Raw genomic sequence first — 60,875 nt, 5'->3', positions numbered from 1 at the left:
ACAGCTGTAGAACTCATTAATAATGACATCATCTGGGGGAATTGGAGTCACAATTTTTTGGTGATAGTTATGGCATTTAAAACAAAGGTGAAATACTGGACAGAGGATGTTCAAGATGGGTCTCAGTAACTCAGACATTTGTGAGAACTGTGACAGTAATCTACCTGACAGCTACATGCATGCACTGTGGTTCTGCACTCCTGTCCAGGCTCTCTGGCAGCAGGTATGTGCCGATTTATCAGTCTGGCTTAAGGTTTCAATCACGGCTTCATCGTCACTTTGTGTGCTTGGTGACATGAGTGCCATCGATATAGTAGAAGGAGGATTAGTATGTTTAATTTTCATAACTCTTTTTTATTTTACTCAACTGGAAAAACAAAATATAAATATAAGTCAACACAGAAATCTGCTGTTTGATCATATCAGCTTGAAAAAAATGTCAGCCCAAAGTTTAAATAACTTTGAAAGAATTCAGTCTCTCTGGTCTCCCATAGTTAACTTGATAATTGGGGGGGGGGGGGTGCTGCCCATCTGTGACTGGGGAAGGGATGACTCCTTCTCTGTCCCTGGAACGTGGTGGGGGAACCATCTTGTTGCCTTGGGCGACACCTGCCATGGCTGCGGGATCTGGGGGAAGTGGGTGGGTTGGCTGGATGGCCCTGTCCTGGGGGAATGTATGTAGGAGGGTGGTGTCCACTATTGGTACGGGACCTTGGAGGTTTGACTGAGGGAATCGGGGACTTGCCCCTGGGACCAGCCCTTTCTTGGCTCTTCCCTCTTTGTATGGGGTTGGGTTGGGGGGGCTGGGGGGTCAGCAGATGGAGACCATGGGCTGGGGAGACTTGGGCCCAACGTTAGGGTGGGGTGGGGGGTTGTTTCAATAATCGAGGGTCAGTCTATCAGCTGTCCCTGACCTACCCTCCTTCCTCATATGGTTGCTTATTATGGTGATGGGTCCTGTAAAGAACCTTGGGGGGGCTACTTGGCAGTGGTCCCCCTCCCATGCTTGCCACAGGGATCTGGGCCCCTCCTAGGCCTGGGCGAAAAATTGATTGAATGAATTAATTCGATTTTTTGTTCCAGCGATTTCAAAAATAACTTAATTGAGTTTTTGTGTAATGGCTCCCCAGAGCTTCCGTAGCGTTAGTTTTACACAGCGGTATGGCAAGCGACAAACAACAACATCATAGCACACACAAAACAGCAAGGGACAACATGGCTACCGGTGAGAGTGGAAAGTTTGTTCCCAAGAAAGGAATAAAATCATCTGTTGTTTGGAACTGGTCTGGGTTTACTGCCACAGATGTGGAGGAAGAGACCCCCCCCACACACACACACACACGCTGCAACATTTGACTAAAGCCCATCACAGTCAAAGGCTCTCACTCGCTCTAGCGTGGCACGCGCTCAGTCCTCTTACACACGCAGCGTCCCGACACACACACAGACATACTCAGTCTACAAAGCCTATATTGTTAGTTCATTGGTTAGATACTTAGTTGTTACTGTTATATTTTAATAAAGAATACTATGTTGTTATTATTACTTGTACCGTGTTTCATTTGCGACCCGGGCGGCGGAGGATTTTTTGTAGGGTGGCGAGGCGGTGGGGGGGTGTTGCCCGCGACTCCTGCTGCTTCATCGTCTTCTATGTGGAGAAGACGGGGTTTCTTAATTAAATTAAAACCTTAGACCCCAGATGTGAGCTGTATTGTTAATCCTTAAGAAAATGGTGCTACTCTCAAGGTGAATGTTTGTCTCCTTTTAGTCTAGACTACAAAGTGTGACTTAAAACAAAGATGGGATTTAAGTAAGTAACCTTTTTATTTTGGACAAGTGAAAACAAGTGTAAAATAACAAAATAAAACAAAAACAAGACAAAAATTAGGTAAAACAAGAAAATTATATAAAACAAAATGCTATAAACAACACAAGTCCAAAAGGGAGTGAGAAGAAGAAAAATATTAAACTTAAACTTGTTCAGTTATTCATGATCCATCCCAGAAATGGGGGTTACATTTGTCTTGTGTTTGACAAAATAAAAGCAAAATTTGCTTCAAGTTGTCTGCCGTTTGTACCTATTGCTTTCCTTAAGTAGAGGGGGGGGTTGGTCAGGGAAAAATCGGAAATCGAATGAAAAATAATAAAATCAGAGATTTTATTTGTAGGCCATATCGCCCAGCCCTAGCCCCTCCCCTCTCGGTTTTCATTGCACCTGTATAAACCCTCATGCAGATGCAACTTCAGCCATTGAATCAGGATGCTGCATTATGTTTGCTTTGCTCCATTTAAGAACAGACCCGCATGTTGAGCATATTTGAGAACAGCTTTTTGTGTTGCTCAGAAAATGTCAAAGATTTTAACAGTTTCATTTTGGGGATCACAAAGCAGAGTTAGCTATGACTGAACGTGCACTAAACAAGCCAGAGCCCGCTGGCCCTGAAACCCAGCAGTCTGCTCTGTCAGGTGATTTCAGCTTCCCATGACAGCCCTCTGTGAGAGCAGAGTTTTCCCAGCAAGTCAGTGGTCTCATCCACATTTTTTAACTGACTCTCACGCCCTCTTCCCACTTCCATCTGCTTCTGATCAACACTCAGCGCCAAGACAAAGATTCGCTTAGCCCTGCAGAGGCAGCCACTTCACAACCAAGCTGCTTTCCACAACAAGAATCCAACAGCATATTCTCATGTTTCTCAATATTCTGCTGAGTTATGGTGAATTATAGCTCTGATGCTAATGCCATTGGATTGTTTGTGGATGTAGGTCCAGACTAAAACATGCTCCATGCAAAATTTATTTCCTTTTTATGATTGTTTTTCATGAACTGTCATGTGCAAATATTCAGAGGAAATATACTTTTATTCTGAAGGAATCATTTCACTCATACCAGCAAAAAGCCTATTTTTTCTCATGACAGAGTTAAAGACGACATTTATTGTTCAGCTGTTATGGATAACAAATACAATTCAAAACCTAAAATGTCGCTGAAATTGCCTTGTGGAGGTCCTTCCTGTCTGGCAGAACAGAGGCTCCATCTTTAGCTCCGTCCATTTATTTTGACTCTTGTTGTTTTCCACTTTCTTTGTTGATTCATCTCACCTGGATCAGCTTGGGTTTTTCCCACCTCTTCTCTTCAGCATTGTCAGTGTATAAGAGTTTTCATTTCATGGTTCTGCCTGCTGTATCCAATATAAAGATGTGAACCTTTGTCTGATGCTTCTGATGTGGATTACCTTTTCTAGATTAGCCCTTTGGACTTCCTCTGAACGGTCTAACTTGTTTCTGTTGCTGGATTATACCTGATGGATTTGAGATTTAGCCAAGCCAATTACATATTTCAGGAATAAATTCATCTTCTGCGCTCCCTAAAAAGACCGCAGCACCTTTGTTCAACCATTTAGTAAATGCTTGCCCAACATTTCCTGGAGATACAGGAGGTAAGACACAACAACATTGTAGATCTGTTTTTTATTGTCTTGGTTAAATATTGTTGATTTCCTGCATTCAGTTAGTCCCTCCAATGGTTGGACCTTCAGGACCAATATTGTGAGAGGACATGAAACATGTGGATCATTCAAGTGGTCCACAATTAGTGGGTCCAGTGCAGGTAAACAGTTCTGTTGTTGAATTCAGTTTATTTCTTTTGTTAATTGGGTTCTTTTGTTTTCTGCTATTGTCATCTGGAGTCAAGTTCACCTTTTTAGGATAAATGTTGCCAATGCACTCCTGGGAAAAGTATTAGCACCTCCTATATGTGGATCATTGAGTGACTCCTTCAAGCTGAAGGTCGAAGTTTGTGTGAAATGTGTAAGGAGACACCACATGCAGAGGGCCGGGCCGTTCTCTGTGACCCCGGCACAGACTGCTGTGGACATTTTCTGCTGCTCTGAATAAAAACAAAGTCTTCTTGAACCCCTTGCTAGTGTTTTCGTGTTTGTGGTAACATTTGAAGCTACAACATTAATGCCAAATCTGCTGGAAAATTCTCACCTGAGACAGTATCATTAAATGTTGATCCAATCAAAGTTAAAAAAAAAAATGGAATCTATTTTTTGTTTCAATGTCCAAAGTTGACTGAGTTTCTGTCAGAAAAGCTTGTCATCAACAAACTATCCTTTAAGGGCAGATCTTAATAAGGGAGGTCAGTGCTGACTTCAGTTGGCACAGTGTGGCCGTGTGTCTCTTTTACCTTAGCTGCTGAAAGTTGAACTGATTTTAACTCTTGAGGTCATCAGAAGGGACCACCCACAGGCCCTCCGAGCTACTTCTCCTCAATCTGGTGTTTATTGTGTGTATGAAAATCAATTATCCAACAGTTTAAGGCAACGTTTCAGATGCATTTAGATTTTTCTGTTTTTTGCGGTGGGCTGCAGGGGGGCTAGTGACCATCAGGGAGCAGCAGTGTTGTAGACTGAATGGGGGAGTTTTGGTGGGAAGCTGCTATTGAGTTGACCACTGCAAGTGTTTGGCTCCAAATCTACAGTGGGCAGCTTCAGGAAGCCAGGGCAGAGATCAGATCAGTGCTATTACATTTATCCTTTTTTCTTGAAATGTGGCATGAAGCACCATGCCACATGTCTGTAGAAGCTTGATTCCACAGGGTAGTTAGGAGGTTTTCGCTTTATTGTGTCCTGGCCAATAGACTATTTTTGGAAAGACAGCTGGGCAGAGTCAACATAGTCATGTCATATAAGACTTCATTGTATCAGTTCACAATCCTATGGGTGATGTCAGAGATCAACAATCTGTTCAAAATAGGTCTATAGTCACTTTAGGAATGAGAATTCCTTTTTTTTTTTTTTTTTTTTTTTTTTTCTTCAACTTGTCCTGTCCAACAGCTGGGCAGACAGATGAGAGCTGAGGGCCTCTTGTGTTGGACAGATTTTACTTTAACAAGAGGGGTTATTAATCTTCAGACAAACCAAAGGTATGTCTGGATAAACCCCTTTTGTAATTGAGGCCAAACTTTATTAATTTCAATCATGTCTGAAAATCTTTGGTGTTGGACCGGACGGAAAAGGAAAGAGGGGAAGAAGAGAGAGGGACGATAGAGAGAGGGGGGGTAGGGGGTGATAATAGGAGGGGAAGGGGGATAAGACCATGAAGCAGCATAAAGCAACAAGTTTACTGGTTGTTAATCATTATGGTAACGTTCAAATGTAGTACAATAAGGGCGGAGCCTGTCCACACACACACTCAAATGTTATAAACACACCTGCTAGCTGCAAAAAATGTCCACCTGTCGACATATATACAAAACAGATAGTGTTCACACGCATACTTATGCCTTAAAACCAACTAGTGTGAAATATTTCAGTCATTCAGTCATGCAAACTGTAAGTGCAAAGGTGAGCTAACACCTGTGCTCAGGTGAGTGTTTATGTTCTTCTAAAATGGATGGTGGAACGTGGAAAGAAGGAGGGAGAGTGCCCAGCCATCCCCACCCCAAGACCCCCACCGCAGCAGCAGCGGCAGCCGGAATCCCCCCAACGCCACACGGGAACCGGCAGGGAACAACCGCCGCCCGGGCGACCAAGCCCGCCACCCAGGCCAGGGCCAGCAGGACCGCCGCAAGGCCCCCAGAGCCAGAGAGCAGGGAAGCACGGAGGGAGAGAGAGCGCCGCCCCAGCCCAACCAGGAGAGCAGCCCCCCCGCCGCGCCGGGAGAACCCAACGCAGGGCCCCACCGGAGACGGACGCCCACAGCCCCAGACGAGCACCCCACCACCACCCAGGAGTTCCGGGCATCCCCCCGCCCCAACCCCAGGTACGAGCCAGGACCCCCCAAGGGAGACCCGCTCCGCGCTCCAGGCAGCCATCCGCCCGGCCCGCGGCTGGTCCAGGGAGGAGCGGGGCAGGGGCCCGCCGCCCCCGCCCAAGAGGGGGGGAACCCCGGGGAAAAAAAGGAGGGCCCACAAGGGGTGTTGTAAATATGGCCCGACCAGGCTCGGCCACAGTTGGAAATATGGCGGGGCCCAGCGCCCAGGAGCAAGGACCAGAACCCACCCCCCAGGGACACGAACACTCCCGGCTCAGATGTAATGTGAACCCCCCCGCCGCGCGGAGAGAGCACCGCCGGGCCCAGGAAGCCGGCACCCCGGGGACACGGCCGCCGTTGCAAAGGGGCCCGTACCCCCCACCAGGGAAGAGGCAGGGGACAGATGGTCCTAGGTCCCACCTTCCTTGCAAAATGTGTGTGCGTGTATGTGTGTTTGAGAGGGTGTGTGTGTGCATGTGTGTGTGTTTATGTTGGAATGTATATATTGAGGGGGGAGGGGTGTGTGTGCTAAGGGGGGTGCAGTTAAAATTGGCGGGTAGGGCACTGAGGGGACATCTACTGATTACTCACAGTGACGTCCCCTCACCCTCCCCACCAAGGGACCCTAAATGTCTAAGGTGTGGTTAAAATTGGCGGGTAGGGTGCCAGGAGGACATCCGCTGCTTGCTGGCAGTGATGTCCAAGCACCCCCCCTACCAAGGGCCCTACATGTCTAAGGTGCAAATAAAACCGAAAGAGGGGGGGCCCACTCCATACGGCAACCATGGGAGGGGGGCCACTGCCTAGTAAACCCCCCCCCCCAAGGCTCATCGCAGGCTAAGCCCCCCACCCCCTCACCCTATTATGAGGTTATATGAGGAAGGGGGTAAGTTGGGGACAGCTGGTAGACTGTCCCCCGGTGGTCAGACAGCTGCTCCCCCCCCCCCCCCCCCCCCAGCAAGGGGGCCAGGCCCACCCAGCCCAGGGGCCCCACCCCCGGAGGCGCCGACACCCCAGGCCCAGCACCACCCCCCCCCACACAGAGAGAGAGGAGCCAGAAAGCGTCGGCCCCCCCCAGGAGCAAGCCCAGGCCCCCACCCCCAAACGCCGGCCCTGGAAGAGCTCTGGTCAGGCCTCGACGGGACCGAGGCAGCCGACCGGCCGGGGAAACCGCCGATGGCCTCAGCGGAGACCCCGACCCGTCAACCCCCCCTGCCCCGTACCAATAGAGCCCCCCCCCCTCCCCCAGAATGCCCCCCCACAAGGCAGGGCCGACAAGACCCCCCACCCCACCACCCCCCAGACCCCGCAGCCAAAGCGGATGACACCCAGAGCGACCGGGGGCCCCAAGAGGGCTGTCCCGTCCCGCCCCAGAGCCAGGGAAGGGCCGATCCCAGCCCCAGGTGTAGGTGGGAAGCCCATCCAGCGCCGCTGGGCCCCCCCCCGAGCAGCGCCCCCCGCCAACCCCCCCAGCACAGGCAAAGGGACCACCCCCCCAAGCCAAGCCAGACCACCACCCCACCCCCCCACCACGCACCCCCACACCCAAGCCCAGAGGACCACGCAGCGCCCCAGCCCGCCCAACCCAGGCGCCGGACCCGACCCCCCGACCAACGGAGCCCCCACCACCCCCCGCCAGGCACCGGAGGCCCCGACCCCCACCCCAGCCCACGGCAGAAGGGCAAGGAGCGGCGACGACCAGGCCCCCCCCACCCCCTAAGTCACGGAGTTAGCTATGGGAGACCAGAGAGACTGAGTTCTTTCAAAGTTACTTGAACCTTGGGCTGACATTTTTTCCAAGCTGATATGATCAAGCAGCAGATTTCTGTGTTGACTTATATTTATATTTTTCTTGCTTTTCCAATTTATTAAAATAGTTTTTTTAGCAATGCAAAGAGTTATGAAAATGATAGAGCCTAATCCTCCTTCTACATCGATGGCACTCATGTCACCAAGCACACAAAGTGACGGTGAAGCTGTGATTGAAACCTTAAGCCAGACTGATAGATCGGCACATACCTGCTGCCAGAGAGCCTGGACAGGCGTGCAGAACCACAGTGCATGCATGTAATTGTCGGGTAGATTACTGTCACAGTGCTGACAAATGTCTGAGTTACTGAGACCCATCTTGAACATCCTCTGTCCAGTGTAGTAAATTCTGTGAAGAGTTTTGAAATGGATTAGCTGCAGATTTGGACTTTTTGTCAGTTTAAAGGTGTTTAGACAAAGTTCTGACCAAAAGCTTTCATCTGTGCTGATGCTCAAATCCGCATCCCATTTTGTTGTCGGAAGTGAAATATTATTATCTAAATTACATAAAAGTTTGTATATTTTGGAGAGAGTTTTATTCATTGTGAAATTGATCAGAGTGGTAACTACATCTGGTAGCTTTAAATCGTTGTCTCTGTATTTAAACTTTTTAGTAATAATTGATTTAAGTTGCTGATATTCCAAGAAGTTATATATTCCATGTTTGTCTTGAAGTTCCTGGGGAGTTATGAATCTTCTATCAATGATTATGTGCTCTAGTTGTTTTATGCCCCCTGCTTGCCAAGCTGGGAAGTGGATAATCTTTTTGTTTATGAGGATGTCTGGGTTGTTCCAGATGGGTGTCATTTTGCACGGTTGAATTGATGATTTTGATATTTTGAGAAATTCCCACCAGGCTGTTAAGGTGGCATTTATATTGGTACTTTTGAAACAATCCTGTCTTTTAACTATTTGGCTGATAAATGGAAGATCTGACAGGTTGATCTTTCCACATAACGCCTGTTCCAAGTCTAACCATGAGTTGGTTTCTGGATTATTTTTTAACCATTTTAAGATATATTGTAATCTATTTGCAAGAAAGTAATTGTGGAAGTTAGGTAATTCTAATCCTCCACAGCTTTTTGCAGATTTTAAAGTTTTTAGACTAATTCTTGCAGGTTTATTGTTCCATAGAAAGCTTGATATGGATGAGTCTAATGTTTTGAACCATTTTAATGGCGGTTGTGTGGGAATCATTGAGAAGAGATAATTAACTTTGGGTAAGATTTTCATTTTTACCGTGGCTACCTAGCCCATAAGGGACAGAGGCAGGTTGGTCCAGCGTGTTAGATCGTCCTGTATGTTTTTCAGTAATGGGGTGTAGTTTAGCTGCACCAGTTCTGATATTTTGGGGGGAAAATAAATACCTAGATATTTTATATTGCCTGATTTAACTGGTATTGTGGGTCCTTGCTCCGCATTACTGTTCAGTGGTAATAAAACAGATTTATTCCAATTAATGGAATAGTCTGATATAGAAGAGAATTCATTAATGATTGTTGCCGTTTCATTTACAGAATGTATATTACTTAAAAACAGTAATATGTCATCTGCATAGAGACTAATTTTATGATGGCTGTGTTTGGTTTTAATTCCTTTGATACTCTCATTCTGTCTTATTGCTGCAGCTAGAGGCTCGATAAATATTGCAAAAAGAGAGGGGGAGAGTGGGCAACCCTGTCTAGTTCCTCTTCCAAGAAAAAACCTGTTGGAAGTCTGTTTATTAGTTCTAACTGATGCATTGGGGTTGTGATATAATATTTTGATCCAATTGATGAATGATTCTCCAAACCCAAACTTATGGAGGGCAGCAATGAGGAACTTCCAATTTACTCTATCAAAGGCTTTTTCAGCATCCAGTGATAGTATAGTCATTTCCTGGTTTTTGATGGTGGCAAAGTCTATTATGTTAACGAGTCTGCGGACATTGTCATCCGAGTGTCTGCCTTTGATGAATCCAGTTTGATCAAGGTGAATTATGTGAGGAGTGACTTTTTCTATTCTCTGTGCTAGTGCTTTGCAGATAATTTTTACATCTGCATTAATTAAAGAAATGGGGCGATAGCTTGAAGGACTCGTGGGGTCTTTGTCTGGTTTTAGAAGAAGGATAATGTTGGCAGAGTTCATGTTAGGTGGTAGAGATTGGCTTTCATTGATAAATTTTACCGTTTTATAAAACGTTGGTGCCAGTTGTTCCCAGAATTCCTTATAAAACTCTGCTGGAAAGCCGTCGGGTCCTGGTGCTTTGCTGTTAGGCATAAGTAACAGAGCTTCATGAAGCTCAGACAACGAGAGCGGAGAGTCTAAATTTGTGATTTGATCTTCGTTTAACTTGGGCAGGTTTATATTGTTAAGAAATGAGTTGATGCTTTGTTCTGATGGATTGATCTGTGGAGTGTATAAGTTTTGATAAAAGTCTTTAAACGCATTATTAATTTTTACCGGGTCATGGGTGACATTCCCTGTTTTGTCCATAATAGAAGCGATTGTTGATTTTTCTTTATTAATTTTAAGCTGATTAGCTAGAAATTTGCCAGATTTATTCGAGTTTTCATATCTTTCCAGTCGAAGCCTTTGTATCTGGAATTGTGTTTGTTTATTGATGATGTCATTAAACTGCAGCTTTAAATTTTTCAGGTCGCCCAGTATGTGTTCCTGTGCAGAAGCAGCATAAGCAGTCTCCAGGGTTTTGATTTTATTTTCTAATTCTAATAAATCTGCTTTCTCTTTGCGTTTTTTATGCATTGAATAAGAGATGATTTTCCCTCTCATGACTGCTTTTGCTGTTTCCCAAAGAATACTTGGTGATATTTCAGAAGTATTGTTGAATTCTAAGAAGGTTTCCCACTCTTTTTTAAAGAATTCAATAAATTCCTGGTCTTTTAACAGAGACGTATTAAACCTCCAGGTTGAACCTGAGGGTGTGGGTACTTCCCTTGAAATAGTAACAGAAACTGGTGCATGGTCACTGATAATAATTGGATGAATGTTGGAACTTTTAATTTCTTTCAAAAGGGAGTTACTGACTAATAAATAATCTAAACGAGAGTGTGAATGATGAACTGGAGAGAAAAAGGTGAACCCCTTAGTGTTTGGGTGACATGAGCGCCAAGCGTCGCAGAGACCCAGATCATTCATGTACTGCTTTAGAATACTTGCAGACTGCCATGTACGCTGGTTTGCTGCTGTGCTGAGTCTGTCAAGTTCAGGGTCCATAACAAGGTTGACGTCTCCTCCTATAATGATTGTGGAGTCAGAGTGAGCTGAGAGTGAGGTGAAGAATCTGTGAAAGAAGGAAGAGTCGTCAACATTCGGACCATAGATGCTGGCGATGCAAAAGTCTTTATTCTGAATGGATATATTAATGATTACAAATCTGCCTTCTGGGTCAGTTACTGTGTCCTTATGAGTAAATGTAACATTTTTCTTAATCAAAACTGCAACCCCTCTTTGTTTGGAGTTGAAACTGGCAGAATACATAACTGGATACTGGGAACAGCACAGGAGATTACCAGCTGATAAAGATAAATGGGTCTCCTGCAGCAGAGCTATATCTGCTTTAAGATCATTCAGGTGATTTAACACTTTCAATCTCTTTGGTCCAGTCCAAGTCCACGCACATTCCAGCTAACGATGTTAAGACTGTTCATAGCTGTTCTAACCGGGAGAGTGCAAGGCTAAATAGTGCGTGTGCCCGTCCGTGTGCGCGTGCCCGCTGTGCGTACCTGCTACACTGACAAGCGCTGTGCGTAGGAGGTGGACATGTCTTGGCTGTGAGCTGCATGTTGCGTGCGTCCTGTGTGAGCCTAAGTGAGGTTTTTGCAGTTTGTCAACGTGTGTGTGCTGGATCGCGTGTGCATGCTCTTATGCGCGCTAGTATGCGCGCGCGCCCGTTCCGTGCATAAATAAATACTCACCGTGGTTGCGTTGACTTTACCTGATTCACATATGAGGACATGGGAAGGGGGGGGGACAAGAGAAAAGAGAGAGGAAAAGAGAAAGAACAAAAAACAAAAACAACGAAACAACAACAGAAACATGAATGTGAGAGAAAGAAAAAACACTTTTCCTGAGAGGTGTGGATTATTGATGATCCGATTATTTCCTATTCAATTAAATAAGTTTGCGGGTTTCTTCTGGGCGGCGCAGATGTCAGTGCACCTCTGAAAGCCTTCAGCACAGCCAGGGTGTTACCTCTGGGTCCCGGAACAGCTTGCCATTCACAAAAAGTTTATCAACGGCAACCACCGCGCGTGCTCCAGCAGACAGGTGCTTCCTCCTCAGCGGGAAGAGGATTTTCCGCCGGCGGAGGATCTCGCCTGGAAACTGATCATTCACGCTGTAATGTGTGCCTTTCAGCTCGCGTCCTCTGCTTTTTACCTGCTCCTTTTGTTTATAATGTTCAAATTTAGCAACAATAGGACGGGGACGCTGATTGTCCGGCCTTTTCCCTCCGAGCCGGTGAACCCTGTGGAAGGAGATCTTCTGGACTTCCTCCTTGGGGATCTTCAGATGGTCTTCCAAAAAGGACCTCACCGTGGCCTCGGGGACTTCTCCTGCCTCCTCTGGAACCCCGGAGATTACTAGATTGTCCCTCATGCTCCTTGACTGAAGATCCAGGAGGGTTTCCTTGATTGATCGGTTCTCCTCGGAGAGACGAGCGGTGTCGCTGCTCAGAGTCTTCACGGTCTCTCTGAGGGCCTTGTTCTCCTCTGCGAGCTCCCGCACCTGCTGCTGGCTGAATTCCAGAGACTCCCGCAGACCTTGAAATTCTCTATGGAGGATCTCCAGCAAGTTGAGGCGGCAATCAAAGCTGGAGAGCTTTTTATCAATCGAGTCCAGGATATCGCTCACGCCGCTGCCTGGAGAGGACGCAGCCCCGGGAGAGTCCTCAGGCCGTCCACGCTTGGAGGAGGGGGTGGTGGTGGCGGTTTTGGGTTTCACCATGACGCAGGTATTGTAGCACTCGTCGATGTATTTCTCCAGGTCCTCCAGGCTGACAGAAGCTTAATACTCTTAACAGGTTATGTTAATTTGCCGGAAATATTTTAATATGGCGGAAAAAATGAAAACAAGATCGAAAATGTTTGTTCAAATGCTTACGCGCCGCCGAGTCGACTCACCACACTCGTCTCGCTGGGTCTCGCGATACTACAGCATCACGTCTCTACAGCATCACGTCTCAATTTATCACAGGAATGAGAATTCCTGTGATAAATGGTTAAATTGCTAAACCTGAGGATGTCATAGGATGGATGTGTTTTGTGTAACCATGGGGACACAGGGGATTTTAAAACACTAATGTATTGAAAGAACCAGCAAAACCGCTAAGGTAACATCCAAGAAAGTCTTATTTGGATACGATTTTTGGTTCCTGTCTTGTCCAACTCCAGGCTGTCAGTTTGGTTCTTGCCTCTGCACTAAAATCCTTCTCCATGGACTTCACCTGTGTCACTTAGTTGATAATCATTTGGTCACAGGTAGTTGCCAGATAGTTGTATGTTTAGCCTTCATAGCCAGAGTTCTCAGGGTAATGTCTGCATGATCTTTTTTGTTGTTTCTTTTTATGGTTCCTTCCTGAATTTATCTAATCATTGATTGCTTATAAGATAAAAAGCCACAGACGGATCAATGAGATCAATAATGTGTTGAGCATGATGCTTTGTGGGACCTAACTCCAAACTGAACAAAAGGATTGTTGATGATCTCAGCTCAAAAGAACCAGCAGTACCACGCCACCAGGAGGAGCCGTTATCCCTTGCTTTGCACACTCACCTGAAGCAACAGATGACAGATCCCATCTGAAGAGACAGACACTGGGAAGGGCTTAAGAATTTGCCGTCAGTTTTTGGCTGATCTTGTTTTATTTAGCGAGTTAAAACAGAGTCAAGGATGGATCACAAAGTTCGGAGTTTTATTGGAGTTTTTTCCCCATTTTCTTTTTTTTTTTAGTGAAAGTGAGAGTTGGAAAAGTGATGTCAGTGGTTTGATAACAAAAGTCACAACTCACAACTGTTTTACAACTCCCAGATGACTCCCAGAGGCAGAGCTTCAACCACTCAATGGCCACATTGGGAAATGATTGAGAAAAATCATGTATGACCATTCAACGAGACTAAGTTGAACTAATTATGTGATCCAAGTTCCATTTCATAACCTCTCAAAAGCACAAGTTTAACCCTTGTGCTATCTTAGATGACCCCCCCCTCACATTGACGTGTTCTTCCTACCATGACAAAGGTGGATAAAGGTGGAAAGATTTCATGTAATCCATGGACACCAGTGAAGATCACAAATCATTGAAGAAAAAAGGTTCAGAGCACTGTCTAGTGGGTCTAGATGACCCAACTCCCAACGTTAAAGTGCCTAGGATAGCACAAGGGTTCAAGCTCTAATGGGAAACGAGAAAACCCAAATCCACAAGGAGAACATGTCCAGTAAACTCCACCCAGAAAGGTCACAGATTAGAACCAGGGCCTTCTCACTGTAAGGCCAGAGCGCCAACCACCGTGTAGCTCCATTCATAGAACCACAGTCCTAAATTTTGTTTAATTTTATCCTGTTTTATCCTGCACCACATGCATCAAGCACTGGATGACAGGATAAATATTGCTGCAGACACAATGACGTGGCAGATCACTGGAAAGATAGTCTACATTTTAGAATGTTGCATCCCATGTCCAGAGGCCCTCTTATGCATCCCAGCCAAGGAGGTTGTCAAATCCATAGTGGACTGACACCAGACTATCAGGCAGTGGTCAGTCCTACAATGAATAAGCCTTATCTGTGATGTCTGCCACAGACTGTGCAAGGCACTGTTTTGAAATGGGCTGACTATTGCGTGAACCAGCAGATCACACAAACACGCCATCAGGATTTCACATTGCTTTAGGTCTGATGATGGTGTGCCAGCGAGTGGATGGTTCAAAGTAATTTAGCCAAGACTACTGCAGGGAATTTTATTGACCTTGCTTTTGCTCACTCTCATGATGTGCCTCTGCTTACCTGTGACGCCCGAGTGGCAGTCACCGCCCTTGACGGAAGGCCCCTGGGGTCAGGCATGATCCGGTTCCTGACTCAGCAGTTATCTCAGCAGATTACCATCGCGAGTTCCTCCGCCTCTTCGCCATCGAGTTCTCTCTTTTTCCTGTCATCCTCGGTCTGCATTGGCTGGGGAGGCACCATCCCCCTATAAATTGGTCAGAGCACAGACTCAAGTTCACCTCCGCTAATTGCTGACAACACTACCTTAAGACCACAGGAAGGTCTGAGAACTGTGCTCCATTGAGGCCTTTTGCAGCCACCACCCTCTAAGAAATCAGCACGGCAGGAGAGGTGGAGGGGTTGCCGGTTCAATACGAGGATCTGTAGGAGGCCTTCAACAAGTAGCGTGCTTCACAGCTCCCTCCAGACTGGTCCTACGAGCATTACATTGGGACCTAATCTTCGGATTTCCTGACCCTGTTTTGTGTCTGACTCCGTTTGCCTGTTCCCTGCACCATATCTCAATTGTTTCTCTGATGCTTCCATGCCACCACGCTGCCTGCATGACCCTGATTTAGTTTTGTGGACTTTAGCTAGCTAAGCTAGTAAACCTGCTTTATTTGGATCTAGCCGTTTGCCTGTTTTGTGACAATGTTAATACTGCTGACAGTACAATCATTTACTCCTGAATGCCAATATTATTGTGATCATGTACACTTTTAAGGGAGACAGAGACCGGCCCTGATCCAGCAGCTCCTACAGAAATGTCCAAACGGATTAGACCTGGTAATATACAAGTGTTTGTTACTGGCCACAGCACAGTTAAAGGTATACAAAATCTAGTAGTGAAATACTTACATAATTTAAAAGCAAATTATTACATGAAAATTTTAACTGAAATTAAAGGAAAGTTAAAGGCCATGTGAATAGTCTAATCAAGCCACATTCCAATCCAAGTAATTCACATGAGCTAAATCTTGATGAAAAAGAACAAAACAAACCCTGTCCAAGTTGCTAATGCTTTTAACAAATTTTTCATTGCGGACAGGACTACAATAACATCTTAGCAACAACATTGGCATCAAATGACAATTCCTTCTGTGTCAGAGAAGTAGATCAACTAGGGGTGTTGAAAGCCATAGAAGAACTTAATACTACTTTATCTAAGGATATACAGTACAGACCAAGTGTTTGGACACACCTTCTCATTCAACTAAATGAGAAGGTGCGTCCAAACTTTTGGTCTGTTCTGTATGTAACATAGACAAGACTTTGCTTAAGAAATATGCTCATGACTTCATTGAGCAATTGACTCAAATTATAAATACTTCTATCAAAACTGGAACATTTTCAGATTCTTGGAAAAAAAAACAATTAATCAAACCTATTTGATACCACAGATGTAAGTAAATATTGACCAATTGTTCTAGTTAGAAAAAAATAGTCTCAGAACAGTTAACCAAATATTAAGAAAAACTCATCACTTCCTTTCTGCATCCACAACAGTATAGCTTTAGACAGAACCATTCAACTGAGTCTGCTACCTGTACATTGTTGCAAATGTTGTCGCTTGACAAAAAACATCGTTGGTGCTCTATTCATGGACTTAAAGACACCATAAACCACAACCCTTCTAGTTTGTAAGCTGTCAACTTTTAACATGTCGCAACGGCAATTTCATTGCTTGCATCTCATCTGCAAGGTCAAGAACAGCATGTAATTATAAATAATGTAAGACCTGCCACTGGTAAAACAAAATGACTGGAATCCCCCAGGTAAACCATAATAGGGCCAATTCTCTTCTGCATGTTCTTAAATGAACTGCCAGAGGTGTGTGCTGACGTTGGCCTTTAGATGTATGCTGATGACACTGTCGTTCATGTGTCAGGTAAAAATCTCAATGCTTTTAGCAACAAACTGACAAAAAGTTCCTGTTTAACTCTTTAATTTGAAGAAAATCTATACATTTTTCGCTTTAAAGAGGTAAAACACCAAATAACCTAAACATTAAAATTAATGGAGAACTCATTGAACAACTATAACAAGAAAAATACTTAGGAGTGATATCAGACTCCGTTACATTTTAAGTCACATCAAACATATCTCGAGAAAAATGAAAGTCAGCATGAGTTGTTTCAAGACAATCAAGAGCTGTTTAACATTTGAACATTTGAACATGCTCATTTTTTGTTGAATATGAGGATTTTATCTCACTTTTCTCTCTGCACTACTGTTTAGTGTCCGACCAGTCAAACTACCTTAAAGCCCATTAAGAGGCTGTGTAATCAGGCCTTAAAAATTTTGGATAAAAACCTACTTCGTTTCATCTCTGTCGTATTTCAAGTAAACATAAGATTTTAGATGTTATAAATTTTCTCTATTTCAGCCAATTAAAGCAGTTTTTTTTAAAATGTTTTTACTGGACTTGCACCTCAGCAGTTCCTTTAAATTTGTTACTAGACAACAAGCTTCCAGATCAAGAACAGCTACAACAAGTGGAGACTGCAAAGCCTAGTTTCATAAAAAACACTTTTTCAGTGAAAGGGGCCAATCTGTGGAACAGTCTTCCTATCAACATACAATCTTTAATAAAACTGTCCACATTAAAAAAAAAACAATGATGTCTTGGTTTATGGAGCATCAGCAGTGCACCCACAGTGCATAAAATATTCTATGTGTTCATGTGAAACATGTAAATGAATACAGTTGAGTGGATTGTAAACTCGTTTTTTATTTATTTATTTTTTGCTGATATTCTCTTTTTACTGTTCAGTTACAATTTCTGAAAAAACTCCTTTTGAGACAGGTGTTCCGAGTTTGCCACGGCTATAAACACTGTGATACAGACAGAAGATGGTCTTGATGTAATGACCTATGTTTTTTGTACTTGTATCTATTGGATACAAATAAAAAAATGTCCATTTGCCGGCATACAAAATGCTGTTTAAATGCATTTTTTAATTTGTGCCCAACTGTCTGAATAGGATGCCAGGTCTGCAGCAGCCAAACCCAGAGCTGGAGACAACTGAAGTTTGGATGAAATATCTGGCCACCCATCTGTGACATGTATTTCTACCTGCAAAGAAGACGCCTCAGCGAGGTGAGTTTGTTTGGATTGACACTGAAGCCCAGGCAAACAGTGTGACAGAACATGGTCCATGTCCACTAACGAACTGCTGATAGGTCGGAGCAAACCTCGAAACGTGCAAGGAAGATAAGGCCACTGCAGCTGTTGGGGACAGAAAAAAACGGATTTTTTCCGTCCAAAACAGAGGCAAAACAGGTCTCCAGAACTGTAAAGGGTTAGATTTAAAAAAGGGTCTTACATCCTTAGACATCCAAAACACCAGCAGATGCTGCAGCCACAGCAAGTGAAGGGGAAAATGTGTCCAATTCCACAAAAATAACTTTAAAAAGATGTAAATGTTGGTGAAATAAAGGGTTTACACCTTTTTTTGTTTGTGATAGTTTTGTTGAATTTCACTCTTTATCACTAGAAAAACAAAAACGAAAGCACAGTAAACTTTTTTTTCTGCAAACAGCAAATCCTAAATAATCCAACAATTAATATTGCATCTCAAATTCTTCTCATATCTTTTATGTGTGGTGATCAGGAGTCCACACTCTTTTGAGCCCAGATTAAAAGCAAACTTTTCACCAAGAATTCATGTGCCTGAGACTTCCCTCTCATTGTGTTTATGGTGTTTTTATCATGCAGAGCTGGAATGTGACTTCCTGTTTATTGGTTGGCTGAGACACAGGATCTCTGTGGGACTCCATTGCATGACCTGGACCTATTTTGAATCACGACTTCCTGCCCCTGAACCCAGAGCAGTGGTGTGGGCCTGACAGTAGCCCTGTTCTTACACAGAGAATGTGCTGGAAGTGTCTAACGGGAGCTCGTCCTGTAAACTGCCTCATTTGGTTGCTGTGAATTCAACAGCTCTTGATGGTCTGACCTGGGTAAACAAACACAGAGCTCATGTCTGGATGTGCAAGGAGGAGCTGAGTCGCGATACCGGAGCAGCTGTTTCTTTTCCGCCTGCTGGGTGCAGACTGAGTGTTAGTGCTTTAGCCCACCCTGGCCCAAAAGAGGGGGAGGGGTAGAGGTGAAAATGGAGACGAGCAGCCAGTGCTTGGATTGAATCTGGATGGGTGTAACGCCTGTTCCCTAAGAGACACGAAACCCGCTGCTGCTCTTTCTCCTCTGAGCGATTTTCTCTGGGTTTGCAGCCATCTGTATGTGATTTGGGCCCCAGCTAAGGGAGAGGCAGGCCAACTGGGGAAGAGGAGTCAGGGCGAAGGAGGAGAGAGAAAGGGAGGAAGTTCACACAAGTTAGTTTCATGGGGCTTTGCTGAGAAGAGAGGCAGAGCTGCATCTGAAACGCTGGAGTAGAGGAGCTAAAAGATACAGCAGAGCGAAGATCTGCCCTCAAGACACTGAGAGCAGCGGAAGAGGGCTGATCAGTAAACACTTTGATGGCTTCTAAATGTTTGTCTGGCTGCTGCCTGCTGGGCATCCTCTTTGGGATTGTGTGTCCAACTTCTGCCGTCAGGCTGGGGGAACAGCAGCAGACTTTGCTCAGGGTAAGAGCCCATTACGTTTTTGCTTCTGTGTTTTCTCCACTAACTGAGGTTCATGTCCACAAGCAATCTGTGTGTTCTAAAAGGTTTTCAGTCTGCCAGTGGTTTAAACATAACAGTAAGAGTTTGTGCTGCCCAAGTCTGTCACGACTGCATAATAAATAACATGAACTAACTAGCTGTGCTTGACATACAACACATATTTGAGAAGCCTTCAGCTGTTGCTTCAGTCATCTGTGAAAATAAAACGTCAACTTTGACCTTATTTATTCGAACCTACAGAAATGGTGAGAACAGAAACTGGTGTTAGGACATTCATGTCTGCTCCACTGCTTCAATGGCTTTCACAAAAAACAATCATCTACCTCACTTTTTTTAGCTGCAGTTTTATCTGAAAAGCAGTCGTTACCTCTGTGATGCATCTGTTGCACGCAAATATTACAACTCAAAACGGTTCAGGTTCAATTTTACTGAAAAAGAGCGACGGAATGACAGAAACTCAGTTAATGTTATGTCAAAGTTATGGACTTGTTTACAAGCTGGCTTCAGGGTAGATAGATTCCTAAATCGACTTTAGAAAAACATTTCACAATATAGAAAAACGATTTTCAATAATTTAGGGTGTATTCAGACTGGATTCATTTGGTTCGCCCTTGTGCTATCTTAGATGACCCCACCCTTCCATTTACGTGTTCTCCCTACCATGACAAAGGTGGATAAAGGTGGAAAGATTTCATGTAATCCATGGACACCAGTGAAGATCACAAATCATTGAAGAAAAAAGGTTCAGAGCACTGTCTAGTGGGTCTAGATGACCCCACTCCCAATGTTAAAGTGCCTAGGATAGCACAAGGGCTACAGCCAGGGAGAAATGTGGAACAGCAATAAGACACAGCAACTCAATGAAATTTGATTGGCTGTGACATGATACACATTGCTTATCACATTGTTTTCCCGACAATCTATATGTCATAAACAGTTTTAAGTGTACCTTCTCATTGCCAGCATTGTGGCCACTAGCATCCTCTTAGTTAAAGCACACACGGCAAGTCTTCTTGCCAGTGACCGCCTTGCAGAATGAGTCAGCCGTGCCAAAGTAACAAGAAAAAGTGTTGTTCCTGACATTAATACAGGCGCTCAAAATTGGCCAGAGAAAAATTAAGTTTAAGTAAGTGAACTATCCTGACACGGATTACAAAGTGCAGGATTTCTTCCTCTCGTTGCTTTGTCCCGGCCTCATAATTCCTGGTCAGGAATGTGGTTTTGTTTAAATGCTAAGTTCGAAACAGAAGACCAAGCACAAGATTTGGGACTCGATCTGGACCAAATTAGATGGACTTGGTCTGGACCAATGGACTTTTCTAGTCAGAACACACCCTGAGAACATTTATTCATCCACACCATCAAGACCAATAGTCTTTAGACTCTAAGTTTGGTCCATCTGAAGCAGAGCTTAAGCAAAACAATGCTGCTTGAAAACAACTTTGCTTCCATACTAGTCAATCAGAGCTATGTTACGTCCATGACATCAAACTTCCTTAAAGCAACCCAAAACCAAAGTTTGACAGTGTGGCGAGAGCAATCTGAACCAATTCCATTTACAGAGTCCTTGAAATTAACATCTGATTACAAACCTAAAACAATACATAACAAAATTAATTATTGGAAAAATATCTGAAAACAAGCAAGATAACTTTCCCAAAAAAGATTAATTCAAGCTCAGGCTGAACCACGTGGTTCTGGCCAGTTTCTACTGGTGGAGTTTTCCTTTTCCATGCACATTATTACCTGTGTTTGTGGCTTTTGCAAAGACTAAATAGCAGGTCAAACTATGCTCAACAGAGTTTCCGTGGAACTTCACTCGATCAGTTTGGTGTTCGATCCTCTGTAAGTGTTTGGAGCAGTGATGTAGATGGTAGTTTTGTTTCATTTGCATGTCCCATTGCCCATTTTCAATAGTTGAGCAGCAGGTCAAAATGTTCTTTCCGCTCACAGCCAATATATGTGTATGGGGCCCACATAGGCGTCTGGTGGTCTAACTGGGTTAGAAGTTGTCATGGACTAAATAAAAAGTTGCAAAAGTGTTAGACCCATGTGAAATAAACATTATAGGCATGTGGTAAAGACTTTTAGGATGCCTAGGCCAGTCATCCCCCAGACATTAAACCCGTGGACTTTCTACAGTTATGGGGCTTTGAATTGCTGCAGAAATTCTGACTGCAGTGGGGAGGAAAGATCTATCTGGTGCAACATGCAGGCATTAGCAACCGCTCACACTTTGAACCACTGATGAACTTTATCAGTGCTGACACTGACAGCTGGATCGCCCTCGTCAAAGCTGTTGTGCACAAGCAAAGTGAGAGTGAGTGGAAAAATGTGCACTTATCAAACCATGAAAAGAGCAGGTTGGACTCGTGTGTTTATATAACCAAAGTACCAAATGTGGAATTAGTGGTTCCACATCCAGATGTGGATTTCATCCCCAAACAAATGTCATCAACAAACCATCTACAATCTTTAGAATAACTTAAACTTCCTTATTTTTGTTTTAAGTTGTTTTGAGTTTGTTTGCTTTTTTTGTGACCCCAAGGTCAGTTAGTAGGAAGCTTGGCTCCATTTTCAAGACAACCCTTACACAGTAACAAGGACAGGATGAGGTTCTTATGACCTGGGATTTGTGCTTTCCGGGGGAACATTTTCATGACTAAATCCAGCAAAGAAAACCTTTAAAGAGGAGAGCTTTAACATAAAAACCTCATGATTCCCCTTCCTGGGAAAACGCAAACAGCCCCACAAAATACACAAACCCTAACAAATTAAAAAAAAAAAAACAATCTGTGTAAGCTATGAGGAGATACTTGCAGACTCTTGAGCAGAGTGGTTTGCTTTGGGTAGAGTTAGTCTTGAAATCTGGCGAACCAAATGCAATGAGAGGTAAAGTGTCAAAACAGTAAAGGATTTAAACTCTGGAAGCAGCAGCTTTGTTTATGACATGGGCTGAATGTGCTCTTTGTTTGCTTTCAGTGGGAAGAGTATGGAAATAGTCAGCATTACAGAGTGAACTTGCAGCTGCATAGCCAGATGAGACCTCCACAGTTTATTCCATTCAGAGAGGCCTCATACTCGGACAGACTGGTTCTGATACCCTGAAGGTCATCAGGACGGTTACCAAAAAGATTTAAGCCAGTCAGGAAGTGATTCAGTTCTGGGTTTCAGCTGTTGTCGGTCATGTTCAGTGACCGTGGGGTGCATGTCTGGGTGTGTTTGATCATCACAGACTCCAGCAGGATTTTCCTGCTGCACGTGTAATTTCTGAGTGTTTCAGTTGCCTGACTGCATTTGCTCTGCTTCAGCCGTTTGGCTTTGCTCAGACATGTGACATAGCTTAGCTGCAAGGATGACTGGAAATAGAGGAATCAATCACAGCTGAGTCCACAGATGGTAAACATATGACTGAAATGAGCTCTTGGGAGATCCTGTTTGCTAGACTTTTCAAAGATTTAGATGCATCTTCTGCCTTTGTTTAATTCAGAAAAATAAACAGAACTATTTTGTCCATCAAAGTACCGGTGAGGTTTTCTGTATTAGGTGTCTTAACTCAAAAGATCTAATAAAATATACTAATCTGTTATTAGTTGTGTCTCCTTTTAAAACTGGAGTTGTATTTAGCCTGATTTTGTTCATCTTTGCAATTTTATTTCTAAATACACTAAAGAAAAAATGATCTTTTTATAGTTCTGCTCAGTTTTTATATATAAATTGGAAACAAACATTTGCTCATATTGTAGGGAAGTTTTATTAAACTACACAGAAAGGCCAAACAAGTAGAACATGTCTGTTAAGAGCACTGGTAGAGATTGACAGTTTGCTAAGACCTTTGGACTGTACATCCAGAAAACATACTATGGAGTTATTTCAGTCTCAATAATCAGAAATGCACACAACCGGTTTCACAAATACACACGCTCCGATTCACAAATGTCATTCTATGCAAACGTGAAAAATAAATTCGGAAATACACACCCTGTGTTTCACAAACACACACATTGTGTTTCACACATGCACACTAAATGTTTTACAAATGCACAATAAGTGTTTCTCACAAATGTGCACACTGTTTTTCACAAAAACATTTTAGACATTCACAATAAATGTATCAAAAATGCACAGTAGGTGCTTCACAAACATGATTTTTAGTTACACATGTGATGTGAACTCACAGATCATTCGAATTGCAGACTGTGCATTCAAAATCCCGTTCTCGTTTGTGAATCTCCCCGTGTGTGTGAGAGATTTTTCTACGGTGAATACTGAGACTCATCTGACGGAGCGGGTCAACTAATCTCACCATTGGCTAGTGAATCTGTCAATCAAACTCATCGGCAAAGCAGGCGGGTTCGCTTTTAGCCAATCGAATGGCCCCTTACACTCTTCACTCTCAACTGACGAGGGAGGGAGCTGTTCAGCACAGCAGTTGGGAGGACGCGGGCGGCAAACATGGCGGAGAGGTCTTCCGAACGGGATCAGTCTCAGCCCGTAAGTAATGCACTTATTTGATTATTATTCCCTCGTTGTACGTCCTGTAATGTTATTGAATACTAAGTTGAAGCGTTCTCCTTAGCCAAGTGACATGTGTGAATGCTTTATAAACATTTCAGCCGAGTCGTTTGCAGAGTACCCCCACCGCTATAGCTTAGCTTTGCTTTGCCTGTGCGGTCATATTTTTTTTAATGGTTTTAAAGCGGGGGAGGACTTATGGTTTTGTCAAGTTTTACCAGCTCTTCACACAACACGAGTAACTACAACCAGGGGCCTCGAAACTAGCCGGCTTTCGACTCAAGTTGTGTCTGCCTTTGTGAGTGAACTTCAAGCCGGTGTCGGTTCAAGCTAGCGTCTATAGCCAATGATCTGTAGGTTCTTAACATGATTCAGATAGAACTAAGGGGAAAAGCATGCCGGATTTACAGCAGCACAGAAAGTTTAATAAAAAGTATTGATTTAGAGACGGGGATTTGTTTAAACACTGATGCTATGCTATGCTAACTAGTTAGTTGTTCCGTGTGCTGCCTTTATGTAAACGCGATCCGGGTTAAAGTTAGACACAGTCTTTTCACAACCCAGACTTTAAGACGGGGTGGATATGTGAAACAAAGTAAATTCATATGACATTCATGAAAACGGCATTTTTTAAACATAACAACATACATGAATCCACTGAGAATGAAAGAAGCCTCATTAAGTTTCTAACGTTAGAACCCGTATTCATTGTGATGACCAGCCCTGTGAGATTGTGTCAGAGTAACAGCCACTAAAATCCCCGTATCTTTACTTCCAATGACGTAATGACAAGAATCCCAAACATTATGTTTTTAGTCTGTTTTGTAGTCGATAAGTAGTCACAGAAAGGGTGGATGGGAGAAATATGCTGTCAACAGTGATTGGAGTAGAAGTTACTGTAAGTATTACACACAGGCTTCCTGTGATCAGTGTCTTGTCTCTGATTGTTTCTTTTTAACGCTGTTCTTTACTACAAGCTCAAGTTATCATAGCAAGAGTGTTTTAAAAAATTCCCCTTTCAAATATTTGAAAATGATGTAATTTAATCTCAGACAGCTAAATGATCTAATCCATGTTTGTCATGTTTTTATTTATTCTCCAGGAATTACTGAAGCGTGACAGCGTGACAATCTTTTGTTCCTCCTGACATCAGGCAATACAACTCTCTGGCAGGGCATCTTACAAGTAATTTCTTTTAATTTTACCCACTGATTTTCCAATTATTTACCTTTTTTATCAATCTTTTTATTTTGTGATATTTCTATTTGTAATGCATGTGTGTTTGTGTTTTTTTAAGATGGCCATTTTTTAAAAAATTTCCTCAGGGATTATTAAATACCCTTCTATTCTATTCTATTTCATATTTTATCATCCTATTGTATTACTGTTTTACCTATCAATTGGGAATTTAGCATTTTTGCCCCTGTAAATATCTGTCAGTTGAAAGTATTTGTACTTGTATTCCATAGATCTTGTACCTGAAGATAGCAGACAACAACTGTGCAGACTTGGCCTTCTTCAGTGACGCTGTGAACGTGTATGGTTTTCCTCTGAGGTATTCATGTTATTCATAAAGAAATATTTCATTCACATATCAGGCAGTATAAGTACTTGGTTATTTGTACAAAAATAAAATAACTTTTTTAGACTCCTCTGAAAACAAAGGCAACTCTAAAACTCTTTCCCCTCATGGATAACATTTTACCCCCCCCCCTTAACAGTCTCTCTCACCTCAATGTTTCCCCCAGTGATACATGTAACCCACTCCTGCAATTTATCTAACCTAGAAATTCTACTTATTGGCATCATACATAAGAACATTACATTTTAAATTGATGTGTACCGTATTGGCGATGCATTTGTAATTATGTGTTTGAGACATGATTTTCATGTTGTTGTCAGGGTGAGAGGAGATCACGGAGGAGAAAATGTGGGCATAGCCGAGGTAATGCTCACAGTACGTAGAACTGACACAAACGGCTTCATTGCAGCAAAAGTGTACACACAATCAACGGTGAGTTGAACCTAGTTTTAGACGCTTTAATATATACATAAAAGTGAATGATGTATTAAAAATAAATCTGACAATATAATATTTCTTTTTGCTTTTTCCAAATACAGGATTGAGCCCCTCTGGTGTGATGTCTTCATGACTGTTACTGGTTTATATTACAACATCCTGCACTCTCCTGAGGACCAAGACTTGCTCAATATCAGTAACATCACGTATTCTGCTGCCACTATATTTTCCTACCACGCATTCAGGCCAGTTTGGATGTGTTTAGTGACGCGTGGGACAGCCATCCAATCAGGACGGAGCAAAGCATGACACCAAATCAGCTGTGGCAGTTGGGCTTGACCCAGAACCCTGTTTCTGCTTTATTTCAGTGTTTTTCAACCTTTGTTCTCTTGTTCCACGGTCTGACACCGGAATTTGTGGAAAGTTACACCGCTAAAGACGAGCTTTAGCTGGTATTTTGTTATAACTGAGCGACTTTACCAGCAGAATTAAGAACAAGGAAGTAAAGACTTTAACCACTTCTGATTGGTCAGACTGATGACATGTGATTAAGCCTTCAAGAATGATTGGCGGAGACAGTTAAAGGGGCGCGACTTTTCCTTACACAGTTATAGCTGCAGCTAAATCACGGTACCGTCAACCTTATCAAAATGTATTTTATAGAATTAAATAAACACAAAGAAAAAGTCATTTTAAGATCTCTCATATTCCTCACTACTCAGTGTTTTATCAGGGCCTGTTTGGATGAACAAAGAGCTGATTTCCTGGAGATGGGAAACGGTTTTAGATCAGTGAAGTAGGGCAATTCCCCACGGCACACTTGACCATCTCCCACGGCACACTATTGTGCCGCGGCACACACACTGGTTGAAAAACACTGCTTTATTTAATCTCACTGTACTGGACAACTGATTTGTGTGCAGTTCGACTAAAGTGGAAAGTATCAAGAACAGTATGATGAAATCACAATGACTACAAGGAATTTTCATCAAAAATGAATGAAAAGTATTATAGTTGTGCGGTGCAAACAATTTCCCTAAATTGTTTGTTTGTAGGAAGAATAGCACATCTGCAAGTTCAAAATGCATCACAATGCATGGCATTATGAGCCATCATATGTACTAATGTCACTACTTTGTTAAGGTTCACTTATTTGCAAATTATAAACAGTTATGGAGATATGAGGTCTGCCTGCCAGCAACAAGATAAGTTATTATTAGTGGGTGTCTGTTCCTACATAATCTAAAACACAAAAAAAACAGGGCTGTTCATAAACAGTATCTTTTTTTTTTTTGTCAGGGTATGCTGGTTCCAGAGATTGAATGGGAGGAGAGTGGATCCATGACTGAACCTCATCCTGGGATCAATGTCCCGGTATGGGACAGTCCCCTTTTGGGTCCACAAATGTTGGAACTGCAAGACGACATCAACCCATTGTTTAATTCAGACCGTTTGGGAGTGGAATTACATCTTTACTGTCCCGTTTGTTTAGAACTTAATTTAGGCGACATAATTACACACAGAAGAAGAGAGACTGAGGGGAGGAAGACAGAGTTCAAATCAATACTGCTGTATTGTTCAAGGGACTTCATTGTATGTAAGGAAGTTATGAAAATTAGTTCCACTTTAAATAAAATTCAAATCAGTAGAGATCCCACATTTGCTTAAATTTTGATGTTTTAATCTGTCCATGTTTTCTCTGAATTTTACTCTGTAATAAAGGGTGAATGTTTGCACTTTGTTGTTCTATGACCATCTTTTGTTGTGTAGTATTTAACCAGCTATAAAACCCAGAGAGATGAGGATCTTTTTTGCAAGGGTGACCTGGCCAAGAGGTGTATATGTATATGGTTACAATATAAAATCAATGATATTTGAGTTATTAAAAAAATAAAATTAAGGTCCAGCAAAGTGACTTCGGGCTGAGCAGGGGAGGTGTATTGGGTATCTGTGATTGACAGTGAGATGAACTTGAGGTAATGTAGTCCCACTGCGTGGTACGGAGCAAAGTGATGCCAGTTTCTCCACAAAACCTGTGGAAGTTGAAAATTTTCTCCTCCACCTTCATATGATCAAAACCGTGTCTGAGTGTTGAAATGACGCTAGCATGAAAGCTAAGAGAATAACGTACAAACGATCCCGAGTGAAACGTTCATTGTAAATCCCATGACCAGTACAGAGTTCGATGGATTCAATTCAACTGCATTCAACCACTGTTGCCTTGCTCCCAGGTCCACTGAAAAGTTGCACAAGCCAGTCATTTTTGACAACCGAAGGCAATAAACCGACAAGCCATGCTAGGGCTAACACGCTAACGATCGACTGGTACAGAATCAAATATGGGCGGGGCTTTTGCCACCCGCAGAAAGCGTAGAGAAAGTGTAAGGGGCCATTCGATTGGCTAAAAGCGAACCCGCCTGCTTTGCCGATGAGTTTGATTGACAGATTCACTAGCCAATGGTGACATTAGTTGACCCGCTCCGTCAGATGAGTCTCAATATTCACCGTAGAAAAATCTCTCACACACACGGGGAGATTCACAAATGAGAACGGGATTTTGAATGCACATTCTGCAGTTCGAATGATCTGTGAGTTCACATCACATGTGTACCTAAAAATCATGTTTGTGAAGCACCTACTGTGCATTTTTGATACATTTATTGTGAATGTCTAAAATGTTTTTGTGAAAAACAGTGTGCACATTTGTGAGAAACACTTATTGTGCATTTGTAAAACATTTAGTGTGCATGTGTGAAACACAATCTGTGTGTTTGTGAAACACAGGGTGTGTATTTCCGAATTTATTTTTCACGTTTGCATAGAATGACATTTGTGAATCGGAGCGTGTGTATTTGTGAAACCGGTTGTGTGCATTTCTGATTATTGAGACTGAAATAACTCCATAGAAAACAGGCATTTACAAGTGTCTTGACGAGATCTTTAGAAATGATTGAGAAAAGATGGTGGGTAGATGGATAGAGTGATATGTAGACGGATAGATCCTCTCAACATCCATCAATTTTCCAAACCTGAATGTCTTCTAGGATCATGTGGTCATTATTTTAGCTACTGTTGGGCAAAGGCAGGATACACCCTGGAGCGATGACCAGTCTGTTTCAAGGCCACACAATCAATCAAACACACAATCACATCTAGAGACAATTAAGAATCGCCAGTTGACTTTGACTCATATGTGGAAACCAGAGTTTTAAGAGAAAACCCACTGATACATGAGAAGAACATGGAAACTTCACACAGAAAGAACCTTGCCAGGACTTGAATCAGGACACTTCTCACTGTTAGGCTAGAGAACCAATACACCACCATGCAACCACATCATCTTAACATCTAATGTCAAAATGTTTTACCACATTAAAATTCCAATGATATGCGCTTTACTGTCATCAAAGACTGTGGATGGAGCATTGTAAGAACAAAATTTCTTTTACCGACAAATTTTTATCCCAACCATCACAATTCCTTTTGTTTTTGGCTTTATTTCCAAAACATCTACTGGTTTCTCTGATGGATTCATTCCTGATCCATCCTTTCCAGTTGTCTCTAAAATGGGTGAAGATTTTATCTGGAATTTTGTTCTTTATTACTCCTGCCGAGAAACCTTTTGGAACGTTTTTGCCACTGAGTACTAAACATTCGTAAAGACAAGGTAACATGTTGCTGTGGTCTGCTACTGATCATGGAATCCAATAGGAAATAAGTCTGCAGGAAGAATCAGAGCTGCCATTAAATGCAGATTGTGAGTCAGCTGTCCACAAGCTTCTCTTTGTGTTCATCTCTTTTGTGAATATCAAAGTATGAGTCACAGGCCTAAGTACAATACTTCCATCCTCTGGGAATATAAACAGAATCAATGTCTGGCTGGAAGCGTAAAAGAAGAAGGTCAGTGGCAGAGTTCCTGCAGGCGGCAGCAGACAAAGAGCTTCTGTGAGCCTCCTTGAGTTGAGTAGCTTCAAAGTGATGTGACAGGCTCATGACAGAGAAATTTGTCTGGGAAAAACTAATGACAGCACCCCAAAGTATCAGGAGCAGTATTGTTCAGGACATAATTCAAGGTTTTGTTGATATTGAGTCTTAAATTTACCTGCCAGTAAGAAATGGAGTAGGTTATGAATGTTCACAAAGTGAAGTTGGTCAAGCACAACTTTATTCCCTTAGTTTGTTTAATCATTTTTCTAGTTATTAGAGCAGAAAAACATGGATTTGGAGGATTAAATGTTTTAATTCTCTGTCCCACGTATGACAGTATAAAAACAAGGATACTTTTAGTTTTTATCAAACAGGTGCTGGTATTGAAGGCCTTTTTAAAAGGCAAACAGTTTGGAGAACATTTTAGCTTCTATCTTTGTCTGCACCTTTGTTTGTCTCCTTAGATAGTAAGAGTTTCTGTTAAAAAGGGTAAACAGCATTTTTTGACAATAAATGGTTTCACCCAACCAACAACTACAACTGGAAAAAAACATTTTTGTGTTATCAAGAAATCATAACATCTTCCAGGGTATGTCAACTTATGAGCACAACTGTTTTTCTATAGATGTAGGGCGGATCGGAATTGCTTCCCTCACCTTATGGCTTCTCCCTAACCCTACATTTATCCATCCAAGTGGAGAGATATGGAAAATAGTGTCTTCAAATTTGAACGTTACTATCGCTTAATGATGTCATGAATAGTCGCCAGTCATCTACAATACCACGTAGCTGCCAGTCCATATATGTCCAGCCATAAGTGCTTATTGCTCCCCCTAAAAAAAACAAGTTTGGACACCACTAAAGCCCCCAATGCCCCAACAACTAGAGCAATAGGGAGAGAGGCAAATCGGATTTGGCCATAATGTTACGTTAAGATCCTTTAGCATTTTTGCAAATTCATAATAATATAAAGACATTTTGAAGCTTCTGTCAAAAGTGGCTAGTTGAGTTTAAATCTAACATCTGTACGACCTGTCATCGGAGGCTGCTGGAGCCTATCCCTTCAAAGGTATGTAGGCTTTGCAATTACAGTTAGTTGTCTTGATATCCAATAATAAAACATTTACATGGTCCCCTGATGCAGATTAAGCTTTCACCTAATCAAAAACCTGGTTTACCATGGCTCCTGTCCTTACCATGGCTGACCCTAAGGAACAGTTTATAGTTGAAGTAAACACGTCTGACTTTGGTGTTGGTGCAGTTCTGTCACAACATTCTGAGTCAGATGGTTGTGTTCATCAAAGTGTGCTTCCCTGCTATGTGTAATAACAATTCTGAGAACTCGTGGCTGTCAAACTAGCTCTGGAAGAACAAGATCGCTGGAAGGAGCACCTAAACCATTTACTCACAAACAACAAGAATTTGGAGTTCCTGAAAACAGCTAAAAGGTTAAATGTCCAGCAGGTTTGATGGACTTTGTTTTTTTTTCTAGTTGAACTTTGCTCTATTTTACAGTCCAGGATCAATGAATGGCAACGCTGAGACTCTGTGTATTCTTGTTTTGCTAGCACCTTTATTACTGCTGTTGTGCGTTGTATTAAACCAAGGGACCCATGGTCCTAAAATCCACACAAGGGCAGTTGTGCTTATATTAAGTCGTGGTCATGTATGGGCTGGTGGTGTATCCCCAAGGGATGCCAAGTCTGGGTGAACAAGAATATGTATGAGCAGGTGAGATTGTGGGAGGAGCCAACAAAACTCACTTTACAGTGGCCTGCATTGCCCGTTTTTTGACTGTTACCTTAAGGAGCACATAAAAAAAACTGATTGATATTAAAGAATATTGATTCCTTTGGCATGATCTTATGTTCTACTAAAATGATTTGATATTTTCTCTTTTATTTCCCCTGATATATAATTGATTATTAATCTTTCTTTTATTTCCTGAATCTCCAAATACATCTAAAACATAAACTCAGCATTACCCAAACTTGTGCACTATTAAACTAAAGCTTGACGGTGTCATTATTTTTTAACATTTTTTACTTTACTTGGTTGTTAATGCAGGAAAACATTCTCTTATCATTTTTTTTTAAAGGGCATAATGATATATTCAAATGTGAAGCTAGTGTGCAGGTGCACACAGTGCCTGGGGGCCGACACGTCTAAAAAAGCTTGATTCTTTTGCAGGTTTGTGAAAAAGGATCTTTCCTGAGCGAGCACGGAGAATGTCTGCGCTGTAACTGCTTAGGCAAGGCTGACTACTGCGAGGACATCACAGGTGTCTGCATTGTAAGTTTCCCCTACAGACTTTTGAAGAAGTTTTTGAATAGATGAGTGATGCCACAGACACTTTATCAATCCATCCTATCAGAACTGTAGGGTCCCCAGCACAGGGGACTTCTGTGAGCTGTGTCAGGAAGGATACAGTCTAGCTGTGGGCCTGAATGGACAGCTCAACTGCGAACCGTGCGCCTGCCCCCTCTCCAGCCCGTCCAACAAGTAAGTCTGACCCAACTCTAAAGTTGAGTAATGGCAAGGGGGCGTGGCTCCTCTGAAAGTCTTTTCTCTATTTGTCCAACCAGCTTTGCTGTGCGCTGTGAAAGCAGAGGCGCTACTCTAAGATGCATTTGCCAGGAAGGGTATGCAGGGCATTACTGTGAGAGGTCAGTGCTGCTGAACAACTGACCAAGTCTCAACTAGTGAATGTTTTGAACAGTGAATGTTCACTTTTTTACAAAATGCAGTCTTGTCTACTTCCACTGTAATATCTGACACAAACGTTGATGTGTCTAACATCTGTTTGCAGTATGAACAGGTAAACTGCCGTCATAATGTTAGAAAGTGTCTGCCATGATGACACGCCAATACCGTCTGTCACAAAACAGAAAAGACACCAAATCCCCAAAAAAGAAAGTTCTTTTTAACATAACCAGACTCCATCACTCGATTAAACGTTATATCCTTTTCACAATAATCAAGGTGTGCCCCTGGTTACTACGGCAACCCAATGGAAATTGGTGACTCTTGCAAGAAGTGTGATTGCAACGGCAACTCTGACCCCAACCTGATCTTCAGTGAGTGCCACAACGTGACAGGCCACTGTCAACACTGCTGGGGCAACACTGCGGGCACCAACTGTGAACGCTGCGCCCCCGGTTACTACGGCGACGCCATCGACAGCAAAAACTGCAGAGGTAAACAGTCAGTCTCACTCCTTAACAGATATAGAATAAACCTGAAAACACAATAATGAGCATGCCTTGCTTCTCAGTTTTTTAAATGTGAACATTTTTCTTTGTATTAGTGAATTTGTTGAGTTTTGAATCAAAAGGGAGACGAAGCGAATTTAAACAACATTACCTCTACAATCTGAAAGTTTGAGTTGAGTCTCAGAAAGAAAATGAAGGTGCTGTAAACAAAACATACGGAGCGGGGCATCAGTTTGTCATTCTTTAATTTAATTAAGATTAGTTTCGGATAGTTGTTGATAAATGTTCATATTTTGTGCAAAACACAAAGTGATCCTTGCAGTTTCACGATGATTCATTTTTTTATTTAATTTGAAATGGTTTATTTTAAGCAGTCAAATAAGAATAATACACGAAAACAATACAACCATCAGTTATAAAGTCATGCAATGATGAATCAAACTGAGGATAATTAGACACATTAATAAATATTGATTGAAAGGGAGTGGAAAGAAGTGAACTTATATAATCCCACCCCTGTTATGAAGAACATTGTGATAGAAGTCAGACTTTCTAACCATTAATGAAGTCATCAGAGCTCATGCCTTGTTTTTTTAAAGTTTTCCATTAAATATCTGTGAGGTTTACATTTATTCTGCTGGATTCTGTTTACATCCCTTCAGTTGTTGGAATGATAACATGCAGAGAGGAGCTCTTTAGAAAAGACAAACTGAGGACCAAGGATTACCACATGGTTCCTTAAGCCCCGGGAATCCAAAATTAGTCCTCTCCTGCAAACTCCCGGTGTAATCTCACCTTCGCTGTCCTGATGACTTTGTGTGTCTTGTGTTTGTGGCAGAGTGCAAGTGCAACAAATGTGGCACGTCTTCCTGCGATGACAGGACAGGTGTTTGTCACTGCAAGCCAGGGGTGACTGGGCCTCTCTGCGACCATTGTGAGGTGAGGAAGACCATCCGTCTGAGAAACTGCATCCAAGGTGAAGCCTCATGAGATGCCACACTCCTGGTTGTGAGAAATGTGTTTTCTCACAGTTAACCCTTGGCCTGAGGGAGCGGTAAGCTGATTGTTCAGTGGTGCAGCCCCTCCATTCAACAATGTCTACCTGCTTTGGGTCCCATTTGTTATGGCCTGACTGTGGATTTGAGCCCATGATCTTAAAAAATTAAGTCTTAATAATTCTAAGTTTCTCCAGAGACATCTTTTATTAAACAAGATGATACAGCTGTTTTTCTAAAATAGACTGGAATGATAAACCTTCAACTTCATTACTTGTCACTTCATTTGCTGAGCATGACACGGGTGGAAGAATTTGGGGAATTATATTATCATCTCTTAGCAAATATGTATTGATGTCCCACAGTTCAAGAGAGACAGATCAGTTTGGGATTTCAAAGGTTTCTACATATTATACTGTAATTCGGTTGCAGTTTAGATGCTCTTGTTGCAGATCTGGTCACAAAGTCTGCAGATGCTTCCGCCAGCTAAAAGTCACTGAGCTGTGACTCAACCCCCAACTGCTGTCCTGTCCTGTTTTAAACTATAAAAAAACTAAGTCTGGATTCTTAACTCATTTAAATCTGTGTGCTTCCGGTGTTTTTTTTTCCTTCCCATAATCTTAGTGAATCTTAGTGATCTCCTTGTGTTGTTTTTTAATTAAATCTATCCAGAACTTTCTTCCCTCTTTCCTTTTCTATTAGATCCTGCTTCTTCCCTGAATGTGAACTTGTTTTGTTATTGTTATACTTATTTTGGAGTGGGATTCTTTGTGTCTTAATGTATTTCATTAATTAATGGTTCTTGGACCTGTGCAACACTTTGCTCAATTGTTTTTATATGTAGAAATAAACTCATAGATCACAGTGTTCTAATATGGAACAATTTACTTGAAATTGTTTGATACAAAGATCATATTCTCCTGTGTCTTTTAGTAATTGGAATAGGTTAAAACATTATTTTTCTTGAATCAAAAGATTAATAAATGTCCTGAAAGTTATTGCCATGCACCTTACTGGTCACATGTGTAGCTACTGTTTTGTTAACAAGTCACAGTTTTTATAGTCCCAACTCTAACTGCATAATTAGATTTATCAATGTGTTTAAATACATTTTCAGGAAGTCAGTTTTTTTAAATTCCCTCATACAGTTTTTTTAAACACACAAAAAAGAATCATTTTGTCTGCATCAAATAAACACTATGACCCAGATACTGAATGTTTCTTTTCCTGTGTCGTGTAGGAGGGTTACTCTGGTTTCTCCAGCTGTCAGGGCTGCCGGAGGTGTGAATGCGGGCCGGCTTCCCTTCGCCCCACCTGCCATCCTCTCACCCACAGCTGTCTGTGCCGCCCCGGAGCCGGAGGGCGTTACTGTGAGCGCTGCCTGCCAGGATACTGGGATTACAGCCCTTCCGGCTGCCAGAGTAAGACAGAAATCTGCCCCCCACCCCCACTTCTCATGATCAGTCATTGTTATAAAGTCCCAGAGGACACGACTGTAGGAACTGCTGGCTTTTCCACAGCCTCCTCTGCAGCCAATCTCATGATGTCAGTGTGCTGAGAGTGCTGGATGATAAACAGGCACATTCAAACTCATGCACAGCTGCAGACAGTTTCACACAGCAGCCCAACCTCTGCGCCTCCTCCTGAATCTATGAACTGTAGTTTGTTTTAATTTGCAAGGTTCTAGATTATCTGTACCCACAGCCTGGTGTCCAACATATTTACAAGAACACTAGAAGAATTACTTACATTTTGTGAACTTATTTTGCAGAAGCATTTTCAATCATCTAATGTTTAATTCAGCACTTCCAGGTCTTTTGCTGGTTTTAAGTAACCATAGATCAACCAGAACCAGTACCCAATAGTCTTGCTGGGTCTTGCTTGGTGAAGGAGCAGCTTGTCACTGGACACTCACCCCTCCAGTAAACCTGAGTAACCTTTGAGCCTTAGTCACATCCATCCATCCATTCATTCAGGGATCGACATATATGGGTGCTGCAGGTTTTTGGGTAGAAGGTTGAGTAGAGGAGCAACCGCATCTTAAGAGGAGGTGTGTCTTGCAGTTCACTGAGGATGGAGCAACCACCTCAAAGGATGTCAAGTGATGGAATGTTTGATTGTTGTGTGCGTGGTAAGTGTATGGTGAAGTATTTGTAAGGATAATACAAGTTTCATTCATTTATGACGCACAGATTATGCTGCCGTAGTGTCCTTATGCCAAATTCTAGTCGTTAGTGAGGTGTGAGTACTGACTCCTTACTGACCACACAAGAATGTTGCATTTCCGCTAGCCCATAGAAAACAATGTCCATGAACATCTCTACAGGTTCACCAACTGGTCTATGACCTTGCTATTTTGCGTGGCCCCATACAGGTTTGCTCATTTTTTACCTGCAGACAGCCTGTGTCCACCTGTAAAGCCATTTGTGACCATGCAGGTCCAGGAAGATTGACAGTTTCTTTACAAATGTTTGGAAATGTATGGGGTTGTATTTATGACGTTCTGAAGGATATTTACTAATATGTGCAGCTTACTCTTGTCGTCATGTATTTCTCTTGCGTCCCTGCACTGAAAGTTTTTCAAGCTGATCTGGAATTGATTTTCTTTACCTGCAGAATGTGACTGTAAGAGTGGCTACTGTGACATGCAAACAGGAGAGTGTCTGACTGAAGCAACAATCAACATGTGCAACAACAGTAAGAGTATTAGCATCACAGGACAGCACAGCGTCTGTTTTTTCAAACCACCTTTTGCCCATGATGATGTCTCTGGTTTTAGGTTGTGATGAGTGCATCTGGCAGCTGATTAGAGATTTAAAACTCTCCAATAAGACTCTGGATGAGCTAAAGGTTACTGTGTTAAACATCTCCACCGGTGCTGCAGCTAACGACAGACTGAAATACTACAACTACACAGCTCATCAACTCCAGGTATGTCCATGAAAAAGGTAAAAGTATCTGAGCTGATGCTGAGCATAACAGCATGACGCAATGTGTACTCCCCTTGGTCATGAGGATGCTGGAGCCTACCCAACTATTGAAAGGCAAGACCGGGCATCACTCTGGACAGTTCTTCACACAAGGTCCAGCAAAAGTTCTGCTAAAAAAAATCAGACTTTTGTGTTTTAACTGATCCAAAGAATGTTTTCACTTTTCAGTTTGGAATGGATTTATGAATCACCATCTCCATAAGTTTGACATTTTTCTTCATTTATGTGTAACCAGGCCTGCAAAGTAACCACAGAAAATACTGTGGTGTATATTTATGCAGCGTTTTCTACTTTGCTCTCAGGCCCAAAGGGCTTTACAGTCACAGATTCCTTCACCCATGCACACACTTTCACACACTGATGGCAGCTCCACGCCATGCAAGGTACTAACCTGTAACCATCAGGTTCAATGTGTGGTTCAGTGCCTTGCCCAAGGACACTAATTCAAGGAGATTCTGTCTGCCTTTCTTCTTTTCTTAATTGCCAGTGTGAACATTAACTGCTTTGCTTCCAGACCCAGTTTCAAGCTTGGAGAAAGAAGTCTTCTGCATTGAAGGCCAAGCCTGTGGAGCTGGAGAAATCTGCAGACTCCACGGAGCTGAACATCAGAGAGCTGGAGGACTCGGTCAGCCACCCTTTTCTATGATGCTGAATCTTAAATCTGTGTGTGCTGTGTTCCCCCATCAAACCACAGTTTCATTTACACCGAACTTTTTCAAACTGCAGAACTTCAAGTTACCTCCACTGAATTTAATTCATGTGACACAGCAGGTCAACTGTTGAACTGCATGCAGACATTGTACAGTGCTTGCTGTTGACGTCCTTTCTAGGCTCACATCCACCTTCCACTCCAACATCTGGCTTTCATAGGTCACCAGAAGAAATTAGATTAACTGATAATGAAACCGAGATGCAGACCAGTGTGAAAGTAGATTCAGATCCAGATCCACATCCAGAGCAAAATCCTTCAAGTATGATAGTATCAAAGCTGTATACTTCTTTTTATTTGGACATCACAAACCTTTATTGGGTAGAAAACGATCATTTAAATCCAACAGGAATATTTATGGAGTCAATCCCAGTGGCCCATTGACTGATTCAAAGCCAATTACCTAAAGTTACATTTAAAAAGAGTCAAAGTTTATGACAATTAGAACTAACATAGACAGATATTCCACAGGGTTTTGAAAATAATGTTTTTTTATACCAGGTGATGCCTTAAATTTTTAAAGTTCAGCTATTAGGATCAAATGATTTTTTGTGATTTAATGTCGGGACAGGAGATGAATTAAAGCTGTATTCACAGAAACGGCAGCAAATCATTTTTCTGTTCTCAGGAGATTGTGCTGAAAAACGTCGGGCAGGAACTGGACAACAGCTCTCTGCAGACTTTCACCAGAGCGCAGCAGCTCAGCACCAACCTGTCCGATCTCAACCATCTCATCGAAGGTACCCAGCAATGTGCTGTCACACCTTTTGAACGGCTTAAAAATAAATCCCCCCGTAGGTTTACACAGACTCATGGAATGCAGGCATGGAGAACTCCAAAGGAAGAGGAAAAAGCTTCATGGGGACAATTTCTACCAAATCAAAGCAGAAATGCACCAGCATTACAAACGAGTGACAGCTCATTCAATCACTTATTAGAGTGATGGGGGGGAGGGCAGCCTGCGATGCACCTTGGGGGGAGGAGTCACTTGGCAGTGGTCCCCCTCCCCTGGTTGTCGAACGGGAATACTCCCCCCCCCCCTCTTGGTTTTAATTGCACCTTAGATATGTAGACCCCAACTTACCCCCTTCCTCATATAACCTCATAATAGGGTGAGGGGGTGGGGGGCTTAGCCTGCGATGCGCCTTGGGGGGGGGCTACTTGGGAGTGGCCCCCCTCCTATGGTTGCCGTATGGAGTGGGCCCCCCCTCTTTCGGTTTTATTTGCACCTTAGACATGTAGGGTCCTTGGTAGGGGGGGTGCTTGGACATCACTGCAAGCAAGCAGCAGATGTCCTCCTGGCACCCTACCCGCCAATTTTAACCGCACCTTAGACATTTAGGGCCCCTTGGTGTGGAGGGTGAGGGGACATCACTGTGAGTAATCAGGAGATGTCCCCTTAGTGCCCTACTCGCCAATTTTAACTGCACCCCCCTTAGTACACACACCCCTCCCCCTTCAATATATACATTCAAACATAAACACACACACATGCACACAAACACCCTCTCAAACACCCATACACGCACACACATTTTACAAGGAAGGTGGGACCTGGGTCCATCTGTCCCCTACCCCTTCCCTGGTGGGGGGTGCGGGCCCCTTGGCGATGGCGGCCGTGTCCCTTGGGTGCCGGCTCCCTGGGCCCGGCGGTGCTCTCTCCGCACGGTGGGGGGGTTCATATTACACCTGAGCCGGGGGTGTTCGTGTCCCTGGGGGGTGGGTCCTGGTCCTTGCCCCTGGGCCCCGCCAAACTTCCAACATGGCCGAGCCTGGTCGGGCCATATTTATAACATCCCTTGTGGGCCGCCCTTTTTTCCCCGGGGTTCCCCCCTCCTGGGCGGGGGCGGCGGGCCCCTGCCTTGCTCCTACCTGGACCAACCGTGGGCCGGGTGGGTGGCTGCCTGGAGTGCGGAGCGGGTCTCCCTTGGGGGGTCCTGGCTCGTACCTGGGGTCGGGGCGGGGGGATGCCCGGAACTCCTGGGTGGTGGTGGGGTGCTCGTCTGGGGCTGTGGGCGTCCCTCTCCGGTGGGGCCCTGCGTTGGGCTCTTCCGGCGCGGCGGGGGGCTGCTTTCCTGGCTGGGCTGGGGCGGCGCTCTCTTTCCCTCTGCGCCTCCCTGCTCTCTGGCTCTGGGGGCCTCGCGGCGGTCCGGCTGGCCCTGGCCTGGGTGGCGGTCTTGGTCGCCCGGGGGGCGGTTGTTCCCTGCCTGTTCCCGTGTGGCGTTGGGGGAATTCCGGCTGCCGCTGCTGCTGCGGCGGGGGTATGGGTGTGGGGGTGGCTGGGCGCTCCTCCTCCTTCTTTTCACATTCCACCATCCATTTTAGAAGAACATAAACACTCACCTGAGCACAGGTGTTAGCTCACCTTTGCACTAATAGTTTGCATGATTGAATGAATGAAAGATTTCACACTAGTTGGTTTAAAGGCATAGGTATGCGTTCGTGAACACTATCTGTTTTGTGTGCATGTTGACATGTGGACATTTTTGCGGCTAGCAGGTGTGTTGATAATATTTGAGTGTGTGTGAACAGGCCCCGCCCTTTTTGTACTACATTTGAACCGTACCGTAACGATAAACAACCAGTAAACCTGTCTGCTCTATGCTGCTTCATGGTCTTACCCCCCTTCCCCTCCTATTATCACCCTCCTACCCCCCCCCTCTCTAACGTCCCTCTCTCTTCTTCCCCTCTTTCCTTTTCCGTCCGGTCCAACACCAAAGATTTTCAAACATGATTGAAATTAATAAAGTTTGGCCTCAATTACAAAAGGGGTTTATTCAGACATACCTCTGGTTTGTCTGAAGATGAATAACCCCTCTTGTTAAAATAAAATATGTCCAACACAAGAGGCCCTCAGCTCTCATCTGTTTGCCTAGCTGTTGGACAGGACAAGTTAAAAGAAAAAAAAAAAAAAAAAAAAAAAAAAAAAAAGAAAAAAAAAAAAAAAAAAACAGCCGCAATTTCCTGCTTTTTCTGCCACAATTATCACAAAAATCCACGTGAGATTGCGGGGGGGGGGGGGGGGGGGGGGGGGGGCTGTCGATCAATACAGACCATGAATTTCTGCTTCTTCTTTTTTTTTTGGATGCTGGTGTGCCGCGGGATTTTTTGTCAGGGTTAAAGTGTGCCGTGGCTCAAAAAAGGTTGAAAAACACTGCTCTGAAACAAAAACATGCTTACAGACAAACACACATGCATTATACAAATACACTATAAATGAAAAGTGGGACCTCGGACCCCCTGTCCCCTACCCCATCCCTGGTAGGGAAACTGGGCCCTTGGCTTTGGTGGCCGTGTCCCTTGGGTCCTGGCTTCCTGGGCCCGCCGGCCCTCCTTCCACGCGGGGCTCTCTGACATAACCAGAGACCGGGGATCACATTACATCTGAGCCTGGGGGTGTCCGTGTCCCTGTGGTGTGAGTTCTGGACCTTGCTCTCGAGGGCTGGCCTTCTCCAGATTCCATTCCATTCCATCATCCACCTTAGAAGAACTTAAAGACCCACTCGAGCACAGGTGCTATCTCACCTTCGCACAAACAGTTTGAATGATTAAATGAAATGTTTTACATGTTTTGGTCTGAACGCATAAGTATGCGTGGGTGAACATCAGTTGTATTGTGTATATGTTGACATGTTTTGTATGTGGGCATTTTTGGAGCCCACAGGTATGTTTGTGGCATTTGGGTGTTTGTGTGGACAGGCCCCACCCCCTTGTGGATTTATATTACTTTTAAACCTGACTGTAAGGATTGTAAACATCCAGCAACTTGTTGCCTTATGCTGCTTCATGGTCCCCCCCCCCCCCCGCCCTCCTCTTTAATCACCCTCCTACACCCCCTCCCCCCCAGCATCCCTCTCTCTTCTTCCCTTCTTTTCCTTTTCCGTCCGGTCCAACAAAAGACTGTTACAGATGTGAGTAAGATAAATAAAGTTTAGCCTAAATTACAAAAGGGGTTTATTCAAATATACACCTAGTGTGTCAAATGCTTCATAACCCCTATTGTAACAGTAAAATATGTCCAACACAAGAGGCTTTCATGCCTCATCCGTCTACTCAGCTGTTAGACAGGACAAGTTGGGAAGAAAAAAGAAAACTAGTGCTTTGAAGAGCTTTGAAGCTTTGAAGTGACAGCTTTGAAGCGAAATGAGAGTTACACAAACTTTCCCAGCAACAAACAGCTGTATGTCTCAGAGTTCCGTGTCAGCTGAGCAGAAAGATTTAGAACTAATTCAATACAGTGTATTTAGAGTGGTAGAGAGTCTGGGCTCCGGTCACACATGTCCCTGAAGTAGAGCAGATATTTGAGGAAATGCAGAATGCAGTACCACAGTGCCTACTATGAGAGTTTCCTGTCCCTAATGGGTAACAGTCAGATCCCATTACCACCAGAACCAGAAGTCCTCAACTGGAACCGGAATCCAAACTCCCCCTGTATCATATAAAAAAAAACTTTATTTTAACTGGTAACCCACTTTTTTTAAATGGTAACTGGTTTTTAAGATTTACTAAAAAGTTTTTTTTTTACAATTCTGAACACTTTTGGATTAGGATTGGGATTAGGATTAGGATCAATTGTATAGTTTTCACTTTCAACTGATGATGTCAGGCACCATCTTGTCTAAAGCAGGGTCCCTCTTTCTACAAGAGCAATATTTGGTCTTATAAAACAAAAACCTTTCATTTCTGCCTTTGTATTTACAGATGCCCATCCTTACACTTTTGTTGTAATTCATCTGCTGTTACCTCCACTTAGATATATTTTTATTCAAATACAATCTTTGAGTAAGGCTCAATTCCATCAGTTCCCATCTGCAGGTATTGCAAACTAAATCTCACGACAGCTTCCAAAAATCTTTCATCTGATCAGGAACCCATGGAATCGCTTTTGGTTTGGTGATTGTGGAATCGCTTTGAGTCACTTTTGTCCTCCTGAGCTGCTGTCACACATATTTTGTGTCTTACTTTTTTCATTTCCTTCCCTGTCAATCTTCTTTGTCTTAGCAGATACTAGAAATTTGGAGTTTGTCTATTTGTCTCATTGTTGCAGTTACTAACAACACAGCACTTTGTGTTATACTTTCATAGGAAAAGTGCTTTATAAATAAAGTTTAATTGATTGATTGATCGATTGATTGATAACAAACCACTTTTGTCCTTTCATCCATGCCCAGTGACTTTGCAATCATCAGCTTTCTGCTTCCTAATAGCTGCAGACACTTACTTTTTTTGTCCTTTGTTCCAGGGGTTTTGTATTCACCTTCTTCTTCTTTTGTCATTCCTCTGGTTATAAACATCCATTTTTGCCTAGCTACAGGTGTTCCGGTATTTTTCCTGTTTTTCTGGGATTGTGTCTCTCAGATCCCTGGCCACTCACAGATTGTCCTTTCTTGCTTGCTTTCTTCTTCCACTGTCACCTTTTGCTTTGCTCAATAAGGGAATAACACCAAAACCCTTCTATCTTGGTCACTTATATAGGCCATCAATATACAATGATGTCATCTGATTCTACTGGAATTATCTGTATTGAACTGATTTAAACAATTCTAAAATAATAAAGCTGTGTCTGATGGTTTTTACTTTTTGTGCTGTGCTTTCAAACAGCTATTGTGATACTGATTTAATGATGAACAGAACCGATTTTTAAATAATGAATCAGTTGGTTTATCAAATACTTTAACTGTATCATTTAGCTCTTCTGTTCTCATCTTGGCATTACTGTTGTTGCTCTAAAATAAACTCATAAAGTTTGGAAACGTCTTTTAATGAGAACAAGAAGTCATTGGGGAGAAGTCTGTGAGAGCTTTCAGAAAGTAAAATAAAAACTGCTATGGGATTCTAATGCAGCCTCAGGGTGCTAATGTGTCCTCGTGTGTTTGTGCAGAGATGATCCATGACTGGGAGGTGTACAGTGTTCAGCAGGATATCGATCCAGAGGAAAAGAGACGTAACTTTGAGCTGGTCCAGCAGATGCTCAGCTGGATGAGGCAGCTTGACGTGTCACAACAACTACCTGTTGCCAAGAACGAGTCGACCGAGGCCCACGACTGTGAGAACAATAATCAGCACCTTCACACACAAATACAACCACTACAGGCGTACACTGCTGACACTCATTTCTTACCAACCCTGTATTCCTGTCATGATAAAGAACACATCCATCTTCAACTCCTACTGTCTTAAGGACCAAGTCCAAAAGCCTCATAAACACCAATTTACACATTTTACCTCTGCCTTCTGTTCTGGATGTTTCATTTGCTTTTGTATTCTCCAAAAATGTTCATGTCATGTTTTTGCATTAAGTCAGTTCTTCATGCTGCCATTTCTCTCCATAGATTCATTGATGCCAAGCGTTTGATTGTTAGATCGATTGCCTTCAACTTTTCTTTGTTTTCTCCATCATTGTTGTTTGAATATGAAGCGCAAAATGACAAATCTAAAAAATTAAGGGTCAATGCGTAGGATTTCATTCAGTTTTATTGGTCCACTATAACCTGTTTAGTAATTTCCCAAGTCTGACAAGATGAGGCTAATTTTTTTTGGGCGTATGAACTTCTTTAGACTGTAAAAGTCTATAAATAAGCCACATAATTGTTTAAGGTGCAGGACTCATAGTGTGGGAAAAGAGTAGGATCTTATAATCCAGAAATGACGGTAATCTTTAGATTGAACATAGTTTGTGTGAACTTTAAACATGTGATGCCAGAGTCCTGCTCTGTGTGTTTTCAGTGCTAAGGCGCATCCATCAGCTGGAGAAGAAGCTGAAAACCACCGGGAGCCGCCTTTCTCCTATTAAGGAGCTCATGTCTCGCTTCTCCATCAGGCTGAAGGAGGCTCAAGACTTTCTCCTGAGAGCAGCCACCACACTGGAGGAAAGCAAGAACAAACACAGGGCCAGCATCATCCAACTCCACAGGAAGAAGGTGCTTCTGTCAACTCCTCCTTCTCAGTTACAATGGGATTCTGCAGACTGACACTGATGACACCATGTGTCCAAATAGAGTTCTGATTTTTAAAGGCACAAATATATCATGGATACTGTGAAAGAGCTGCAAAAGAGAGGTCTGTCTGTAGTTAGCAAGCAATTTCATTGCACTCTGTCCCCTCTGGAATTTGAGCTGTGGGAACAAAGGCATGGAGCCATGTGTGGAAGTTTAGGAGTTTCCACATCATTAATGCAGCCCATCAGAGCTACAGTGGGGGGAAAAAGTATTTAATCAGCCAACAATTGTGCAAGTTTTCCCACTTAAAAAGGCCTGTAATTTTCATCATTACTCAATTATGAGGGGCAAAATTAGAAAAAGAGCCACAAAAATTCCACTGTCTGATTTTAAAGAATTTTTAAATTATGGTGGAAAATAAGTATTTGGTCAATTAAGAAACTTCAAGCCAATACTTATATACCCTTTGTTGGTAATGACAGCAGTCAAATGTTTTCTGTAAGTCTTCACAAAGTTTTCACAAACCGTTGTTGGTATTTTGGCCCATTCCTCCATGCAGATCTCCTCTAGAGCAGTGATGTTTGGGGCTGTTGCTGGGCAACACGGACTTCATCTCCCTCCAAAGATTTTCTATGGGGCTGAGATATAGAGACTGGCTAGGCCATTGAAATGCTTCTTATGAAGCCACTCCTTCGTTACCTGGGCAACTTGTGTTTGGGATTGTTGTCATGCTGAAAGACCGAGCCACATTTCATCTTTAATGTTGATGGACGGAGGTTTTCACTCAAAATCTGACGATACATGGCCCCATTCATTCTTGCCATTACATGGATCAGTCGTCCTCATCCCTTTGCTGAAAAACAGCCACAAAGCATGATGTTTCCACCCCCATGCTTTACAGTAGATATGGTGTTCTTTGGATACAACTCAGCATTCTTCGTCCTCCAATCATCCAAATGCTCTCTAGCAACTTTAGACGGGCCTGCGCAAGTACTGGCTTTAGCAAGGGGACACGTTTTTTCTCATTTTGTTTTCTCATAGTGGAAGTAGACATATGATGAAAATTGCATGTCTCTCTCATCTTTTTCATGGGAAAACTTGCACAAATGGTGACTGACTAATGACAATTTTAGCCCTCTGTATATATGATCCTCAAAGACAGTTAGTTTCATTATTTTTGCTAAACTATCCAAAATTCAGAACGGAGTTTGTGTTGTTGAAGGCAGAGTGAAAGTACAAAAAAGAGGAGCTAGTGACACATTACTTTTGCATCAAGCTGTGTGGTCAAAGTTATAGCTTGGTGTGTAACTCACATAAACTGGCAGCTTCAGACTAAAATGTCTTAAATCACATCAAATGTTTGACATTTCTGCCTTTTTACAGGATCATTAAGGGCAGAAGACCTAAAAAGAATGCTAACATCAGACATTTTAAGTTCATCATTACTAGTCGTCTCTGCGCTCTCATAGTTTTAAGGAAACATAGAAGTTCTCTGCAAATTAATCTGAATCAAGCAGCTTTGATCCGTGTACACATACGTAAAAGGCCTCAAAGTTTCTTTGTCTAGACGGTTAATTATGACTGGTGGCAAGTAGGAGGCACTTCTGGACTACGACACCTTCAGCTTTCCAAAATATGAGTAACAATTGTCCTTGTGTCCATTAATGTTTAGGTTTCATCTCTTTTTAAAGAGCCTGTTGGAGCCGACATTGTCAACAAGGAAAGTTATTTTTCACTAAAGCAGCAGACGTGACCAGAACTGCTGACCGTCCAGGTGTTCCAGATGTCAGTGTGTGCAGCCGCCTGCACAGTGGAAAAATGCTTCAGCCTCATTAGCAGTCTCTGACTCTGCTTTGATGTTTCTCATCTGGATCTCTGGAGTTCATCAGAGAAGCCAGAGTTCATGCTCTGTGAACATGCTGGCAGGTTCACATGCTCTCACGGCAGCCAGCCACCCTTTTTTTGTCTGAGCACTCAAGTTGCCAGAAAGACACAGGTCTCTCTGTGGAGACGCAAAGACTTCAAATCCCAGAACTGGTTGGTTTGCTTCTGATGGGATCAATCAGAATCATTCAATTCACAATCCCAGATAAGTGATGTGAATGAACATAACAGCTCATATAGTGCTCTACCCATGTGATAAGTTTGAAGACTTATTTGCTAAGGGGGTTGATCATGGTCCAACATCTGTTCAGCTCTTGTTCATTCTCTGAGGGTTTCAGGTAATCCCTAAAACTACACACTTGTTGATATCCAGCTTCAAATCAGTCAACTTTTGTTCTTCCTTGTCAGTGTGCAGTTTTTGATAAAAAATTGAGCACTGAATGCTCACAAAAGAAATTAGAGCCTTTATTTTATTTTAAAAAAATCACAAGAATATTTGTCAGCAAATCCTTTCTTCCTTGTGACCCTTTAAAATGGACAATAGTTCTGTTTGTTGGTGTTTCCTCCATCTCCACTGTTTTCTGACTGATAAATGGAAAAAACCCTCTTTCAAATGCTTTCATTGTGTTTGTGTCTGGCAGGCGAAGCAGCAGAGGTTTGCCAAGGACACTTTGGATGTCAACATCACCCTGGAGACTAGCAGAGTTTTCCTGATTGAAACCCAGCAGACAGCGGCAGACCTGGAGGCTTTGGTTCAGGTGACAACAGACAACGACACTAAAGCCCTTTTTAGACTGAAATCATTTCTGTGAATCTGCTGTGTATCTGGCGCCTTTGCGTGTTTGTGCAGAATGTGACGGAGTATCATGCTGCCATTGATGGTGCCAGCCAGAGGCTGGTGGAGAAGACGGAGCAGCTCATGCTTGCAGACAGGGATTTGGTCCAGAGAGCTGATGAGCACGCTCAGAACATGGAGCGAGATGCCAACATGCTGGAAGAGTGAGAGCACTTCTGACAGAAGCTGAAATGTTCAACCAAACAGGAATTTTCAGTACTTTATAGTCAAGTAACAAGTTAACAATATGGGAAAAAAAACTTTTAAGAACCTAAAGATGAAATGTTTTCACTCAGAAAGTTATAAACAAATCAAAAGCTCCTGTTTTGGGCAGCAGGATTGTTGGAAGAATTGTCAACAACATTTTGCTGCTAGGAAATGAAAGTGATTATTTGCCATGTTGTTCTTCTTCTTGAGGGATCTGAAAGAAAGTGACGCCAACGGTTTTGTTCAGAAAGCCATCAGCGCCGTCAACGTTTACAACAACATAGTGAAATACATTGAGGACGCCAACATCACATCACGCACCACCCTTAACTTAGCTCAGAGAGCTGAAGACGTACGTCAGCCAACAGAAATTCTTCATTCTCTCATTTCTGTGAGTCAGCTCCAGTTTTTATTTCTCTGCCTTTCAGGCCATCACTGGGATTAATGCCCAGCTGGATTACCTGGTGACACAAAGTGACAATGTTTTCAAGAAGTCAGTTTCTCTGTTTTCAGAAAAAATGGGTACGTTTTATATTTATGTCCTATATGAAAGAGTCCTGTTAAGGAGGAAGCTGGACGGTGCAGGTCTGACCCTCACTGCTTTGTGCTTTCGCAGAGGTGGAGAAAGAGGCAACAGACAAAATTAATTACATTGAGGAGACTCGGGAGATTATGGACAAGAACGCCAAAAAACTCAAAGAAATAGAACAGGACATCAGTGAAATTCACACCGGTGAGAGAGACTCATTGTTAGTGAACTGGAACTGATACAGCATGCTATCCTAATTTGTGCTGCATTTCTTTTTAGCCCTCGTTAGTTCTTTAAAAAGGTTGCAGATACTAAGAACCATAAACTGGAGCCAAATGTTCCTGGTTTCCAGTTTTCTTTCATGTCAATAATTTAATGCTAACAAAAAGATTTAACTGGTCATTTTGCTCCCACACAAGTCCATTTAAACATATTTATGGTCTTTAATTTTTTTTTCTTGTTTTTACAAATAAACTAATTAGTGCCCTTTTACCAGTTTAAATTAATAATACTTTTGGGCAAAATGTTCATTTTTTGTTGAATTACTTACATCAGTACTTGTACTTGAAACATAGAATTTCACTTGATTGAGTGATTTTAACCCCACAAGATTTGTCTTCCTCAGTGTGCTATTGTCCAGTGACGCTGTTTTAGCTCCTAAATCTGTTATTTTTTTACAGATAAAACCCGACGACGATTGGATTTTACCTCACAAGTAGCTGACAGGACTTTGAACCGCTCAGCGGAAGTGCTTCAAACTGTCACCCCTATCCACAACAAGGTGGAGGAGTGGGACAGCAACATGAGAAAGAATAAATACTCCGTGACTGCATATGAACAGGCTGTTGACTCAGCAGGGAAAGCTGGTATGAGGTCAATTCCACAATCATTTAAAAACACAACTTTAAAAAAAACAACAACACAAGAACAGCAGTACACTAGCAGGCGTTTGATTGAAAGTGATGAATCACCAACATGTTTTGTAGAGTGCTGAAATCCCGTTTCTTTCCCTTGATTTGTGCTAAAGTGGAGAGACTGAATGCGCTCGTTCCTGAACTACTGAACAGGCTCAAGGTTGTAGAGAACAAGAAGCCAGTGAATAATGTCACTACCAACATCGTGAGGATCCGAGAGCTCATCGCCCAAGCCAGGAGTGTGGCCAAGAAAGTAAGTTTACCGCTGAGATTGTGGCTCATGAAAAGTTCTCAAAAGGCATGGCGCAAAAGATTAATATCCAGCCGTGACTCTAGGCTTCACTAATTTCAGACTGCAATCCAAAGATTGTCACATCACACAAACGTCACTGTGGGCTGATAAAACTGTTGATCCAACAACTACAGAGACAGCAGTAAAGAAAAGAAGATAAATATGTTGAAATGTTTGGATGTTTTTGAACACTCTGGTCTGGTTCTACCTAAGGTTCAAGTCTCCATGAAGTTTGATGGGCAATCTTCTGTAGAGCTTCATCGTCACAGCAACCTGGAAGACTTGAAGACAGTGACCTCCATTAGTCTGTTCATGAGGGTGGATCCAGACAAGGACCCCATTGAGGACCGATTTGTCTTGTACCTGGGAGATAGAAATGTGAGGAATCCAACAGAAACTAACTTTTTTTCTGATTTAGGATTAAAATTTGCACAAAAAAGAGAAAACAAACAAAGAAAAACAAGACAAAACCAAGACAAGCAGCCTGGAGCTGCAGGTGGAGACGAGAGACGTACAGCTGTTTTAGTTGTTTCAGCTTTTTAGCTGTCTGAGGAAAATGTGAGCATTATGGGAACAAACATGATGTTGTAATCACTGTGTGGTGTTTCTGTTTTAGGGATCAAAAGACTACATGGGGTTAGCCATCAAGAGTGACAACCTGGTGTTCATTTACAAACTTGGAGGAGAAGAAGTTGAGATCTCTCTCACCTCAAAGCCTGTCAGCCAATGGCCTGCAGTCTTTAACTACATCAAAGTTGAACGGTACATTACTTATGAATGCATATTTTGTGTGTTTGTTGTGTACAGATCCCTGGAAACCGCGTTTAAATCAATGTTCAAAGCCCTCGGGTTCATGTGTTGCTAAACAAGTTTTTACGTTTGTTTTTGGGCTCTACGTACAAACTTGGACATTCACTGAACGCAAGATAAACAGCTGAACTTTGACCAATCAGAGATTTGATAGTGACGTGTAGATAGCATCCTTTTCAAAACACTCAAGTGCCAACCATTGGAAACAAAATCATGGAAGAGAAATTAATAGTTGCGTTTTGTGCCTGGCTGGAATTATATGACACAAAACATTTCATACATCAGAATAGAGCTGTGAAAGAAAAAGCCTGAAGCAAGATGGATGGATGGATGGATGGATGGATGGATGTGTTGTCCAAGGAGGTACTGCAAAGTTTTTGAACATGGGACCACAACAATTTCAAATCAACATGTCTTCTGGTAATTGTTTACTTTCAGGCTTGGCAGGCATGGTAAACTCTTCCTGACCATACCGAGTCAGAGTTCCAGTGATGAGCAAAAGTTCATTCAGAAAGGCGAAGCTCCAGGCAAAGAATCTCTGTTTGACACAGATCCCAAAGGCACTGTCTTCTTTGTTGGCAAAGTTCCGCCAGACGTCACGGTAATAAGTTCCAAAAGAAACCCTTAAAAAATTGTTGTTGCAGTCTTTACATTTCCCTTTGATTGACTCACAAATATTCTTGTTTTCAAACTAGCTGCCACCTCTTCTGAGTCTTGCTCCTTTTGTGGGTTGCATCGAGTTGGCTTCTCTGAACAACGATGTCATCAGTTTGTACAATTTTAAAAAGATTCACCCAACAAATAATTTGCCACCTCCGTGCCCAAGGTACATGGCTATTTTGATCAGTGGTGACCTCCGAAAAGAAGGAACCTCCATTGTTTTTTACCAAAGATTTTTCCCATCGGTGGTCTGACACTGTCCCATGTCTCATTTTGCTCACAGGTACAAGTTGGCCTTCTCTCAAAGTCGCATTGCAAGCTACCTGTTTGATGGAACAGGTTACGCTCTTGTAAATGACATCGAGAGGAAAGGAAAGTTCGGCACTGTGACCAGATTCGACATTGCTGTGCGAACAGTTGCAAACAATGGTGTCATTTTCCTAATGGTCAACGGGGTACGTCCAATTCTTTGCAGTCCAGTAGAAGTTGTCACAGCTTTTTTTCATATGACAAAGTAGTAGCTAAAAATGGAAGTGTTCAAATTGTGTCTGAATTTTTTCATGTTTCTGCTACTGAAGCACTATTACATATGAGGTTTTTCATCTTTCCACTGTAAGTCTTGATTTATATTATAACAGACAGAGGGAATGTTTCTCTTTTTGTTGCTTTTTACAGGACAAATTCTTCCTTCTGGAGATGAAGAATGGCTTTTTGCGACTCATGTATGACTTTGGCTTCAGCACTGGGCCAAAACTTCTAGAGAACAATTTACCAAAGTTTCAGATAAATGATGCAAGATACCATGAGGTAGATTATCCTCTACTTATGTTTTTGAAGTTGCCGTTGTCTTTGAACGGGCTGTTTACCGTAAGGAATAAATGTCAATGTCCTCCCAGATGTCAGTGATCTACCACCAGTCAAAGAAGGTCATTCTGCTGCTGGACAAGAACCACGTCAAAACAATGGAGAATCCTAAAACCACGCTGCCCTTCTCAGACATCTACATTGGTGGGGCTCCATCCAGTATCCTCAAAGCCAGGTCAGTTATTGATTCCGGTTATCAAAGATATAAGTTGTTTCTTTTTAAATATGGAATGCAGAAAATAGCTTTTGTTTTTCTCCCAGGAAAGCCAGTAAACTGAACTGACTTTTCCAACACTTCGGGTTAATCGTTTTGGGTTAATGGTGGTGGTCAAACTAGTGCTCACCTGCTCCTGCCGTCATTTTTTTGTCCTTCTCCTGTGACATTAATCCCTGACTGCCTCCTCTTTGGTCCTTGGAAAGAAATTGGCATAGTCTGCTCTACAACTATTGTGATGACTGTCTTTAATCTAAAATTAGCTTAGCTTTTTTTTTGAAGCATTTCATCACGGCTCAGTCAAGATCTTTGTAACATTTGCTGCACTCTTCTCAGACAATGCTGTGAAATTGGTCAACAGTTTAACTAAAAACTATACATTTTTCTACAGATTTTCTTAGCTTTTTTTAAAAGAGTGCTATTAAACGTTTTCTTCCAACAGGCCTGAACTGTCCTCCGTGGTTGGCCTGAGAGGCTGTGTGAAAGGATTCCAGTTTCTGAAGAAAGACTTCAACCTTTTGGAGGAGCCTGGCACCATTGGCATCAGCAGCGGTTGCCCAGAGGAGTCCTTTGTAAGCATCTTGTTTCAGTTCAGATGACTCAAAAGAACCACAAAACCTTGGCAAGCAACTTGTAGTAGGAATTTAAAGTAACTTTCAAACCACAGCATAATGAGAAAAGGATAAAAAGCCCCAGAAAAACTGAGATTTCAGGCAAGTAAAGAGCCAGCCCTGCAAAACCCAGGTCTGGTACGCTTGCTCCACCATCTCAACCATCTCCACACTCTGGAATTGACAAAAACTGGAAAATAATATTTTCATTAAAATGTTGCCAGACAGAAGAGAATTGACTGAGTGTATTTATGTCAGAGAAGAGGTTTAAAAATACCTTTTTTATCATTACAGACGTCTCGTAATGCCTATTTTACTGGAAGCGGCTACCTGGGATCCACAGCAAAGATCTCGCCTTTTGACAGTTTTGAAGGAGGAATGAGCTTTAGAACCCTGCAGCCCAGTGGACTTCTGTTCTACCACACTGAAGAGGTAAGCACTTGTTGGCACACTCTAGTTTCCACAAAGATATCACAATAATAAACGGATGTTTCAAACAACAAATTCATTTTCATCTTCAGTCCAGCGAGTTCAGCATCTCTGTGGAGAACGGAGCAGTAGTATTGAACTGTAAAGGCACAAAGGTCAAATCCCACAAAAAGCAATACAATGATGGAAGGACACACTTCTTAATGGCTTCAGTGAACAAGCAGGTGTAAGTATTTCACTAGACGCTAGCTGCTGTCTTTGGCTCTAATCTCTTTTCACTGTTTGCCAGAGTTGCTTTCTGTTTCAACAGTTGCATGTGTGACACTCCTGATAGATGTTGACTTGATTGCTGTCCTTTGCAGCTTTATGTCCATCCTCTAATACACGTGTCAAACTCAAGGCCCGGGGGCCAAACGTGGCCCCCCATGTCATTTTATGAGGGCCACCAGAGCATAAAAGTTTTTATTTTCTTAAAAAAAAAAAACAATTGGTGTGTATTTATTCATATCAAGGGGGAATCAGACTTGAAATATGGGATTGGGCAACTATACATTAGGACTTAAACACTGTCCATATAATCTAACCTGACAGAATCAAAAGTAAAAGGATTTATGCTAAAGTAACAAGCTAACATGTTTTCTATGCAACTGTAATTGTCACTTTAAAAAGTTATAGTAAATAAATAATGAGTTATTTAACATTAAGCTGTTACATTTCTTTTTCATTACATTTAGTTATATGTATAAGTTATATCTGGCCCTTTGATGACGACAAGTCCTGCTGATGTGGCCCTCAGAAAATGAGTTTGACACCCCTGCTCAAATACTTTCATTGTATAAAGCATTATGTAAAAATTATAACAACAATATTTAATTTTCTTTTAATAATCAAGTTGGATTATAACTCTGAAATTAATGCACAGCACTAATTATCTGACAGGAGGATATACAGAAAAAGACTGAACAATTCTCCAATGACTAACTTACTGAATCTTGTTCTGTAGTTACTCTCTGGTGGTGGATGATAAAGACAAGCGGGAGAACAAACGGCCTTCATCAGCCTCAAAGTCCCCTGTTGATTCTGCCATGAAGACTTTCTACTTTGGAGGCTCTCCAAGCAGCAGCTTCAAGAACTTCAGTGGCTGCATCAGCTACACTTACATCAGCAGGTGAAAAAGGCCCACACATTCAGGAGCCGTCAGGATGTGCTTAATGAAGCTGTTTTACAGATTTAATTAGGAAGGAAGAAAGATATATAGACAGACAGACAGACAGACAGACAGACAGACAGACAGACAGACAGACAGACAGACAGACAGACAGACAGACAGACAGACAGACAGACATTGTGGAAGCGTGTGGTGTGTACATGGATGCTTTCAGGCCTGCAGTGTCTGAGGTTGTGGCCTGAGTCCTCACACTGGATCAGTGCATGAGCAGGGTGGTGTCTGTCAGGGGGGTGAAGATGTTTGAGGATGCACCCCATGTTGCTGGATGCTGTAATGAGTTGGATTGTCTTCATTCATCTGTAGGGAGGACCAAGACATTGAAGCTGAGGACTTTCAGAAGTACACAGAGAGGGTCCAAACATCTCTACAGGACTGTCCGGTAGTCAGCCCTCCAGCAGCTCATTTGTTTAGGCACAGAAATGCTACTTCAGGATCCAAACAGACCCAGAAGGTAACTGGAAGGGGGTATTTTTAAAAACTGAGCTGCTGGATGGGTCTGCACTTTTCTATCTTTGCATGGGTTTAACTGATGAATGCTGTGACAGGTTACCAGAGATGAATCCAGTCTCATAAGTGACCTAAGGGGGAATGAACAGGAGCAATCAGAACCAAACGTGGAGCCCTGCTTCCTCTCCAGTAGTCCCAGAGCACTGCAGGATGCCTTCCATTATGGAACCACTGCCAACAGCAGGCAGCACTACACAAATGTCCCCAACTCTCTTTCCAAGAGGTAAGTTCAGAGCAGAATCCTGTCTTGGTAACCTCAAAGTCAGCTACTACATGGATGTCTTCTTTTAGGTTCAATTTCTCCGTATCTCTGAAGACTCAGTTGTCCTTTGGCCTCATCTTTTACATATCAGATAGTCGCGAGGACAATTTTATTTCGCTGTTCCTGAGTCACGGAAAAATTGTCTACACGTTCAACGTAGCAGACCAGAGAGTGAAAATCAGCGGGAAAGGCAGACTTGATGATGGCGCATGGCACCATGTAGGTTCATGACATCATTTCATCTATGTTATCTGTGAACAATTATCCATAGATGTTTTGCTTTGGACTGACATATGAATGTTTTTTTTCTCCAAAGATAAACGTCACCCGTGATGGGAACCTTGGCCGCTTAACAGTAGATGGACTTCCAACCCTAGAGGACAGAGCTCATAGAAGAAACGAACCCTGGCAGATTAGCCGCCCTCTGTTCATCGGTGGAGTTATTCCAGGGTTGACTCTAAAGAATATTCCGGTATGAGTTGGTTCGGTAGGAGTATGAAGAGTTGATTCTGACCTCACACGTGAACATAACCTCAAGTATCATGTCAATAGGCCAGAAAACTTGATTTTGGTGGTTGTTGTTCTTTTGTTTGTTTTTTACAGCACTTTTAGGAATATTTTTTAAGCTTTTGATTTTTAGAATATGTTGAAGTCATTAAAGCACAGCTGCTTATCAGAAAGCACACCGTGGGGACTTCCACTTGGTTTTCTGCAAGTTTATTATGAAAATTCTGAGGAAGCAAATATTGGCTGTTTGTCATGACAGGCAGATCCTGCACACAGCGGCATTGGCTGGCATTGAGGCAGGACTTGGAAATGCAGGAAATTTTGCGACACCATGAAAATAACATGGAGGCTTAGCCACCCAGTGCTATGTGTAGTCTCTATCAAAGAGTCAAAATCACATGGACATCAGGGGTGGTACTCCTGAATTGGCAAAGTCAGTTGATGGTTCCCCTTTAAAAAGGGGACCTGAAAATATCACATATATGGAGAAATCCCATTCTTGGGAGGTACGTTTAGTTCTGAATGGGAGTACTGGACCACCTCTCTAGCCTTATAGTCATCAAAGAATCTTCAAATATGGTACATCTGGTCCACGTATGTTTTGCTAACTTTGAGAGGGACATTGACTGAGTTGTATGGGATGTGCTATGTGGGAAGATCTTGGAATATGGGATAGATGGCTCCATGAAGGACACTATCTCGACTCTATTAAAAAACAGCAGATTGGTTTTTATACGCTGCAGTAGATCAGAGTCGCCGGGACTGGGAATAGGACAACTTGCCTTTTGACACAAATTCTATTCATTACTTTATCAGATTTTGTCTGTGGATCCAAATGGTAGAAGGATTTGTCTTTGGTTGTCTTGAAAGAGTGGAGATGACTGCGGCCGTAGTTATCAGCTGGAAAAAAGTGGGACGCTGCCTTTGGCTTAGGAATGAGTCACTTCTCCATGTAGAGGAGCTTGAGTTTCTGGGCTTTCTGAGGGCAAAATTAAGTTGACCAATGCATTGGATCAACACCTGCCAGGACTCAAAGTTTTTTTTTTTTTTAATGAGAAGTGAAAATCACAAAAAGGAAACGAGGAAAGGTGAAAGAGTGAAAAAAAAAACAATCATGCTTTACAGCCTTTTTGAAGGAATTATTAATGAGGTAACTTCTCCCCTTTTCATTAGACAACACTGGTTAAGGATTATAGTTAGTTACCTTTTTCTGCTTTAAACAATTTTTTAACAACTTTTGACGTTGTCTTCTGCAATGTTTTTCAATCTGTGTGCAGCGGTACACTAGTGTGCCATGAGAAATTAGAGAAATTATTGATTTTCACTGGCCTAAAGCATTTACCATAGTCAGGGAATAACCTCTGTGTTCATCTAAGCAGTTAGGAACATGAAAGATCATTAAACACTTTTTTCTTTGTGTGTTTTTTTTTAATTTATGTTTAACACACTTTGCTAAGAAGGACTAAATTGTTAATACAGTTTCAATTCTTGGACATTTTCGGTTGGTGGTGTGTTTATCTTTGCTCAAAAATGATTAAAAAACACTTATCTATCGGCCTTTTGTAAAGTAATTCTTTTAACTGATGTGAGTGACAGACACAAGCAAAGATGCACTAAATGTAAATATTTATGTTTGAAGACGTAGCAGAATGAAAGTGTGAGAGCATGAGCACTGATAGTAACACGGCACAGCTGTTCACGACTTTGGTTTCTGCTGTTGAACTGTTCCTGCTCGGTTAGCTGCTGTGTGTTTTCAGTTCACGCTGTTTCCCTGTTTCTCTGCAGAGAAACTCGGCGCTCAGCTTTACTGGTTGTTTGAAGAATCTGCAGCTGAATGACAGGAAACTGTCGACTCCAGCAGAGATGTTTGGGGTTACCCCATGCTTCCAGGGACTTTCTGAGCCAGGAGCATACTTTTCAGAAGAAGGAGGATATGTTGTCCTGGGTATGTCTATAATGCATCTTTTCAGCTGATGTTTAATGACACAGTGACATTAGAGTTGTAAGATCTATCATTGATTGAAAGAATAGTGAAAAACACGATGCCATGTCTGCCTTAAAACATTTTTGCAACATCATAAAGCCAAAACCCCCACTAAGTTTATGAAACGTGTCAAAACCATTCTCTGTAAAATCAGTATGGACGGTACAGTAGATATGGCCGAATGACTCACTTGTTTGGCCAATTTTTCTGCTCAGTTTCCAACAAAGCTAATCCTTCCCAAAACTGAACAAGCAAGTCCTGAAAGTTGTTGTGACAGAAGCATGCATGTGACGTGCTGTGGGTTTTCGGGTTGTCCGGGCCCAGGCAGGGTCTTAGACAGGAGCGGCTGCATCTTAAAAGGAGCAACTTAAAGTTTCCTTGAGCCACCTTAAGGAATATTATGAAAAGGGAAAGTACCATTGCCTTTCATTTGACAAGTGTATGCTGAAGTATTTGTAAGGATAATGTAAGCTTCACACACAGATCACATGCGGGTGATGCCCTTAAGTCACCTTATAGTCTTTAGTAAGGCGTCAGTACCTCATGTGTCTCACACATCACTATGATAATTAAGTATCTGTAGGATGCCCCTCAAACAACGCTCTGATTATTTAATTTTTAAATTCTAACAGTAAAGCTGCATTCAAGGAGCATGTACTTAGAACGTGAACAGGATCAGCTGGCCTCTTATGCAGTTCGCAAGATTTGTTAAGAGTATAAAAAATGAAAACTCTGCATCTCACATACCCTCACTTACCCATGCATGTTGTATAATTGTTTGTTACCGCTTGTCACTTGCAGTATTTTAAGTGAAATGCAACAAGAATTGGAGACACAACAAAAAAAATGTATTCCTAGACTACAGTTGTCATGGATACTAAGTTTACCACTTGGATTCTGGTCCAAACTTTGACACTAAGGAGAAGGATGTGTGAAGGCTCAGAAAAATAAAGGTTTTCTGCTTCGTTTTGGTTTGTGAAGAGTTGATGGGAAAGCAGAGCAAGCTTCATGCTGTTTTGTTCTTCTGCAGATAAATCCCACCAGTTGGGGCTGAAGTTTGAGCTGGTCATGGAGCTCCGCCCCCGTGTGGCGTCTGCTGTGTTACTGCATGCTCGCTCATCAGAGCAATTTTTCACTCTGTACATCCATGAGGGCGCGGTGAGTTTCATGAGGATCCAGAGCAATGTTGGTTCTTACCACAAAAGGAAATAAAAGATGTATAAAAAAAAGCCAACATGAATGGAGGTTCATAAAAATCTTAATTTTAAGTCAAGAAATAAAAAATACAAGCCCCTGTGGAGGAACAGGAGAGACTTTGAAACGGTACAACATCTTTCTGATAACCTTTCTGTGATTAAAACATAAAACTTCTAAATATGATTTTAAATTCAACAAAAAAACTCAAGACCTACGCTACATTGCAAAGTGTTTTGTAGTTTCCAGTTTTAAATTACAAACTAAACGGGGCATGGCATTGTTCTTTATTAAATGATCAATAAATATTATAATTGATATGTATTTTTTAGAAGGAGAACTAAATCAAGCCGTTTTAATGTGATAACAAAACTTTTTTGTATTTTAAAGATTCAATGGGGAAATGACTTGATGATTTTCTATTCCCATTTTCTTTTACTCGTTGCTCTTTTGAATCTGCTTTACACTTGCTTTACCTTTTACCCCCATAAGCTCTTGTGTTACACTGTGGGGCCTTGAAGTGAAGAAGCTTTTGAAGGTACCCAGTTCTCTCATTGCTGTGTTGGTGTCAATGTACAGAACCAGCATTAAAATATAGATATTACATAGCATCAAATTACACAACACTGCATCAGCTGGAGGAGGTAACCTTCACATGGCGGCCGTGGTGCAGATGTAGAGCGGTCTGATCAGCAGTGTTGGGGTAACAGATTACAAAGTAACTAGTTACTGTAATTTGTGTATGAGTGGACAAAAAGTAAAGTAATGAGTCGTGAATTATTTTTTAAAATAGGCAATGAGTAAAGTGATTTAATTACAATTGTTTGACTCTTTCAAAGCCAGCCTGGTCCTTCACCGTCCACTGTAATCAGTACTGAGATTCTTTGACGTGTTTCTTTATTCAGGTGGTGGTCGTCGTAAAAGATGGCCCTCATGAGTTCTTCACTAAAGTGTCTCTAAGGCATGGTGTGTGTGATGGCACGTGGCACAGAATCACAGGTCAGAACAAGTTGCTCTTCTCTCACCGTTCTTTAAGCAAAGGGCTCATCAGAGAATGATAGTCTGAGTTCTCGTGGCTCTTCTTCTCAGTGATCCGGGATGTTGGCATCCTCCAGCTGAACGTTGACTCTGAGGTCAGTCATGTCGTGGGACAGGTAAAGTCCAGCTCCGCCGACCCCGGGATGCTAGTGTTCATAGGCGGATTCCCAAGTAAGTCGGGAGCCCTTTCTTCTCCTCCTGTTTGTTTTTAAACCAGCACCTCTGCTCACCCATTCACCCCCTCTTTTCCTTTCAGATCACTTCCCCACAGACAAAAATGCCACCAGGAAATCCTTTGTGGGCTGCATGAAGAATCTGACCATCAACGACAGTCCAGTCAGCCTCAGCAAAGCAGTTCTGGTCAGTGGAGCGGTCAGTGTGGGAACCTGCCCGGCGGCATGACTCTTCCTTGAGCAGAGAGCAAATAATTAAATCTGTTTTTAGGACACCCATCGGCTGAAAGGGTTCTTCACACTCCTTCCTATCGTTAGTTGATTTATATTTGTATCCATTGGTAAAGAGACCAAATCCTCTAAAAACTTGACCATCTTTATGACTAAAAAGGTTAATAAATCTATCTGTAATGAAGACATCCTTTGTTTAAGCACTGTCATGCAAACACAAGTCTTGTGTGTGTTTTTTACACCTGTTCACTTTATATATCAGCTTATTTCTGACAATAAATAGTATCCGTCAATAACGTCTTCCTGGGTCTTTTGGGTCTTTTGTCTGTAATATAACTCGGGGCAGTAACCCCCAAGCTGGAGGAGTGGCTACAACAGATACCTGGAAAGACCTCAGACCTCTCAGTCCAGAAAAGAACAGTGCTAGGAACAGCTAAGATACTGCAGGACCCTCAAGCTCCCAGGCCTCTGGTAGAGGACCCGAGCTTGGAGGAGAAACCACCCGCGGAAGGTGAGAGGGGCATATATATATATATACACACACCATAAATATATATTGGGGGATTCAGTCCCCGAAGGAACAATAGCAGGCATTGAGGACAGTTACAAGAACCCTGGAATTCCACAGGCAAACGGCAACCTGGAGCAGGCAACAAGGAAAGCTGCAACAGCTAAATACCTCCAATGAATAAGGCAAGTCCTGAGAAGCCAGCTCAATGGCAAGAACAAGACCCGGGCAATAAACAGCTATGCATATAATTTGCAGTGTGTGAATGGGGCTGTGAAGCACTTTGGGCTGTAACCCTTGTGCCATGCTATGCCCCCACCCTTCCATTGACGTGTTCTCCCTACCATGACAAAGGTGGATTAAGGTGGAAAGATTTCATGTAATCCATGGACACCAGTGAAGATCACAAATCATTGAAGAAAAAAGGTTCAGAGCTCTGTCTAGTGGGTCTAGATGACCCAACTCCCAATGTTAAAGTGCCTAGGATAGCACAAGGGTTAAAGTAAAAGCAA

At 42.5% G+C, this 60,875-nt stretch overlaps 1 protein-coding gene and 1 long non-coding RNA gene across 5 annotated transcripts; both read left to right on the top strand.

Annotated features, from left to right (window-relative positions):
* The first annotated feature begins 18,378 nt into the window (after positions 1–18,378).
* lama4 (laminin, alpha 4) lies at positions 18,379–60,155 on the top strand. The gene is made up of 40 exons (XM_023952973.2): positions 18,379–19,137; positions 31,829–31,930; positions 32,013–32,140; positions 32,224–32,304; positions 32,621–32,835; positions 33,689–33,789; positions 35,086–35,266; positions 36,462–36,542; positions 36,625–36,776; positions 37,350–37,460; positions 38,173–38,284; positions 43,426–43,590; positions 44,271–44,464; positions 47,008–47,124; positions 47,217–47,365; positions 47,619–47,760; positions 47,837–47,930; positions 48,025–48,141; positions 48,618–48,803; positions 48,965–49,104; positions 49,357–49,521; positions 49,760–49,905; positions 50,392–50,554; positions 50,649–50,779; positions 50,897–51,068; positions 51,289–51,420; positions 51,510–51,652; positions 52,134–52,263; positions 52,597–52,734; positions 52,824–52,957; positions 53,735–53,899; positions 54,263–54,410; positions 54,505–54,689; positions 54,758–54,947; positions 55,045–55,200; positions 57,021–57,180; positions 58,250–58,377; positions 59,319–59,412; positions 59,503–59,622; positions 59,708–60,155. Exons 1-40 carry the CDS (start codon positions 19,030–19,032, stop codon positions 59,851–59,853), a joined length of 5,622 nt encoding a protein of 1,873 aa, XP_023808741.1. The 5' UTR covers positions 18,379–19,029; the 3' UTR covers positions 59,854–60,155.
* LOC144990198 (uncharacterized) lies at positions 23,497–27,447 on the top strand. Of its 4 annotated transcripts, none has more exons than XR_013654195.1 (5): positions 23,532–23,670; positions 24,794–24,876; positions 25,161–25,246; positions 25,594–25,705; positions 25,813–27,447. It is a non-coding gene; the product is annotated as an uncharacterized LOC144990198 (long non-coding RNA). The 4 variants fall into 4 exon arrangements; XR_013654196.1 differs by lacking the exon at positions 23,532–23,670 and adding an exon at positions 23,878–23,989; XR_013654194.1 differs by lacking the exon at positions 24,794–24,876 and having other exon boundaries at positions 23,497–23,670; positions 25,161–25,228; positions 25,813–25,955.
* Positions 60,156–60,875: the final 720 nt, after the last annotated feature.

The sequence above is a fragment of the Oryzias latipes genome, chromosome 24 (genome assembly GCF_053564925.1).
Source record: "Oryzias latipes strain Hd-rR chromosome 24, Olatipes_Hd-rR_3.1".
Taxonomy (NCBI): domain Eukaryota; kingdom Metazoa; phylum Chordata; class Actinopteri; order Beloniformes; family Adrianichthyidae; genus Oryzias; species Oryzias latipes.
The sequence above is the reverse complement of the archived record's forward strand: the minus strand, read 5'-3'. Positions and strand labels throughout refer to the sequence as shown.

Coding starts and splice junctions, on each gene's coding strand:
- lama4 (XM_023952973.2), top strand. CDS start 19,030: ATGGCTTCTAAATGTTTGTCTGGCTGCTGCCTGCTGGGCATCCTCTTT. Junction 47,366..47,618: donor GATGCCAACATGCTGGAAGA/GTGAGAGCACTT, acceptor CTTCTTCTTGAG/GGATCTGAAAGAAAGTGACG. Junction 58,378..59,318: donor TGTACATCCATGAGGGCGCG/GTGAGTTTCATG, acceptor TTCTTTATTCAG/GTGGTGGTCGTCGTAAAAGA.